A 71,741-nucleotide genomic window follows, 5' to 3' on the forward strand; every position below is an offset into this window, starting at 1 on the left:
ATTTATATAACATTTATTTTAGCAAATCTTTAAGATAATATCATTAAAAAATAAGTTTTTTAGATAATGCTAAAACCTATTTGCTCAACAAATAGAAAAACTCTGAGATCGTGGTACCATATATCATTCACAAATAATTTTGCTGTTCTTCTTTTAATTATGGCATGGGAATCTCAGGTAAATACTTCGCCAAAAAAACCTGCCGGATAACGGGGGGGTGCTGGAATGTCTCCTTCCCATTTTTGTTTTGGTTCTCGCCCTCGACTCAAGGGCTGTCACTTCTCAGTAATAATGGTGATGTTGGCTTGTCAAGAGCCCGTATGGTTCCCATCAAGCTACAAAACCATCGCTCATTACCACTCGGTTGCTCTATAACAGCTCAGGTAGGAGTCATGAGGGCCTGAAATCTGAGGTTGACCCACCAGCAAACGTACGATGCTGGCAATAATAGTCAATCCACACGTTTCCTATCATTGGTCGAGCTCCAAGTTGCAATTGCTCTAGAGAAGGCCTTCAACAAGACAAGACAAGACATACAAGCACGACTATGTATATTAATTGTTCGTTACTGCTAGCATTCTTCTGCGTATAACATCCACTTAAATATTACACGTCTTTTTGTTTCCCCTAACACAGTCTTGCAACTAGTTTTATTCAAAATGGTCCCTGTAAAAGTCACTGATTATTACAATAAGCAATGAAGGTAAAGCTTTGGAGTCTTGCGCCAGACCGAAGCTGAGAATTCATTGAAATCAACAAGCTATTATCAAAATAATCACACCATGATTACTTTAGTTTATAAGCAAACTTCTTGGCAATGATATGGCCAATATGTTTTTATTAGGCTCCTTGCTGCCCGGACGTACGTGCACCTTATGCATCCATGCCGGTGTCGTTGAGTGTTAGACCAGACTGGGTGTGAGGGAGATGAGCCCACTGAAATGAAACAAACAGAATTGATAGAAGAGATAAATTAAATGTTATTCAATGGCTAACTTCTTATTAATTCCAAAGATAATTCGGAAATCTTTGCATGATGAACCCTAAACATGGAAGATCTTCTTAAATTCCAGCAACATAGCTAGCACTAGATATCTCAAACAGTTATTGAAACACGCACACATAAGTATATTCCTCTACATATATATCCACTAAAACAAACATGGCTAGCTAGATTTTCATTAGGTTAATTATCCCAGCGTTCAAGAATTCATGGGTGAAGACTGAAAGATCAACCCTAGAAATTTAAAGAAAAAAGAAAATCAATATTGTTGCAACTTACGTTCTTGGCTGCATTGCTGAAAGCTTCTCTGTGGCTAATCTCAGGATTTTTTTCTTTTATCCTTCTAATCTCTTCTCTAAACAGACAAAGATTCAAGGATTAGTAAAAACGCATAAAAGTGGCAATCAAAATGGGAAGCTAAACTACGAATACTCACTTAATAAATCGGTTGTATGCTGAAGGAGACCGTTGTTGTTTCTTCCCCGTTGCAGCTTTAATTCATTTCAATTAAACACTACAATATTAAGCATTTATGCAAACTAAAATTTTAAGATTCTATAATATTCTCTCAACATGTAAACTAATTAATGACATGTATTTATACAACTTTTTTATATTTGCGTTGTTTTGTAGCGTTTTATTACTATTTAAGAACAGAAGAATCAGAGATAATAAAGATATATTTTTTATTTTAAAAATAAAAAAATTCATTCCGAAATTGTCATAGATTTATTTTGTTTTTGTTTCTGTCTCTTAAACAACTAACAATATATAAACGACTCCATGTATATATATCACCCTCTGGTTAACAGGGACAGCTAGGGCTAGGGATTCCACACACCCACAAACAAATTAAGGGAGAGATATAGTACCATGCACTGCTACTGTTCTGCCGGGCTGTTCATTCTGCGAAGGTTCCAATGCAGAAACCTTATTGCCCGAGGAAGAAGACTGGGAACCCTCGCTTAAATCTTGATAAAGCAAGTTTTGTTTCTGCAAAATTCGTAAATCAATAAATGCCAAGAGATATATATTATGTTCAATACAATTATAATATACCCCTGTTCTTCCTTTCCTTTTTTTACTGTACAATTATAATATTGTATATAAATAGCTGGCCTAAATTAAGCAGCTTTTTCCCTTCAAATTCAGCAATAATCTTCTCAATTATATAATCTCACATGAGAATTTTGAGGATGAGAAGTCTGTAGCAAAGATCCAGTATTCAAAGACAGCAAATTAGCACAACGTCCACACCTAACAGTCACAGTATTCAGCAATATAGAATTGGCACTGCATGGAATATTAACCTGCAAAAGGATTATCCCAAAAAAAAAAACCCTCAAATTTTAAAATTATATAGACATCTTGTAAATGGAACTGAATAGATTATTAAAAACAGAAATTTCTATATGAGCTTTCAAATTTATATGCATATATATAGTAAAATCTCTCTTTTTCTATGGGAACACTGAGAATAAATCTATAAAACTAGAAGTGCATAAAATTGATCTCAAAGGAAGAAGAAGATAAGAATTTGATGAAGATGAACAAATTTTCTAATTTCATATCCTTTTGTCTTGGACAACAGGGAGAAGGAGGTTTACTTGATAATGTAGACTAAAATTAGCACTACTGATGTTTCACAATTAGTATGACAATTCCAATATTTCAGTGCGTCTGACACTGTACGCATCCAGTGAAACTTTAAAATTGGAGAGAGAGAGAGAGAGAGAGAGAGGAAAATGACATGACATGAACAGAAAACACCAAGCAGCAATCAGGGCTCTGAAACATGGTTATGAATAAAGAGAAAATGGATCTATGAGCAGATCAGTCTGCTTTTGTTGCAGTCAGTCATGAAATCTACACCGCTGATTAATTTCCTTAAAGTGAAACATAATATGTGCAGTGAATGCAAGTTTTTTCTTGATAAAACTTATCTGTTTATATGAAGCTTATTTGTAAATTTATGAAGAAACGAACTTGTGCATTTAAGGATTATTTTATGTTGAGAAAATAAGGTTTTCAACAATGGATGACAAAAAAATAAAAAAAAATACAAACATTAAAAAAACAAAATCTCCGCCACCAAATTAAAGTCTAAATTTCGAGGCACACTTCACAGCATACGCTGTTGGTCTCTGTGCCTCCTGGGCCTTCCAGGAGTAGAGACAAGTTTTTTTTTTTACTTCTCTAAAGCAGTTTTGCTTGTTTTAGGGATAAATCAGCAGATCTTTTAATGGGGAAAAAAAGTTGAATTACACAAGGGATATAACTTTGATCTTCTTAAAAATATATATAGACACACACACACGCTTTCAAATCTTACCCTTGTTATCAAATACTAATAAAAACAAACAGTAATGATGGCATGATGAATTGCTGGAGAGCAGCAGTATTCCTTGGCAAGAAAGGGCTCTTGAAAGAAACCCTAGCTTCCTGACACATCTGGCCATAGACATGGCTTTTACCTTCCAGTATACTGAGGGTGTATGTTTCGGTAAAAGTATCTAGGTGCTATAAACAAATATAAACTAGATCATAAGAAATAAGTATGATGATAATATGCTCAATGACCGTGGATCTTTCCATCAAAAAGAACAAAAGGAAAGACCATGGATCGAGCAAATTAGCTTAAGATAAATAAATAAAAGTTCCTTCTGTTTCTGATGGATCGAGAAAACAAAACAAGATCCTTAAAACAAAACAAGTTAAGAAGATGGGTTTTCTTTATGGATGTGATATATTTCTTTTTCTGCGCAGAATCAAAGAAATAGACCCAGTATGTTTGAACCAAAACCCTAGCATACAAAATGTATAAAAAAAAATTAAAGCACTCCTTGAAAAAGCATTTTGAGCGATTCTCTTCAACAAATTAACTTGAAAGATGACTCAAATACATGAAGTTGAGCTTTTAAAGATTAACAACAAGCTGAGAGTTGATGAAAAGATCCGTGAACCAAGCTAGCTAGCTAGCTAGCTAGATAGATTCTTGATCAGTGAAGCACGCAAAGGGAGAGTACTGAGAGATTAGAGAGGCACATATACCACTAAAATGGTGTTGCAGAAGTTGCAGTGAACATAGCAAACACGTTCAGAAGCAATGTCTAGAGACATTCTAGGACAGAATTGCAAATGATGATCACCAGATAGGAGAGAATCTTGTGATGAAAAAGTAAAATGACAGCTTGAGGAGTTAATATAGAGAGATATTGGAAAATGAAGCAGGACTAGTTTATAAAGAAAACAAGCCACTCTTTTAGATACATGGAGATATTTACTTTCTTTCTTTTGTTTTTTGCTGTGTGATTGGTAGTGAGGTAATGCCTGCTATTAGACGTCATTCTTAGCATTAAAGTTCTGTAACAAAGTCACTCCAATTATTTGCGATGGGTGGCAGAAGTACTGCCAAGATTTGGAGTTTTTTTTTTTAAAAAAAAAAATACAAGTACAAAAATATTTAGTAAAATAGTAAAATTTATGTGCTAGAATAACTCAACTCAATTTATAGGTATTAATTGCATTTGAGTTTCTGTTCTAGTGGGACTTGTTATCTTATTTTTCTTTTGTATTTGGGTTATATTGTTTATGTTTGTTATTTTCGCGGTATCTTATCTATTTACTAGATTTGTAAGGTATTTAATAGGTCCGAAGATTAGTCATGGTACTCGTAAGCTGACCTAACTACCCCGGGTTATATATATAAAAAAAATTATAGGTATTAATTTAAAAAAATGACTGCTATACTTGAATTTAATGGAGACAACCCTATGTAAGCATTAAATTCAAATTTTAAACCCTAACTGGAAATCAAATCAAATCTGACATAAAATGTGTTAAATGTATATTCATGACCAGATAGACAAGAAAAAGCTTACGAAGAAATTCATACACGTCAACACATGCGTGTAGTCTAATAAATATAGTCATAAGTACTGTATATCCAACCTTTAGATTAAATTTAAATTTAATTAATTAAGAGGTTGTACAAGTTCAGTTCTATAAGGAGGTCATTATTGTAACCATCTGAGACTTGTAAAACCTTCCAATTAAACCCAGAAGATATAATTTTTTTTTATAAAAAAATACTTTCCTATTTAATTTTGAATTTCACTTCCATAAATTTGAAAAGTGCTAACATAATATAATTGAGACCTACCTATTTATCCATCATTTATTCAACTCAAACTTATTAAATCTAAATTAATATCTTTTAATTATTACCAATTCCATAAAAAAATCATTAGTTTTTCTCTAAATTTCTAACTTAAATATAAAATTGATAAAAAATAATTGACACCCATTAAATTACCAATCATTTATTCAATTCAAATTTACTAAACCTTAATTAATACCTTTTAATTATTACCGATTAAAAAAAAATCAATTTTCCCTAAATTTTCAACGTAACTATAAAATTGACAAAAATAATTGACACCCATTAAATTACTCATCATTTCTTCAATTCAAACACATTTAAGTTACAAAATCACATTTAATTTCATCAGGTAAAAAATTAAATTCATTCCCCCCAAATCTCAAACAAACTCTAAAACACAAATCATACATTAATACAATAAAATTATCATTATAAAACAAGTAAAATACTTAAATGTACAAGCAAACCACAACTACTACAAACAAACTTCAATAAATTAACTTAAAACATAAGTAGATTACAACAAAAATGGATATGTTTGCTTACTTGGTGGAGTGAAGCTTGATAAAAAAAATGAAACAAAGGGAGGGAAGCTGACACTACTAGATAGAGGTTGGTCAACGCCGATAGGTTGGGTAGCTGAATTCAGGGGGGGGGTCTGCTGGAATTGATAAAATAGAAGAGAGAGGGTTGTTGTGATTTTAATTGAATAAAGAAGAAGAGATGGGGAGAGTAGAGGGACTTTTAGGTTTTAATTTATTTTAAAATCATCCATGAAATTTTCATCTGTAATCATGTTGGCAATTTAACATGTCAACACTGCCGATGGAATTGCTGATGAATTTTTTTTATCCTATCGTTGTTTCCATCGAAAATTACTTATGGAAATTTTCTATCTTAATTTTTATTAGTAAACAGCAACAAAATATTATTCGTCAATGTTTCTATTGCTTTTTTTGAACTTTCTAGTAGTATTTTATTACCTTTTCTACTTAGCTTTGGATTCTTTTAGTTATGTTAGTTTTTACCTCTATATAAATATTTGGTGTGTTGTATTTTTCATCAAATTATTGAATTGCATACTTTTAAAAAAATATCAGAGTTTTCTTGATATGGTCAGGCTAACAGAAACAGAAGATTCTGAGTAGTCAGATAGAGATCTGCCATAAAAAAAAATTATGTGGATAGCCTAGTAGATGATTTGTATAGACCAATGGGATATGGCTAGGTCTAAAAAGAGTTTCGATCGTGCTAGACCAACAAAATAGCATTAAAAGATCATAACTTTCGATCCGACCATTGGATTAGACTCAATTTTTTCAAGGATATTTTTAGGCCTAATTTTAAAGGAGGTCCAACTTGTTGAAACTAGTTGAGCTTCGTAAGACCCTCAAATTACACCCCGAAAATGTTATTTGAGCTAATTTTGTTATTTTTTTGGATTTTTTTTAATTTTATATATTTTTTGGATTTTTTGTTTTCTTTCCTTTTGACTTTAAGATTCTAATTTTATTACTATGTTAAGGTTGTTTTTTTTACTTAAAGGATGGTAGAATCTTACATAGAGGCAAAACTTATTAGATTTTATTTCAAAAATAAAACTACAACTTAGGATTTTTTGTGTGATAACTTTATTTTGGTCAATTCTTTGTCCTTCTATGATTGTTGTTATCCTTATTATGCTTCCATCTGCATCATTTCTCTACATATTTATCTACAATTTAGGACTGCAACCTTATAGCTTGAGTACTCTAATTTTTATCCATGATATATTTTATGTCAAAAACCCCGAATCCAAACTTCAAACCCTAAATAAACCCCAAAGTCCAAACCAAAATCACAAGTCCAAACCTTATTATTGTTGTTATCCTTATTATGCTTCCTTCTATGATTTCTCAACGTTTTAAATACAAAGTTTTAGTTATTCGGAACATTGCAATCAATAAGTTGTGTTTTTCAAAGAACTCAACCTTTATATTTTTTAAAAAAGTTTTTTTTCTGAATAACCTATAGACGACACTATTTTCAACAACGTAACTCTTTAACTGTATTATTTCTCCAAATATGTTTTTTTTATTTTTTTCTAGTTTGTCAAAAACCATTGCATGTCCTAATTTTAGAAAAACTCACAAATTTGTAGTTTTATGATTTGATGTGGAAAAAAAAGGAGCTTTGGGATTTGAAGATAGTCATGTTAAAAATAAATTGATATTAGTCTAGATCTTGGATCAATCTAGTTGACAAATGGATGTATCCATCATCACGTTAACAAGGTAGAGAACTCCAACTCTAAGAGCAAATGGCAAAAATTTGACTTGAAAAATATTTTACATGTATAATATTTTTAATGGTGGTGGTGGTGGAGGAGATGATGATGAGGTGGTCATGGTGGTGGTAGTAGAGAAATTGGTGGTGAGATGACAATAGTAATGATGAGATTATCACGATGATGGTGAAAAAAAAATGATTGTGAAGAAAGTAGTGGTGAAATAGTGGTGGTTATAGTGATGATGATATTAAGACAGTGCTAGTGGTGAGATAATCGCGGTGATGTAAGAGAAGATGGTAATGATGGTGGTGAGATAAAAATAGCGGTTGAAATAATTCAATGATATTATAAATGGATTATTGCTAGTAAAATATTTTATGAAATTTTACGAGTTTAAAATATTTTCCGACAAATAAACCAAATTCAATTAAATTTAAAAATTGATTATAAAATATTTTTTATCAATTAATTTTTCTATAAAATATTTTACAAAAAAACAAAAACATTTTCCAATAAAATATTTCACTCAAAACAAACCACATTTCAAGTTAAGTAAATGAATACTTGCTTGACTTGGAATCGTTTATCCCGCACTAACGTAAAGTCATCAAATTCTGCTCACACTACCAATGGACGAGAATGATGAAGAAAGAAAAACCCATCTTGTTGCATCGCCAAGAACTCAGTTCGATCGCCTTCCAAAATTACAAGTCGATCTGCAAGGAGTGCGATCGGGCAGACATGACAGGCTATTATTGTCAAACAAATTTGCGATATCTGAAAAATCATAGCTCAAAACAGATGGTGAAAGAATCTATAACTCTAACCAAGCAACATCAATTTCCCATGTATTACCCTGAGTAATCACTGTATCTTTTATATACACATTCAAGGAAAGGGCACCTTAACTTTGACAAAAAATGGTTGGACATTTCTCAAAAATCCTGTATGAAGCATCTATACACGGTAAATAAAAAGTGTATGATCAATTTGTAACAAATTTTCTTTCACTGACGCCCCCTGAAAAATGTACAGCAAATCCTCCCCTGTACTTCCTGTGTGTTCCCTCCAATTCATAATTGTTTCCTGCTGCTACAGAGGAAGCTGTCTCTAAATGATAATGCAGGTCTTGACCCTGTCAAGAGATTGTGCCAAATATTTATATGAAGATGTTTAAGTAACTCTCCTGTAGAAAAGTACGTAAGCAGCAGATGTTTTGATATTATCGAACTCGTCCCATTTGTGATACCCAAGCTGCACAAGAACAATAATAATTTTAGACTACACGTACTTGAAGACAAGAAAATATAGAAAATCTTCCTGGAGTATATGATGGTGACCACAGAAATACAGAGATTTGTGTTTCAGATTTGGGAACATCCCACAAAATTGTGTTGCTGTCTTTTGTTTTAACTTCCGCATGAGCAAAACATAGCTAGATACATCTCCCCCTCTTTTCCTTCCTTACAATTCAATTCTACAAGCACTAGCTTCCGTCCTTCTCTAAACAAACAAAGAGAAGCTGTTTGACTCGCATTGATCCCCTGCTGAAAAATTCATGACAGTGGGAAGGTAAATCCTCCCTTCTCATCGATCCCTTTCCCTTCCCAGCCATACTAGAGTCCAAAACAACTGAAAGGAAATAGGATAAGGAGTGTGTAACATCAGATTTCACATCACTATAACATCTCTCTCTTGGGTGGGTTGAAGAGGAGAAAATTATCAGTTGGTGTCTAGGAAGCCCAATAAGAATTCACCCGTTCTATTTCACAGCTTTTGACTCACTTGTTATTATAATATATCGAATGCATGGCATGCACAGCTCGACACCCTGAAGGGGACATGCAGTGGTCAATTTTTATAATCAACGATTGCCCCACAAATGCATATGCTGATTTCTAAACAGTGCATGCCACCTAAAGATGATTACTCTGCAAATCCATCCAGCAAGTTCTATGACACCTTGGAGAACTTCAAAATTCATTCTAAGTTGACGAGAAACACTATTATCAAAAAATCCTAGATTGATGAAGCCAGCCCAGATGAATAACATGCATCAATAAAAACGAATATTTCCTAGCTCTGTCTAAATGTGCGCGCGTGCAGGTGTCCCTCTGTGGAATGGTTCTATCTGCAGTCTCTTGACCAAAGGCAATAAAAGAAAATGCATAGATAGAATGAACACCACTTGCATCAATAAATGCATGATGCATCGTAGTGACCACATCCCATGCCTTCATGATGATTACTTGTTGCATACAACACATAATGATTGGAAAACTGGCTGTCCTTCTGGGAAATGTAGGTTGACAGTTCAAAATCATCGATTGGGAAGTCCTCCAAGTTGAGAAGGCATGTATCATACTTCTCAATCGTGTTTTCTGACCAAGTTACATAGACCTCCAAGTCATCGTTAAATTTTGGGACTGGTAATGGATCATTCATCTTCATCTCTGTTGATCTCAATCCATCTTTCAAATAGAATCGAAAATCAGAACTGGAACACTGGTCATCCTCTGTTCCAGTGTCCAAGCCTGTATAGATTGTGGGGCTAAGGACATTCTCCATTGTAGAATCTTCACTAGTTGTAATCCCCACATCATCATAGTCATCGCATGCATCTTCAGCAGGCATAAGAAGTGGACTGTGTAATTTCAGATACAGTTTATGGAGATCAAATCCAGTAGAAAGATCCTCTAACCTTGCTACAAACGGAATGCCAAACAGTTTCAAATTTGGTATTGCTCTCTCAAATTCACAAGGCCTGAACACCAATTAATAGAATAAATCAGTATATAGCAAAAATTGAGATTATTGCACCAAACTCGAAGGAAATTAAATATCATCATAAGTAAAAAGAGTAGAAGAAAGCCAACCAAGTGACCTGACCATGAGTATAAATAAGCTCACCTTTCCACTCTTTCGTGCATAAAGACAACTAAGAGTGAATTCTGGTTATCTTTTGGTAACCGATAAGCAACAAGTTTGTCTTCGTCTCTGATCAAGGCTACCGAGTCAGATGGCTTAGTCGTGGGACGAAAAATTTTGTTCTTGTATATCTACATCATCAGAAATTCAGAGTTCAAGAAATTTTCATAAACATAAATGCATGTTAAAATTTTGACTAATGCACGACTCCTATCTGATCCTGAACTCACCTATATATTTTTATTAAAACAAACAAATACCACAAATTAGATGTTCAAAATAAATTTGTTCTGATGAAATTAAGCACCAATGCCTTTGACAGGAGCAACTAACAACCCGTGTAATGAAAACCAGATAAAACGCAGCATACCTCAACCACCATCAGCATTTCATCAATATCTCTCGAAGAACACGCAATGCTCAAGGCCCCAATGAGATCCTTTAGCCTCCCACATTTGGGCACAGTTACAGTAATAGGGGATGGTAAATTCCTCCCATCAGTGCTCAAAACAGTCAAAGTCATAGTCCGCATTGTTGTTGAAGGTAACGGCAGTGATAAGTACATAAATGGATCATATGTGACAGACTTCTTGTTGCAAGCAGGGCAAACCAGTGTTGACTGATACTGACCCTATAATGACAGCAGAAATAACAAATACATTAATTGCTATATATGGCTTAGCTTTAAACAATTCAAATCTTCATGAAGTCCATCCAACAAAAATGAAAGAAACTCCTGCAGTATAAACGTGTATTAAAAGTCATTACCGAATGTGCCAAGGAGGATAAAAGGCTATTTCTGTTTCGTAGCAAGCAACAAGACAGAAACTTATCACATGCAGGAGATAGAATTGGAGGGACTAAAAAAGCATTAGAATCAAAAGTTATACTAACTTGAGAATCATGCTGGTTGTAGCCGATAAATTGAGGAGAAAAATCTGCTAGTTTTCGCTTGAATATTGCAGGAGCCACCGGCGTCCTTCCTGGTGTCCATAGCTTACTTAACAAATCCCCAAATGCTAAAGCAAGCTCTCCCTAGACAAACAAAAATTTATTTACAAAGGCTTGCCTGCGCAAAGGAAGCCAAAAGTTACTACAAGAAGATCAATTAATATAAAAGACCATTCACAAACCTTCGTTCCTATTGGATTTTCCTGATTTATCTCTTTTCTATAGTCCCCAAGGAAACAGTCAACTAGCTTTGGGGAGTGTGCCAAGCACTGAATTGCACTGTTCATGAAACATGTATTCCCAAGATTCTGCAATCCCCTCAAACCCAAGTAACCAACTCCCCTAAGACCACCCCCAGATCGTGAGGAGTTCCTTGGTGTCGAACATGATTAGTGCACCCATTCATTTTAACAGAACCAGCACCAAAAGAAGTCCCCATCCCCACCATCTCATCAAACTTTTCATCTCTAGCAGTCATAGAATCTTAAAATTCATAGGCTTGCAATTCAAGTGCAATCTGCATGCAACATAAGATAAAATAACTACACTATACACTGCAATAAGCAAAATTGTACATCAATACTTAAAAAGCAGTCATGGATAACATTGCCTAAGAGCCTCAACAACAGTAACAAAATGTAAGATAAACAAATAAACAAATCAGTCACCTCTTTGCCATGTTCTCCCAGGATATCATTTGGCAGGTTGATCCTATTATCCATGAGAAATTGGATTGTCTGCCCTGAGAAGTCCCATATATGCAACTGTACAAGAGGTGAACTGAATCATGAAAGACTTCTTCCCAAAATAAAATCTGTATTTCTTACTGAGATAACAAAAGTTCATAAAAAACTAACCAGTTTAGACTTGGGAACAAAAATATTGCAAGCTCTCCTGTAAGAGGAAATCAGATTGTCCTGGAAATTTCAGTCTATTGTCAAATATGGAATCATAGAGAAGATTTATTAAAAGAAGGCTCTTGTAGCTTCAGTTCTGTGCTGTGAGAAATATATGCACATTGTAATATAATTAAGTTAACTGGATTATCATGGTGGGTAGGACTCATGAGTTTTAATTACATTTAACGAACTTAAAGTATGTGATTGTGTATGCTGTAAGAAAACAAATATTGTATGACATGCAGGCACATAAAGTCTAACCAAACTGATCAATCTCAAGACTGGGCTTGACTTCATCTCAATACGGACGTTACCTGGTCCCGTAACCTGGCCCAAACCAGGTTCGACCACCATGGCACTCAGCTGTTGAAAGCAATGCATTCAAGAAGGGATTTGACTAAAACTGTTAAACATTCAGTATTGAAGCAAATACACTTGGTTCATAAGCCTTGTTCTGCACAACTATAAAGAAAGAAGGGAAGAAGAAGAAAAGGAAAAAGGAAATTGACCTTTGAGCTGATCTCCACTACCAAAGAATTTGTTTCCCTGGAAGGTGAAAGCCTCATTTGTATAGAAAACACATCTTGGGAGCAATAAAAGAGACACTATCATCCTTCATTACTCCTTTAGAATCATTATGTCTGTGGATGTACAACAGTAGTAGAAATCCCGACCCTTTCCTCTTCTTCTCATGTTCTTTCTTCCAGCTAGCAATCAAAGAAACAGATCGATTCACTTGGGAAAATCATCAATAATCTCAGTAACCACAGTCATAGAGAGGGAGTCACAGACTTTAATCTTCTCCCTCTATTCTTCATAACAGGTAATTTTTCCTTTCATTTCAGTTGTATCAGTTACAGAAATTTTTCTGAGGAGTTTTTCTGGCAATGATAATGATCAACTTTATAGTGTACACATGAATCAAAAGAAAGATACCTTTTAGAAATATTGTCTGCATCAAAATCCTTATGAGATCAAAGGATCTGGTTTAAAATAATTTAGATTAGACTCAATGCTTGGTGGTCTATGAAAACACTACAGTACACATGATTGTGGGACGTTGTGTTTTTTATGGATGATGTGTTTTTCGCCGACTAGTTAATTATTTAGATGAATTTTCTGGCTAAATTGAGAATAGCTTGCGTGCTCTAAAAAAAATTAAAATATGTGACGCATTAAGGAAATAGTTATACAATGCATGAATAATATACATAAAAATTAAAACATGTAAACAATATTTACAAATGGTATGTTGAAAATAAATCCAGACCAAATAATTTAAAACACAACAATGATTAAAAAAAAAAAAAAAGCTTAGTCCACGAGTATCTTCGGTGAAGTTGCTATCCTGTCATACATGTAAGGCATGATGGCAATCATCCTTCCAGATCAGGATCTTTACGGTGATGAGTGAAATAAAAATAACAAGGAATTTTTATTTAATATCAGTAAAAAAATATAGAGTCTTCGTATAGTATTTTAATCACTAGAATCTCTAACTGGTCTCATAGTCTAGATAAGAGGAACAAGTTGTGTATAGAAAGGATATATTACATCTAGTACAATCTATTCAAAGTAAACTGCATTGTTTATTTATCTGATATAAACTAAGATGTTGTATTTTCTAGCTAACCGTTGATTTGTCTAAGGTTTTTTTAAAAAGTCTTCATCGATAAGAAAGTTATTATCTTATCATGTTAAAATATAATCATTTTCATGTCAAAACATATTTTTTGTGTTTTTATTTTAATATTAGTAATACATTTTATGTATATATTCGTAATTCTTGATATTCGAACAAACAAAATATTATTTTTGATATTTTTTACATGTAGGCTAAGTTCTCATGAATTTTATAAACTGATTATTAAATCAAAAAAATACATACAAAGATACGAAGAAACTGTTTTTCTTAAATTTTTGTATTTAAATATGCTAAATCATGCAATGTGTTTTTTTATTTTTATTATTTATGCTAAATCATGCCTTGTGTTTTAAATCATGCTAAATGCATGCTAGTTATGATGGAACCAGTGATGCTCATGGCGTGATACAGTGCAGAGCGGGGATGCTGGCTGTTGCACGGTTGCTGACGGTGGCCTTATTATTGGAGTTCACGGTGCCGTGTGAGGTCACTGGTGGCAACACTAACCAGTGTTCAGAGGGGAATTTATTTATTAAAAGATGGAAATCTCAAGTTTTTTTAATTTTTTTTTGTTAAAACAACAATTTAAGGTTCAAAAACTTGCAAAGTTATTTGTTCCCATCTAGCACTCCTCAACTTGGATGAAATTCCAGAGGGGAATGAAAGTCCCATAAAAAAATTTAACAGGGTTAAGATGTCATCAACATCCTTTTACCTTCCCTCATTTTCCTTCCCCTCCTCCGTTCACCTCCTTCATAGATAAATTTTTAGTGTAATCATGTTGTTTAGAACATCCTTGCAAGTATGACTACAGATTTATTAGGATCTTTTGGATCTCCATGGGATCGATGAACTCAGCACAAAGGTTGTTGGAACTCTAAATATACAAGTCAAGTTCTGTTGTTGGCCCTTAGTATTACTTCTGCTGGAGGACTGGTAGTCAAGTTTAATGGGCAAATGAGAGACCAGTTGTGCTGCGAGCAAACGTGAGAGCTGATCGATATCTGAAACTGTGAGAGAAGAAATTTGCTGTTAATTCTTGCAAATAAAAGACATAAATTTGGCATTTTATGATGTTGCTTCGATACCTTCTGCTCCATCTAGAATCGGTTGAGTTTCAAGTCCCCAGGGCCTAGCCAATTCAATAATGGACGTGAAGAATGTCATCGGCATTTCTATCATGCTGTCTTGCTCTGCCATTTTATTTCCTTGGAAAATCTTGGACGGATGCCATCTTGTGATGTCAGTTCACTTGACTATTAACAGAAACTTATAGGCAAGAACACTGTTCACTCTGGTGTTTTTTCATTTTTGTTCTCTGACTTTTTTTGGATGATTGCATTCTTTTGAACCAAATTGAAGCCCGATTGCTTTAAATTTATTGACCAGGGACAAGATTTAAAAAAGGAGTGAAAATAGGTGGATGTTTTGAAATTTGATTAAAAAGTACACTTTAGTCCTCATACTTTTCAATTTATAAACTTCTGGTCCCTCCATTTTTTTGAAAATTTAGTTTTGATTCAAAACTTTATTTTTTTTATTTTTTTAGTCCCTGGTTTGAAAAAAAAAGAAAAAATGGCTGGATTCTAGTGGTATAAAGAGAAAATATCGGTTAACACTGATTTTATTCATGAAAATTATTGATTTTAGTATCAATATATTTCATTCAATGAGAAGAGTTTATCATACGTGCTTCTTGCCCAAGTATCATATGTGCTTCTTGCCCTTAGCTTTTCATGAGACAAAGGATCCAAACTTGAAAACGTTTTTGGTTATGGTTTTTTATTCTTGGGTGATTTTTGGGTTGTTTGATGTCATATACAAGTTTATCAAGATGTTTAGAATATTTTATAGATATTTATGGTAAAAAAAAAAGGGTTGGAAATGTGTTTCTAGGTAAAAAAAAAAACAAGTCTTAATTTTTCAGCCATCACAATGATCAAAATCTGGTTTGTCTGCCTCATTAAAAAAAATAGATAGGCCTAGGTACGTGGGTTGCCCTCACCCCCCACACTTGGGCCTTTTTTTATTCTTTTTGTTAATTTTATTTTCAATTTGATCCTTCACATTTGGGTCTTTATTGATTTTTCTTACTTATTTTTTTTCAATTTTATCCTTTAATATTTTGTTAATTTTTAATTGGACAACGTAATTTGTTTCGATTTAATATTTATAGGTTTATCACAATCTCAAACAGACGCTTTAATATTTAGTTGGTTCTCAATTTCACGAGTTTTTGTTTTTCTTATTATATAGCTAAATAAAAAATATAAAAAAATTATTGAACTCGATTGAGTTTATGATCCAATCAAGAATTTAACTATTTAACTTCGGTTGGTTAGAGACCGGGGACTTAATTCTTTATTTTATTAGCACAATTAATTTTCAATTCACTTAATTAAATAGATGCATAAATTTTTAAAGTTACAATTCAGATTTTTTTATTGTCCAAAAACATGAATGAAATGCTGTTGTACTTATTTTTTTATGTTGAAAAACATTTTATTCGACCCATGAGGCGACAAAATCATCAAATAGCTAGTACAATCCTGTCATGTGAGACTATGGCTAGCTTGATTCCATTCATTTTGAGCAGCTTGTTCCAAAATTTTGTTGTGACCTTAGAGTTAGCGTGCGTATCATAAACAAATCTTTGATTGCTCCGGTGAATTGTTCTCGTCAATCTGCTATTTATATCTAATTTATGTCTGTATATCAAGATTTCAGAGCCCAGCCAGGTTGTACTGAATTGTCTCTAGCGTGGAGCACAGTTTGAGTTTCATGCTCTATAATAATAATGCTCCTCGCTAGATTCCATTTCCCTGCGGAAGCAACGATAAACCGTGGATTCATCTCCCTGTTATTTGTTCTTTCCTTTCGAAGGCCTCGCATCACTTTTCATTCTGTGCTCCAGTTTTCACTTTTGGACGGTTCTTCATAGCTTCAGTTAACAGCTTGATTAACATCTCAGAAAAACGTTCATGCTCCCACAGATTATCGTAGCAATCGCCGTTCCTCATGTCTAGTCACCGGCAGAAGCCTAGCGAGTATTGAGTCGAGTCCCTCGTTGGTGAGTCAAAGAGGGAAAACGAGTCGTGTCTTTTCTACCCCAAGAACACGCACAGACTAGCTACCAAGTAAGAACACTGTAATGGACTGCATAGTGCCTGATTTGAAAGAAATAGCAGGGAAAAGCTAAACCCACTGGCTTTAGTTTTTTTTCTGTCAATTTGTTGGAACTCTGATGAAACAAATGGTGCCCATTGGCTGACATATAATGCAGCAACTGAAGAAAAGTTTCGTTCAATGTGAAGGCACATGGGGCAAAGAGGAGGCAATTGCCACTTTATTTATTTATTTTTATACTTTTTATATTAAAATATTAATATAATAACCTATATCTTGCCAAAAAAAAAATAAACAAAAAAATAGAAAATAATGTGGCTAGAAAAAAAAAACCACAACTTATGTGTTTATATCTCAACATTTTTTATCTTCTTGTTATTTTATTTTTATTTTTTTCTTATTAATTTCTTTGCGTATTCTTTCAGGTAGTTTCTTTTTTTTTCTTTCTTGATTTATTTGTATTTATTAGATTTATATTATACTTATTTTTTGAAATTTCAGGATTGTAATGATTCTTGAATTTTTAGTGTAATTTTTTTTTAATTCTCTAAATAACAAATTTAGCTGGGGTTATTTCATTTTTTTTCTCTTTCAAGAAAAATTTGAGAATTTCATATCTAAGTTTTAATGGGTAGCTAACAAAAATAAAATTTTTAGGGCTTATATTTTTTAACTCAGAAACTAAGTAGTCTGCCAAACAAAAACTGTATGGATGACTTGTTATTTTTTAGACATAAATACAGAGTGCTTCAATATGTTTTGTTAGCAATTCTAAGATTATTTAATCACCTATTATTTCATTATTAATTAATTAGGGATTGAAAAATTAATTATCAAATTTATAAATAGAATTTAATAACTTGGATTGAAACTTTTTTTGGATTAATCTCTACTTTTTGTATTATCGCTATCAATTATTTATAAAAGAAAGCTACTAATTTAAAAATATAACATCAAAAATATAATTAATGATCTAAAAAATATTAATTACATATCTTAGTTTACATTGCTGCTAATGTTTTATATATAAAAAAACATTATTAAATTGGAAATCTGGTATAAAAATATCGGAATAAAATATTAATTATTATAATTTTTCTATATAAACCCTTAATGTAATATATTTTACCGCATTAGATTAGATGAAAAAAACTTTATGCTTAGCATATATTTAATATATAATTTTAATTTAAAATTTACTTTATTATCATCAAATAAAACAAATTATATTTATTTATAATTTATCTTTTTATTTAAAAAATTCTGGCTCGAACACCGGAAGGCACCATTCCATGGGATTCCTCCGTAATATCCCCCACCCGAGGATGAAAATTAAAGCGGAACATGTGGCCCTCACCTCCATCCTCCCACCAGCGAATGTCCTGTAATCATGGCTTCCATGCTAAGGTTTTTTTTTTTTAAAAAAAAAAAAAAAAAAAACCCTCCCTTCATTTTATTTTTTTTGCAACAAATATATTGGCCTTTATCTCTTCCATTAATTTGATTTAACATGCCCACAAGAAAATTGGGGAAATCCCCAACACCTTTGATAAACAATTACCTAAATATAATTCGATAATCAAACAAGATTAAACATTTGGATTAAAATGCTTTCATATTATGTGTATTATGAACAAGATTAAGAACATAATTCATGTATTATGTGTCATATCCAAGCCACTAAACTCAAATCGACTGTACATGTGGAGTGAGTGCTTAATCTAATTTTTTATTCATATATTTAAGTGTTAATGGATATAATTAAAAACCATGATAGCAACCTCACTTGATAATCTAATCTGTACTAACATTTTACCATATTAATATTTATTTTTTGTTTAAGCAGATATGTTTATAATCACACATGTAACTCCCATTTACGTGTGCGGTTCAAACGGATGTTTGCTAAAATTTATTTATTTTTAATATTTTTAAATTATTTTAATGTATATATGTAAAAAATAATAATTTTTAATATATTTTTTAAAAATATATATTTAAAAAAACAACTAATATTTTATTTCTAAACATGACCCAAGCTCCGGGGAGTTTATGTCTGGATTATCAATAATTTGATACAAAACACAAATTTCTCAGCCATTTAAAATTTCTTGATGGAAAGGAATTTGAGTCCGAACAACGTTTCCATGATATTTTTTAAAATCTTGATCTGATTTGATAAATTAATTTGAAAAAATTAAAAATCAAGATATAGATGTATTATCTCGATAAACCTGATCTAATTAATTTTTTAATCCATCAAGAATTATTTTTATAAAAAGACATAACATCATTGTTTCAATAAAAAAAAATCCGAATTAACCTACTGATGCAGCTCGTGATAGGGTCAATTTCAGACCAGACACGACAACCATATTCCGAGAGCTTTGGTTGAGTTGAAAGCTAGCTAGCGAGGTCGCACGTGCGTGGTTTTCAACTTGGCCAATGATGGAATATCCAGCCCGTCTGTTTTTTTTTTTGCCCCTCCATCGACTGTTTGTTTGTCGTTGTCGGGTCCCCTTCCAGCTGTGGTCTGCATCGCTTTCTTTTGTTTTGTGGCTGCCCCTCCACTTTGTCCCATTCCATGTGTCCTACTCTCCATTCTTCGGTGGTGCTACCTCCAATGTCCTTGATTCTTTTAGAAAGCGACGTGGTTTTGATATTCATGCCAGCAAACCTATTCTTTCACAATCATAATAATAAAAGACGTATTTTAATTCAAGCAACGGAATAAAAATATTATTTATATTTGGGATGCTGAGACAGTAATACCACTGTTTTTTAAAATATATTTTATTTAAAAATATATTAAAATAATATATTTTTATTTTTAAATATTTATTCTTAACATCATCGTATCAACACGATCTAAAAATATTAAAACAAAAATCTTTTTTTAAAAAAACTCTAACTGAAACACGGGTCTAGACCCATTTTTTCATGATATTAGAATTTGTTTGTTTTTGCGTTTCAAAAATATTTTTGAAAAAAATTAAATTTTTTTATTTTTTTTTAAATTGATATTTTTTTAGTATTTTCATGTGATTTTAAGTTGCTAGTATTAAAAATAATTTTTAAAAATTAAAAATTTATTATTTTAATATATTTTTAAATAAAAATTATTTAAAAAACAATTACAATAATACTCTTGAGCACCTCTTTCGTCTCATTGCCAGCACTTCTGGGTGCCTTTTCACTCGTTATAACCTACCTTTTTTGTCTAGACTAATATAAGATTTTCTTCGATTGCGCGCTTTAACAAACCTCAGTTTAAAGACAAGCGATATCTCACCAACTTATCCAAATATATAAATAATAATTAATTATGCGAGTGTATAACTGTTTTAGATTAATCTAAAATAACTTGGCAAATTATAATAAAGTCGCTATTGAAAAAGTGCAAGCGGCTGCGAGCTAGACCTTAGACAAACCAGATAATAAATACAATATAAATAGCTTCGTTATTTAGGAGGAAAACAATCCATGCATGGTTAGTTTCAAAAGACTACACTTTATAACAATCACGTGTTATCAAACTATGCATTATAAAAACCTAATTCTTGCTAGAAAAAATATAATCAAATTCAAGGTTTTTCCTTCCTTGTCCACTTAAAAATATGATCAACCAATCAACATGAGTTAAATATAAAAATTAAGTAAACAACTTTAAAGGGTATAGTTCAACTAGTCACGTCCTGAGTTTGCTTCCTAGAAGTCACCGGTTCGAGTTCCAAAAACCTCAGGACCACTAGAGGCTTATATGGTCGTTAACTTCAGGATCCGTAGAATTTTCTCCCTAGGAGTCATCAGTTCGAGTTCAAAAAACCTCAGGGCCACTGGACGCTTACATGGTCGTTAACTTTAGGGCTCGTGAGATTAGTCGAGGTACGCGCAAGCTAACCCAGATACCCATATTAATAAAAAAAAATTAAATAAACACAAAGCACAAGAAATTTTTACGTGGAAAACTCAATATAAAGAAAAATCAAGAGATTATAAACCATTCAAACTTTTTTACCAATTCAAATAATAGGAATATAAAGTTCTTCCCTAGTTTAGCTAGAGAATGTACATAAAATCACATCATTATAAAATTCTTCCCTAGTTCAGCTGGAAAATTCATGACAGTGGGGAGGTAAATCTTCCCTTCTCATCGATCCCTTTCCCTTCCCAACCATACTAGAGTCCAAAACAACTGAAAGGGAATAGGATAAGGAGTGTGTAACATCGGATTTCACATCACTAAGCATTGGTATACTGATAATGATAAAGTTATATGGTACTTAATTTTAGGGCTCGTGAGATTAATTAAGATGCGCGCAAGCTGGTCCGAACACTCACATTAAACTAAAAAAATTAATGCAATTATGCGAATATTTTTATTTTTATTTTTATGCACTGCACTGCCAAATTGTTTATTTGTATATCTTTTTCTCTGGAAAATTAAGGTGAAATGAATTACTCAAATGGATGTTCCTTGAGTATGTTTGTTTTTATATAAAAAGTTTTTAAAAGAATTTTTGAATTTTAAATTAATTTTTCTATAATATTGGATCATTTTGATATATTGATGTTAAAAATGAATCTTAAAAAATAAAAACAAATTATTTTAATATATTTCTAAATAAAAATAATTATTATTATAATTTAAAATAATATTTTAATAGTTAAATGTTTTCGGCACATTGATAACACATCATCTAAAGCACCCTTCAAACACAAATAATTTTTTTAATCAAAGACTGTAAAAATATTACCAATTTTTAGCATAAAAACACAACTCTACGCACTAATAAAGTTTAGGGCTATCACTTATTAGCGAGTAATCACCCATCCAACCAGAAACGTAAGCACTCAGGATTAACAATTTTACACGACATAAAACTCAACTCAACTCAACTCAACTCAACTCAACTCAACTCAGTAATGCTTATAATTACCGTATGTATACAAATCACTAGTTTTCTTAATTCATCTTCTTACTATGCTTTTTTAAAAAATATTTTTTTTTAATTTTATTTTTTAATATTAAATTTATTGAGAATTAAGTTTTATAATTTATTTTAATTTGCATTATATGAAGTCATTATGATTTCATGACCCGAGTCGCTGGTTAATTTTAGTTGACTCATATGTTTTTTGAGTTGTTTTTTTAATTGATCTTTTTTTAATTTCATTATTCAACATTATGTTGATTGAGAATTGAGTTTCATAATTTGTCGATTGTTTTTTACAAGATTATTTTGGTTTCATGACCTAGGTAACAGGTTTGATGAATTAACCCGAGTTGACTTAGATTTTTTTTGTCTTTTTTTAATTAATTTTTTTTCTTACAATTACATTATTCAAAATTGAATTGAGTGAGAGTTGACCTCCATGATATGTTTCAATTTGCTTTATATAATGTTATTATAGTCTGCCGTAGATTTGACAAATTTACTTTAATCTAGATCAATGCAACATGTTATCGTTTCAATATTTTTCTTTTAAAAAAAGATGTTGTCTTTATATTTTTTTTAATTAAACTATTTTTTGATGATTGTCTGAATTGTCTTTAAACTTACCAAGTTGATTGGATTACATTAGATTAACTTCTATATATTTATTTTATTTATTTATTATTAAAAAACAAATTAATAAAGCTTCAATATTTTTTTCAAATGTTCAGTGCGAGGGAATGATCCACAACTAAGCCTGTTTGGGAGTGTAGTTGCGGTTATTTTTCAAAGTACTTTTTGTACTGAAATGCATCAAAATAATTTTTTTTATTTTTAAAAAATTATTTTTGAGACTGTCTAAATTGCCTTTAAACTTACCAAGTTGATTGGATTACATTAGATTAACTTCTATATAATTTATTTATTTTTTATTAAAAAACACATTAATAAAGCCTAAATATTTTTTTCAAATGTTCAGTACGAGGGAATGATCCACAACTGAGTCTGTTTGGGGGTGTGATTGCGGTTGTTTTTCAAAGTACTTTTCGTGCTGAAATGCATCAAAATGATGTTTTTTTATTTTTTAAAAATTATTTTTGAGATCAGCGCATTAAAACAATTTAAAACATAAAAAAAAAATTTGAAAACACCTTGCACCGGTTCCCAAATGTTGGAATGTTATTCATGTCAAATGTATATGTATAATAGTTATTTTAAAAAAAGAGAAAAATACAAAAATTAAGGGAAAATCCAACGATAAACAAACAGCAAACAGGTGAACAAAAAGAAAATAAAAATGGGACTCACATCAAAGAAATTAAAACAAAAGAGCAAAAAAAGAAACAGAAGAAAAGTGAGCTAAGTCAACTCCTTCCTTGTTAACGACAGAACGCCGTTACATTCGGGATACATACCCTCCCTTACCATCCTTAACCCTAACCACCTTAGTTTAACCCTAGTTAACTTAACTCTTTCTGTCTCTCTCAAACCCTCTCACATCGTACCCTTTTGACTCGTTTCTGTTGATAGTCATAGAGCGATGTTAAAAAAGAATCAAAGAGAAAGATCCCCCCCCCCCCCCCTCTCAAGCCCCTCCCTAAATAACGGCGTATCCCTTCCTTTTCTCTTCGGCATATCTGATTTTGCTTCAAACAACTATAAAGATTCTTTATTATTATTATTATTATTATTGACGAGATTATGTTGGCATTATAGAGGAATGGAGAGACATTTTTGAATATTCCTACGATAATTTTTTTGGAGGTTTTTGTTTTGTTCTGAGGAATGGTGGTGAAGATGATGAGGTGGCGGCCATGGCCACCTTTGATTTCGAAGAAGTATGAGGTGAGGCTTGTTGTGCGAAGGATTGAGGGCTGGGATCGAGTGCGGGAAGCTTTAGCTGCTGCACCTGGGACATCGTCAGGTGGTGACTTGAAGGACAAGTCGGAGAAATTGACGGTGGAGATTAGATGGAAAGGGCCCAAATTGGCGTTGAGTTCATTGAGGAGGACGGTTGTGAAGAGGGATTTTACGAAAGAAGTGGAGGTTTATGGTGGCGGTGGTGAAGGGGAAAACGGTGGCGTTTTGGTGGAGTGGGATGAGGAGTTTGAGAGTTTATGTACTTTGTCTGCTCATAAAGAAAATGTGTTTCATCCCTGGGAGATCTCTTTCACTGTCTTCAATGTGAGTTTTTTTTTTCCATAGAAATTTAATCTTCTTTTCAAGATCTTTTACGGGTGTTGTCTTCTTATCCATTGAAATATGATTAAAAAAATTGTGGGTTTGCTGTAGAATCTAGGAAAATCTGTTGGTCTATGAAATATCTTGCTTTTATAAAACTCTGGGTTTCATTTATTTTTCATGAATTTAAAATTTTCATTTTTGGTGATAAGTTACTGTTAGTTTTTGGGTTGCTTGTAATTGAGATGAAGTGGTTTTTTTAATTCAAGAATATAAGCACGTGAAGGTTTTTCTTTATTTTTTATTTTTTTATGTTTGTGATTTCTTTTTCGTGGGCTATTTTGGTAGTCAATTCGAGGGAACAAATGATTCTTAATTGGTCTCTAAGGGATTTAGGGGTTGGATTTAGTCAAGTAATTCTTTCTTTATTGTCTTGGAAAAAAGCTTGGGTATATTGGATATCTTGCAGGTTTCTTGCCTGATGGTTTTGTCATTTCAAAACCTTCTTGTTGAGGAGATTGCTTGGAAATGGTTTTTTATTTGACCTTGTAAAACTTGTTTCTTCGATTGTTTGGATTTGTCTTACTTGTTAACAACTTTGAAGGGAACTTAGTTGTTTTGTGTTCTGATTCAGGGTGTGAACCAAGGGCCGAAGAATAAGGTTCCTGGAGTTGGAACAGCAACGGTGAACCTCGCTGAATTTGCTTCTGCAGCTGAACAGAAGGAGTTTGAGTTAAGACTTCCGCTCATGGTCTCTGCTGGTGTGGCCGAGCCTCGCCCTTTGCTCTGTGTATGTTGTGCCTTTGAATTTCTTCCAATCTCCATTCTTCCTGATTTTTTGAAAATTATCCTGCTGCATATTTAATTTGCCTCTCCTGTCTTTGCTATACAAAATCTCTGACTTTTCTGTTTTTCTAATGTTTTCTCAAATTTTTTATAGTTTCTCATCTCAGTTTGTATGAATCTTGCAGGTATCACTCAGCTTGTTGGAGTTGAGAACTGCTCATGAGACCTCTGAGTCAGTACAGAGAGCTATAGTACCCATTCCATCTTCACCTCAATCTGGAGAAGCTGTCTCAACTGAAAAGGATGAGCTCTCTGCAATTAAAGCTGGTCTCAGAAAGGTAAAGATTTTTACTGGATATGTATCTACCAGGAGAGCAAAAAAGGCCTGTCGCGAGGAAGAAGGCAGTGAAGGCAGGTGCTCTGTTAGGAGCGAGGATGGTGAGGATAACTATAACTATCCATTTGACTGTGAGTCACTTGATGATTTGGAGGAAGGAGAATTGGATGAGGTCAAGGAGGATTCTACAGTGAGGAAGTCATTCAGTTATGGCACACTGGCTTTTGCAAACTATGCTGGAGGATCTTTTTACCCTAGTGCAAGGATAAATGCTGAAGATGAAGATTGGTTTTACTACAGCAATCGCAAGTCAGATGTGGGTTGCTCACACAGTGATGATTATACCCCATCAGTCTCTGAGCCATCTCTCTTGCAGAATTCTAAGCGCAGCATTTTATCATGGCGGAAAAGGAAGTTGAGCTTTAGGTCTCCTAAAGCTAAAGGAGAGCCATTGTTGAAGAAGGCATATGGAGAAGAAGGCGGGGATGATATTGATTTTGATCGCCGGCAGCTTAGCTCTGATGAATCTCTTGCTCTTGGCGTAAGCCATCTGTTGATTTCCTCTACTTTCACACTTTTTAATGCTATTTGCTTCCAATGTAGCGGTATTAAAAGTACACAAAATGAAAACATTGTTGGTCATCTTGAAGGATGGTCCAGGTTGTTTTGTGATTAATAATTCCTTTCATAATCAGATGAATTTCTATATTGAAACGACACTAACTGTTTTGCAGTGGCATAAGGCAGAGGAGGATGCATATGCAAATCGATCATCAGTATCTGAATTTGGTGACGACAATTTTGCCATAGGAAGTTGGGAGAGAAAAGAAGTGATAAGCCGTGATGGACAGATGAAGCTTCAAACTGAGGTTTTCTTTGCTTCCATTGATCAACGAAGTGAGCAGGCTGCAGGTGAGAGTGCTTGTACAGCCCTTGTTGCTATTATTGCTGATTGGTTTCAGAATAACCATGGTCTCATGCCCATTAAGTCCCAATTTGATAGTCTCATCAGAGAAGGGTCCTTGGAATGGAGAAACCTCTGTGAGAATGAAACCTACAGGGAGCGGTTCCCTGACAAACACTTTGACCTTGAAACAGTTCTCCAAGCCAAAATTCGTTCTATTGCTGTTGTCCCTGGCAAGTCTTTTATCGGTTTTTTCCATCCAGATGGGATGGATGAGGGACGATTTGACTTTTTGCAAGGAGCCATGTCCTTTGATAACATTTGGGATGAGATAAGCTGTACTGGATTGGAATGTCCGAGTGATGGTGAACCTCAGGTCTACATTGTAAGTTGGAACGACCATTTTTTCATCCTAAAGGTTGAACCAGAAGCTTACTACATTATTGACACATTAGGAGAGAGGCTCTATGAGGGATGCAATCAGGCCTACATTTTGAAATTTGACAGCAACACAATTATTCATAAGTTGCCAAATGCTGTGGAATCATCTGATGAGAAAACAATGGGTGATCAGCAGAATGTGCCAGCCGTCTCAGAACCCAAGGATCAGCATCAAGTGAACCTGAAGGAGGAGGCGGCTTCTACACTGGGGGCACTGGTAACCAAGAATGAAGAACCAATTACAAGTGAGGAACCATTAAAGAGTGAGGAAGAAGGGGAGGTTATGTGCCAAGGAAAGGATTCTTGCAAAGCGTACATAAAGAGTTTCTTGGCTGCAATTCCAATCAGGGAACTGCAGGCAGACATCAAGAAAGGTTTAATGACATCAAAACCTCTTCATCATCGGTTGCAGATCGAATTCCACTACACCCAGTACTGGCAACCTTTGACTGAAACTCATGCGACAGAAATGTTGATAGCACTACCACATTCAGTCAATGCCTCCATATCAGAGGCTGCTGTTTAGACACACTGTAAATTTTAGGGAAGTGTGATTAGTCTAACTAAAATTTCGTTCTACAAACGGTGATCTTATGATGTGAATGATATTAACAAAGAGGACCTTTTTCAACTTTTTTTTTTTGAGGAGTTTGAATAGAAAAGGATCATGTTGTGTTTCTTCTAATCTGGTCTTCCAAATGGAGCTATCGTTTATGTTTTCCCTTGTTTGCACATGATCTCAAGTTCCTGTACGATCCGCTGATGGAAATAATCTGACCCTTGAGATTGTTCATTAAGAAAATCGAGGCATTATTCCTTGAGATTGTTCATTTTAGGATTCTGGTTCTGTGACAACTTATTTGATCGGAACCTATTATTCCTTTCCTTGTGTGGTGTAAGCTGCTAAGAGGAACTTTTCGAGATTGGTATTCAAGGACACGAAAAGGTTCTTTGGAGTGCATGTTCCTTTTCTAGATTAAAAAAAACCCAAGCCTAAAGTCTCCTCTTTTAGCTACCTAAACCAACATGTGGAGGGGAAAGGGTTTTCTATAGAATTCCTACCCCAGCTGTGCACGTTCAGGATATACCCTTCCCATAAGCATCATTTGGATTATTCCTATGAGCAAGTTATGGACATGTCACGTTGACAAGAAGCTCTCTTTCGGCTTGTGAAGTGAAGATTGAGATTCTTCGTTCACTTGTTTCCATATAAAAGCCTTGAGATTGGTTTTTTTATCTGTTTCTTTAGTTTTTAATAGTGAATTGATGATGATGATTATGATTCTGATAGGTGAAGAAGATGATGTTGATCGCAATGAATAATTTGTTTTATACGTTACACTTACGCTGGGAAATTTGCAGGCCTTGGAAGACTGATTAAATGATAATGACTTGATTAGTTCATCTGCTCGCTACAGAGCCATAATCATAATGCAGAAACATGCTCTGCTTACAGCTTTTCATTTTCAAGTTTTCATTATGCAATTTGACTCAGCCTGTGACATCTTTGTTAGCCTTTCCCGTAGCAATTTTATGATCACAGAAGCAGCCTTAAGCCATGACGACAGCTCTGCAAGCCAACAAACTCTCAACCCTGGCTGGTTCAGGCCCACCATTCAAATACTGGTATTTACAAAGACAGACAAAATGAATATGAAATATAACATCATCATCAACTCAAATTTGAGCCAAGTTTCAGGCTATCAAAAGGCAATTGCACATGAGGCAAGGCCCCACTTCTATTTGACTCGGTGAAATCGGGCCTTCTTCAAGGCTGATTATTGGCTCTATAGTCGCTTACGAGCCACGATTTCTTCTGGGTTAATTTCATGCCTATTTTACTTCGAACTATCCTCTGCATTTGTATAGAATAAAAATGCATGGACAAGAGTACACCATTCAGACACTTCAAATCAGCCGAAAAGCTAGAAGTTCCGGAAGAGTCGAGCAACAACTACCAGAATATTTAAAGCAAGAAATCAAAATAGTTTTGCTCCACTGCTTTCATGGACTGAAAGCATGAATCAAGAACTGGTAGCCTAGTTTGACAATGCAAGAAAGCTGCATTATACGACTCATCATAAAAGGCCTTTGGCGTGAAAAGCATCATCATGGCCTTACACTTTCCTTTATCGCACCATACTAGCTTTGTTACCAACCAGTGACTTTTTGTTATAATCTTATGAAGAGCCATGTGCATGTTCTCCCAACCCATTATCGTTCCAAACTTATCTTGACAATGATCCAAGCTCAACTTCACAAGGCTCCACACCTGACATAAACCCACGTTGAATAGATTCTTTCCCATATTGTCATCATCCTTCCCTTTCTTGCTTCCTGAGGGCCGTGTTTCCTCCTCATCCTAGAAAACAATAATTCAACCTAATCTGAAAAAAAATATTGATAACTTAAGCTCCTGCTAATACCCGGTTCTAATATGGTTCCACCTCTAATATTCTACTAACCATTATTCCTTATTGCATAGCATAATGTACATCTACCTCTAATGATTGTCGACGATGGAAATAAAAAAGAAGAATAAGAAAAGCGAGCTGAAGTTCAACAATGCATGTAAGAAAAAATGTCAATCGGATTTGCAGCAACAAACGGTCAATGCATAACTTTCTTTAGGACATCCAGTGCTAAAGTAATCAATATATTTCCATTTTAAGACTTGCAAACTGCCACTGAAATTTGAATGACGAAAAATGTTAGAGAAGAAAGACAAATATGACAAAAATAGGTAATGGAAGAAAATGACACTAGGATTTGTGCAGCAGAAAGGGCTTTAACTACTCTATATATCACAACCAAGACATTTGGTGCTGCATTTCATTAGCGCCTCCAATCTTACATATAGAAGAACTAAGAGAAGCACCGGTAATTCTGTCCAAGCATTTTTCAAGTTACAAGACAGGATGTTAAATAACTGGGGAAAAAGTTAGGGAAGATGGATAATACGATACAGAATCAAGCAAGAGTCTAGGAAAAAGTAGCTAGACTTTCAGCTGCAGATGAGGCATTTAACCAATCCATTTTCATTACATTCAGGGCATCTAATGTATGTCTCATCATTCTGATCATCTGCAAAGACCTTACGACTGCCATTACAATCGGAGCAAACTATGAATCGTATGTTACCGCAACCAGTGCAAGGGCAATTAGACAGATTGAGTGGTATACCTGCCAAGAGATTCTTAAGCTTACCTTGCTCATGCAAACCAGTCACTTCATCAGCTCCTCCTATGTACCTTCCCTTTATGAAAAGCCTTGGAGGAATCACCCTGTCACCCATTATCCTCCATAGTTCCTCCCTGAATTCCAAGTGCAACGAAACATCTTTCTCGTGGAATATTACTTTAAAACTTTCCAACAAAAACCGAATAGCATGACAATCCTCAAATGTCTTTCTTATACTTCTCAAGCTTGTTGTGTAGAGAATTACAGCCTGACTTCCTCCGGGAAGACATATCTCTTCAAAATCTGAGAGAGATGGGTGTCCTTCAATCTCTTTCTCAGCTTCATTTCCCGTGTATTGCTCCACGTTGGTATCTGTAGCGACTGGGGCCTCAGGACTGTCCATTACAGATAATCTGTCATTGGATACTATGGAGGGTGTGATGTTCACCTTGTCGAAGAGATTAATTTCCAAGTCCAGTTCTTCATCTTTGGATTCTGGTTTTTGCTTTGACACACCAAAATCACCAGATAGACTGTCTTTCTTGTGATCCTTTTGTATGTAAATTGGTGGTATCTGCAAGCTCTGATCAGAAAAGTTTTCTGAGGAGTTCAGATGGGAAACTAGACCTTGTTTCAGTGTGCTTATACTTGGAATGAAATTCAATTTCTTTAGGAATCTTCCCTTCACTGATTTCATTTATTTTGCTTGTTTTCTCACGAAATGGATGGCATGTGATCACAACCAGTTGAAGAGGCAAGGCTGAGTTTTGTTTGAGGATGACTTACGAGGGACCGGAGGACATGGGGCAGCAGTAGAGGGTTCTCTTTTGGTTTCCGATGGCACAAAAGCAAAAAGCTGAAAACCTTTGTGAGGGTAGTGGATTGCCTTTTGAAGTTATGAATTGATTACTGCACAGATTGTGGGGGCGAGGTGGTGTCCAAGGCAACCCTTTTATCGGAGGGGACACACCCTTTATCAACAATTTGGTGTCTCGTCATGGTATGAGGAGCAAGGCCTCAGAAAATGTATGAATTGATGTGCTTTTCATTTCAAACCACTGGATGATAAAGGCAGCTAGCTTCGCATGCACGGTTTGATAGGTGGCGGAGCACCACTGCAGAAAGCTCTAAAGGAGCAGAATTGAACCCATGCAGGTATGGTGTGCCAAAAGTCATGTTCAATTTCCAGGAAAAGCATGTTCAAGTAACTGAGCTTTAATTCCTTGACCTTTTAGCTCTCTCGGCAATTGATTAACCTTCTAACTCATAACCCAAGAAAAAAAAACTGAGAAAGCACTAAAATAAAAGACAATGAAGGGTAGACGAATGCTCTTGCGCAGAGAGAGAGAGAGAGAGAGGTAATGCATACTCCAAAACTACAAAAATGTACTATAAAACTATAAAATGCATTACTGTATCCTTTACTACACAAGAGCTACAAAATGCAATATAGAATTATAAAACAAGACTACCGAAAAAAACAAAGCCTAAAATATTCCTGTTAGTTTAATATGCTTAATTACATGTGGTATTATTATAAATACATATTTATTATTAATAAAATTTTAATTTATTTTTAATATTCATATAATATTAGATTAATGAATTTAATATTTAATTTATATATTTAAAATAAAAACAAAGCCTATGAAACAAAAATATTTTACAAATAAAATTATGAAGTTATTATAATTATAGGATTTCTATTGCATCAAAGTATTGTTCCTAAAATATTCCTGATCGATACTTTTTTAAATACTGAAAATTTATTAGAGTCATGAAAATTGATATATATTATGTTTTTTTCTTTACGAAAAAAAAAACAATTGTTTTTATAAACCGAGATATAAAAAATATTTAAAACTAATATGTAAATGCTTGTCATGAGATATGTACACTGAACTATCAAGTCTTTCCTAGAACCTTTTAGATGGCTGACCTTAAAAAATCATTTTTCTTTAGTACTTTATTTTTATTCTCACCATAATTTACACTAATACATTTATTACTTCTTCACTAACCCAAAAACACAACAATCTAACAATTCTCACAATTAATCTAAAAATTCCTTAAATCAAAGTGCATTAAAATTAAATTACAACTTATCAAAATGATTAAGTAATGTCCATTCATCATCTTCATATCAATACACATTTAATACATACTCTTTTTTCCTCCCTATTTCGCCAAGTTTCCTTTTTCACTATTTATAACCTATTTCATCCCAATTGAATCCAATTAAATCAGTTTTACATTTTCCTTAATTTCCATTTAAGAACCCTAGATCAAAGTTTAAGAATTTTTTTATATCAAAATTCATCTAACTTTATTTGAACTAATTGGATAAATGGATCTAAAATACTTTACCAGTAGATTTTGTATGCTTCAAATGCCTTCTTGGTGAATATCTACCACCCCATCTTTTTCTTCTTTCAATTTTCTTAGTTTTTCTCTCTAAGCCGCACTTTTTCTGACTTGATTTTTCTCAAAACCTCCTATCCTCAGTAGATTTGGAGTGGTTTTTCCTAGTAAAAGTTCCTCTCAACGCTTCCTATTCCTTAAATTTGAAAGAGAACATCAAGTTTTGTAAGAGAAAATGAATAATTTGTGCCCCTTTTCTCTTTTAGGGGCTTTCAGCATGAACAATGCCAGTGAGGGAAGATTTCTGATAAAATTACAACAATGCTATAAATGAGTTCATGTATTATTTTTTGTATTTTTGTCTAATTATTGATACTCTCAAAAAAACCTTCTTAAACTCTGATTGCCTTGGAATTTTAACCCAAGATAGAACAATATATCAGAAGACTCCTTATTAAATTTTAACCCGATCTAATTATTGAATTAAAAATTATGCTTGATATCATAAAACTAGACAATAAGTAATTGTCACGCCAAAATTATAATTTGTGTACTATTTCATTTACTTAAATCATCAAGATTTTCAAATTAATTCATTGAAGACTTTCATCTATATTGATAATAAAAATATTTCCCTCATATTTCCTTCCATTTTGGTTAAAACTACAAGAATGTACGCGAAACTTATACCAGCGGTTAACATTTTTTACGTGTAAAGTCATACATTAATTTATTTGGATTTTCATTCTATTTTTTTATAAATATTCTCACCCAAATTTACAAAAATTATTCCTTGAAAATAATTATTTTACCTTATCAAGAAGTTTGCGTGATTTATCACTAATTAACATTTTGCATACTGATTTTATTATTTTATCTCATTTGAAATTTAAGTTAATTTAACAAGGATGTTGGTCCCAAGTTACAATAATTTTCCTTCTAATTTATCATTTCTTAATTAGAAATTACCCTATTTAACACTAACTTGTTGATTTTTGGGCCGAGAGTTTACAATCATGATACAGTGAAATGCACTACAATACTGTCTCATTTTTCTATCATGTTAAAAATTAACTTGAGACCCTACAAGTTTTTATTAGCACATATTGTTCTCGTTTTATTTTATTATATATAAACATCGACTTTTTGATTCATATTTATATTTTTTATTTGATGTAACAATATTTACATATTTATTATTTTGTGTTGAATTTTTTTTTATCAAACATATAATGAAGCAAATAAAATAAATATGTTAACATTTTTATATATATTTATTGGCACAAATAGATTTCAACTTCTTTTATAAACTTTTTAATTTATAATTATAATTTTCCTTGTCAAAAGATGCTTTAAAAAAGCTTGTATATTTGTTTTTGCTGAAAAATATTTATCCAACTTGCCCCAAAGTGCCAGTCAAATACTAACTAGATAGAAAATGGATTTCTCAGAGAGATAAAAAAAAAAAAAAAAAGACAGTAAATGGATCAGATATACTTTCAATAAACTTGTTTGAATATCTTGATGGAATAATGTGGCCATGTGGCCACAGCCGGTCATGGCAAACCCTAGCTAATTATGTGGGAAAAAAAGTACCATTAATTATATTGTTTTATGCACTTTTGAGTGGAAACCCAGTGACCCCCTCTCACCTGTGCTTTCATATTATTCATCCATATATGACTGGATTTTCCTAGCGAACCAGTCATTTTGCATAAAATATGTGGTTGATCATTCAATGATCAAAACATTTTTATTTCTCCCTCCTACATTTGTGCACAATGGCATAGGCTTTGACTCAGTGATCATCTTGAAAAGACATCGCCCCAAAGTTTAAGCCTGCGTGTTGCTTCAAAGGGCACATAATGGGCATTGATATATTCTCAATAAGGAAGCTCTAGCATTGAACATTGTCTCAATAAAATGGAGCTTAATTGCAAATTAAGCAATACCACATGGTATATTTGGGTAGCTGAAAGTACAAGTAATGAAGGTTCTTTTACATGCTATTTGTACACTGATGGTGCTTAGACCAAGACGCAACCCTCCAAGGCACCTAAATATCAGTAACAGATGATGCAGAACCAATGTGAAAACCAAAGGAAATGCAAGTAAGTTCATCTCCTTCTCCATCAACCATTTTCATAGTAAGAGAGTATGAACCCTGCAAATGATAAACATTGCCATAGATATCATTAAGGCAACAGGTAAATGTAAATTCTTTCTTCTCACTATCTTGACTCCACTATAAATTTAAATCAGTGATTCAAAGTGGGGACTTCCATACAACAACCATTCAGAATCAAACACTCAGCAATTCAAATGAGAAAAGAAACAGGCTGGAGCAGTCTTTCCTCCATATGTTGCACCATTCAAAAGAAGAATAACAGAAAAATGAGAAAGGTGAAGGTGGAGTAGAGATAGATTCAAGCACGAGCATGGATATCATGATGATAAATTCTTCATCAGAAACAAACAAATAAGTTGGATTTGATTCACAGAAAGTTAACATTATTGTCATTAAACTAGATGTACTTCTTGAAAACAAAAATTATGTGGAGCGAAAACATCTATTCATCAATGATAGCAGCAGTGATAGTGTTGTTCTGATTTCTGCACAGTAATACCCTATCCCAAACTTATAAGTTGGATTTGATTCACAGAAAAGTAACATTATTGTTATTCCGAACAATAATACCCTATCTCAGAGTGCTTTGGAGTCACTGATCATTGACCAATGCACCCAAAAAGCAACACTGATTGGTAGAAAAAAATGACTCACTGCACAACTCACCATTTTGCTCCAGAAAACATGGATGAATCTTGTAACATCTAATGAAGATTTTAAAACATATGAGGTTGCATGAAAAAATAGGCACATATCATTACACAAGACAAGATGAGTTACTAAACCATTTAATCCCAAAACTAAGATTGCTCATTTAGAAAAATGGGCAACCGAGATTTCTCAAAAACAAAGACCATCTACTAAAACAACAATCCATCATCCCAAATAAGCAGCCCAGAGCTACGAAAAGACTTAAACAGCTGAACTTGAAGAGCCAATTGCTTAGTTCAACCTATCTCTTTTAAAGCCATAATCGAGAAATAATCACCAGAATTTTTCAAAACACACATACGCATGATACAACCACAATCTCTTCTAATCAACACCATCTTCAATATAATACTTATAAAAATACATATAAATCACTTACAGATGGTGTGAATCCAGGCAACTCTTGGGAATGAGACACCACAAAGTCGCCACCACTCACAGGGCACGATGTCTCCTCACAAAGATTATGATACTCTCCATACACAGGAAATCCAAAGTATCTAACATCAACTCTCAATTTCCCTCCAGTAATTGTTTCACCTGTATTAATTAATTGCAATTCAATAATCAAACTTACCGATTCTAATCATCCACACGCGCGCAAAATAAAACCCATTAATCTCCTTAAGAAAAAAAAAATCTAACTTGTGGTTGCAGAGATGATGAAGGTGGCTGGTTTCCCTTTCTTCACCGGATTCGGGCTTATCTTCACCCCGCTAACTTTAACGGCATAATCCTTGCTACCTGCATTAAAAAAGAATTGATTAAATCAAGATAAAACATGAGACTAAGACAAGTTCTGATATTGATGAATTGTATATTAGAGAGAGACAGACCGCAGTACTCGAATTTGGAGGCTTGAGTCAAAGGTAGGATCAGACAAAGCGAGATGAGCAAAGTTACAATCAGCTTGTACAGAGCCATCTTCATAGGTTTGGTTTCAGAAATCGTGGTGATTTAAGGATTCTTTTTATAGAGAGAAGATTGATTTGTGTTCGTAATGGAAATCAAAACAAGCATCTATCTATTTGGGTTTTCGAGAGCGGATGATTTTATCCTGTTTTCATAGCAGGGATTGGGGTTTGATATTGATCTTTGATTTTTGGGTCTGGAAATAGATGGTCCAGATTTGTTGAGGTTGTATGATTGATTAGGAAGAGGATTTGGACGCTTTGATGTATTACTAAGAGTATTTTTTTAGTTAAAAATATGTTAAAATAATATTTTTATTTTTTTATATTAAATCAATAAAAAAACATTAATTTATTTTTTAAAATAAAAAAGAAATGATCTAACCGCATTGAATGGCCGTTGGCAGAGAAACATTAGGTGGAATGAAGAATAAAAAATGATTTCGCCGCTCTAATGAGAGTACTATCTCTCGAGGCATATCTAATGAGAGTCAAATGAAGAATCAAAAATGATTTTTCATTTCAGTCAAAAAAATCATTCATACATATTTATCTAAAAAACTAAAAACTTAAACTAGAAATTGAAAAATTAAATATTCATCATTTCATCAATTAAATTTCTCTCAATAGCTTTCATAATTTTTTTTTTTAAATATTAATATCTAGGTAAAATGATTTACCTAGATATTAAAAAAAACTTTTATTGTGGATGAGAATAGTAAATTTATCATCTTACCCTAAAAAAATTTTAAATAATGGTTGAGGGTAGGGTTGTTTTTGCAATAAAAGTGTTTTGGCATTTTAAAATTAACTGAGAGCATGACGAATATTTTCCTTTTAAATAGCACAATTAAATGATATAAATACCCTTAAAAGTAATACATTGTTGGATGCAATTAAAGGATAAATTTGTATCTGTAATTATAAGATAAACAGTTAAATAACCTATTTGCCCTTTTATATAAAAATACTTTGACTATTAAAGAGGGGTGTTTAGTCTTATCCTTTTTTAATTGCATGCTAAAAATACTTCTTTGGCCTTGGGGTTTAATTTTTTATGCCTTAGGTATGAGGGCATTTTTATCATTACTATATTGGTTTTTCATTGTTACCGGGTAAAATGATAAATAGTTTTGTCTTTTAATAAATTAAAGGTATTTAAAAAAAAATTATTGGTGTGTGTTAAGCACGTGTTAGCTGCTCCGCTGTTTTCAGACAACGCGTGTGGTTGATTCAAGTAACCAAAAACATTGTTCTAAGGTGTTAGATTCGTCTCGTCGTCTTCTTCATGTAACAGTAGTGTGTGTACAAAACGAAACTCTGATTTGACTCCAACAACCATTCTTTTTTCTTTCTTTCTTTCCTTTATCTCCCTTGATTTTTATGTCTTGCCCTGCAATGTTTCAAATCAACGTCTTAGCTTCTCTTTGTTTTCGATTTAGTCCCTAGTCTTTTGGTTAATATTTGTTTTGTTTGAAATAACTTATGAAAATCAAAATTTGTTTCAATTTCATTCTCATTTGATTTTTTATTTGTTAAATTTGATCTTTGTTCTTTTAATTGTTATTTATGTCATCTGAAATAATTTTTATAATTTATCATTCTTTTTGGCGATTTCACCCTCTATCATTCTTTTTTTTATTAGATTTTATCCTCATTCTTTTTATTGTTTTTTTTTTTTTTTGCTTTGCCAAATTTTTTTGTTTGATATATTTTTATATTTAATTTTATCCTTCAATATTGAGTTGATTTGGATTTGAGCTTCTTAATTAAGTTTGTGTTAGGAATTCACAGGTTGTAATTTAGAAAATTAAACTAACTTAAGGAGGTTCGCTAGGGGTTGCTTTTGTTTTTTTATCATTATTTTAAGCTAATGTTTTTTTTTTATTATTTGATATTTATTTTATTTGAGACTGAGTTTTGTTTATATACACACACACACACATATCCTTTCAATGTCCTTTATTTTTTTTTATTTGTTTGGGTTATTTAGGGTATTTTTTTTATTTGTTAAAAATATTTTTTCAAAATAAATTTATTCTTGAATTAAATAGAATTGATTGATTGAATATAGACGAATACCTATTTTATTGTGTTTTGTTCAGTTTTCTGGGGCATTTCTCTAGCAACCCTTATAGCTTCTTTTCATGTCGTCTTGTATCATTTTGTAGTGAGGTTTCATCACACTTTTTTGATCGTAGGCGATGTTCATGATGGAATGGTGGTGGGTCTCCAATGATTTTTTTTTTCCAGGTATGATATTGATGTTTTATTTTTTTTAGTTAATTATTGCTAATTTTTTTTATGATTCGTTTGCTATCATTACCTTTGACTTAAATTAAATTATTTAATTAACTGATCTTATTGAATACAATCAAGTTGATGACTCAAGTGTTGGGTTTTTCATGCTTATTTAAAAACACTATCGTCACTTGACCATCCATTTTTGTGTTAAAAGAAATTGAATCGACTTGCGATGGAGCTCGGGTTCCTAGTATAGTCTGTATTATTCAAAAAGCCATATCAATAATTTGGCTCTCTTAAATAGTGTTTTTCCATTAAAAACAAACACTATGACACTTTAATTGTTACTTTTCTTTCGATTACTTCATGTTAAAGCAAGATGTTGTTCCCTTCTTTCCTTTTCCTTTCATGTTAAACTAAGACTTGTTGAAAAAAAAACAATTCGTGAAGTTGTCCTAAATATGTACGTTAGTTTCTTTGAGTTATGTTTTTGCCTTTTACATTGCTTTGTTAACAAGGATTTTGAAGGACCCTCCTAGTGATTAGATGATACTGCAGTTCAAAACCTATTTATTTCATATTAGAATCGAGGATAGCATATAAGGATAATTATTAAAATAGTTTTACATAAAAAATATATATCTAAAAAACTTATGAAAATATTTTTATATCTAACTTGATTTTGATTTTGAAGGCTTGACTTCTATATAGAGCACATCTTTATAATTATTGGATGGATAATAAATAAGGTATGAATATTATCAATATATATATATATTACACATATATAAGAGCTTTTTTTTAGAAAAATATATATTTTCATTAGTTAATTTTATGTTTTTCTATTTTTAATTTTTTATTCTGTATTATTATACTTTTCTAGTTTTTTTATATTTATAGGAAATATTTTTTCTAGTTTATTTATTTTTTATTTAGTATTAATTACTAGAGTTTTCTAGTTTTTTCCTATATAAATAATTTCAAGATAGAACATGTATATCTTACTCAATATATAATGGTGGATCATATATATATATAGCTTTTTGAATGACACATTTCAAAATTCCTGAATCTAAATTTAAGATTAATTTAATGAAGTAATTATACTAAATATATCCAAAATTTAAATAGGTATATATATGTTTCAGAAGAAGAAAAAGGTTACTGACAAGGCTAAAGCTGAGGGATTCATTCATTACTTCTCATTGCTTCAGTGATGATGTGCAAACAATATAGAATGAGTGCAGATCATGTGGTGGAGAATCGAAATTGATATTGTAGATCGATGAACTTGTATTAATTTCTCCTACCCTAGGAGGATTTTTTTCAAAAAACATAGCAAAAGGAATTTGTCTAAATTATACTCATGTGTTGTTCAACTGTCCAAAGTTTGAAGCTTTATATATAAACTTACTATTTTCATAAATATAGGTGATTTATATATTATTTAGAGCTCCGAGCACAAAACTCTTCTGCAACTGATGTGGAGGTTGAAACATTATGTGAGGATGACATTGTAGGGTGGTTAAGAGATTCGGTGTTTATAATAAATATTCACTCCATAATAAAGCCTTATAGCAAATCTTATCATAGTTACTAGATAATTGGCTTCCTTTACGTTTGTGGGTAGGATCAAAAAAATTTTATTGTAAAAAATAAATGTTTAGGTCATGAAAAACTTCTTGCCAATGCCGGTAAACTTGGTCCGTTGAATTAATCTTGAAATCTCTTGATTCAACTCTTTGCTTAGCCCGAGTATAAAATTAAATACGTGTGAAATTGTCTCGACATGAACAGGTCTGAAAGTATCTCAAATGATTGACAAAAATATGGTTTGACTTTGGTTTTTTTTTTTAAGATGATATCTTTTTTTTTAAAAAAAAATATTGATATGGTAACATATTAGATTGATCTAGGTTCTGTGGCTTAATGCGCCATAACATGCCAAACTCGTGACCTGTTAATGGACCACACTGGATTTAATAATATTTTTTAACTATTTTGTATTTAATTATATGATAACAAAAATAGACACTCACAAAATCAAGCACCAACCCAATACCAAAATGTTTTTTTTAAATCAAATTAATCTCACAGAATGCAAATCAAAATAAATTATGAAGTTCGATTCTAAATTAATCCAAGTTAACCCGTCAAATCTAAGACCCGGGTCATGGATTCCACTAGATTTAATAACTTATTTTTTATAAAACTATTTTTTATTTAATAGACACTTGCAAAATTAAGCACCAATTAAATATCAAGATATTTATTTGAGACTGTGATAAATCCATAAAAAGTAAATTGAAACAAATTATAAAAATCAATTCAAAATTAATCAAATATTGAATGATGAAATTGAAAAAATAGTCAACAAAAACTCAATGTTTAAGGATGAAATTAAAAAAAAAATTAATAATAAAAAAACAGGCAAAGCGAGCAAGCTTAGGTGGGCCTTTAAAAATAAGCTTAGGCGGCGCATGGGTTGCCAGCCTAGGCCCACACCCTAGGACTTTTTTTTTCCAGGTTGGGTGTACGATGTGTTTTTAAAATAAGCAGACAACGCGACGTTTCTAGTTCATCTCCGCCCATTTGAACTAAATGGAAAGTTGGGTCTCCAATTTTTTAGACCAAAAACACCCATTTTCAATTTTTTTTTAGCAATAAAACACCTAATAAATGCCCTAAATACCTCAACTAATCCATTTGTGGGATTAAATTAGCATAAAAATGATTAAAAAGCAAAAAATTAACCTGAATCCAAAACATTTTCTGAGTCTCGATCTATTTTTTGGACAAGATTAAGGCCAAGAACCACCTTAATGAAGCTTCCCTTGCTAAATGAAACTCGTTAATACAAAAATCGAGCTTTTTTGTCATTAAAATACAGTCAATCAATGACTTTCTCTCTTTCTTTGTTTTCCAGTGTGTTTCTCTTTTTTCTCTTAAGTTCAAGGATCGAAAATTAAATTAAATAAAGTTTTGGATCTAAATTAAAATGATAAAAAATAAAGGAACTCGTAAACGAAGAAAAAAGAAAGTAGGTGGATTAAATAGAATTTTTTTTTTGTGAATTTAAAATTGATTAGTGATTTCTTATTGCTTTGATTATTTTTTGTTGAATTTTGTCTTTTTTTAATAAATTGGTTATAGAAAATTGTAATTGAAAAAAAAATGGAAGATGAAATTAGAAAAAACTTATAATTACTCTACAGTGAAATGCCTAACTGTTATAATGTAATTGTAATATATGTGATGCTAGGTTGAATACCAACGGGCTAAAATAAGAAAATAAAAATTTAATCAAATTAATCAAAAGGGAATTAAAACTGTATTTCTAAGCGTAATGTGGATAATTGAAGTTTCCCTTGCTCTTGTAGAAGTTGCGTGATGCTGCGCTTTTTATGATTAATACAAGATCTGATCCTTGGTTGATACCTCAGATTTGCAAACCATTAAGACGAACCAGCAAATCTCCATTAGATTTGAGTGTTTCAAACTTGCAATAACAGGAGAAGCTACCTTATGAGATCTGTTTCCTCCTGTTGTAGGTACTCAAGAGGAAGCTGCTCATGCCTCTGATATAGCAGCCATTGAATACAGAGGGATCAATGCTGTAACCAATTTCGATCTAAGTACATAGCAATATTGGAGACGCTATTGATGGAGGGTGTGAAGGCTAAAGGGAGTTGATTTACATAAGACAATTTCCCTGTCAAATTTACTCCTGTAGTGCGTCATTTTGTAGACATGGGGTATCAGCTAAGCAAGGTTTTAGTTGCATATCCTCGTACTGTTGCTGTCTTATGATCTGTTCTAGGGCCTACCTGTCTATTCATTAGACTGTGTAAAATTGGATTGGTTTAAATCCATTTTGCAGTGGTTTACAAGCTATCGGCATTGTTGACGTTTCTTTCTACCAACTCTTTTCAATACGGTGTATCTGGTAGATGGTGTCATAACTCATACTTCAATTGTATTTCCTACTTACACAGATGCACTTAATTTTAAACTTCTGGTACATCTTGCTGTTTTTCTTTTAATGGAAAACTTGTCAACTCCAGAACAACTATCTGGTTTTGGGTTCTGGTTTAATTTTACAGAATGCGAACTTTTGTAATTTTATATATAGCAGAGTTGTATATATTTTTGTGTCCAACATAAAAAAAAATCTACATGTTAAACTTACTGAATCTCATCTGCATATACTTCAATCAGTTGTGTGGCATAAAATTTGTTTCAAAACTAAAAAAACAAAGGAATATAGGACAGATTACATTGTGGGAAAGAGCTTTATGGATCAATAACTGGAGCTGATCCAGTAGGATGACATGATTTTGCGGTGTCCAGATGGTATCCGAAGACTGCGAAACATAATTCTTCCTTCCCTGTATTGGTCAATCCCGCCTGCTTGCCAGTGGAACAACCTCAGCCAGAGGGGTTGCGAGGGGTGTAGGCAATGGAGATGTTCTACAGACTGGACAAGTTGGGTGCAGCCTCAACCACGGGTCAACACACTTGAGGTGAAAGAGATGTCCGCAATCCGGCAGCAACCTTAGTTTATCAGTGCTCTTGTAATCTGCCAAGCATATGGAGCAGCATGTAGAAGTGGAGTCTGTCTTGTGTAGCTTGGCCTCCGAATACAGAAGTGTAGGATAGCTCTTTAGAGTGGCCTCATCGAGCCCTATTTCAACAACAAAGCTTTGCAGGTTCAGTTGCTGATCTGCAGAATTTCTTCCCTGGCTTGGCACCGACGTCTGCTGGTTTCGTGCGCAAAAATAGGAGGCCAAAGTGATTGTTGTAATGAGCAGCAGGATTCCAATAGATACACCAATGCCATAGCCAAATCCACCAATGTTATTGGAGCCAAGAAGTCCAGTATACCCTGTTGTGCTATTCATATCCTCAAGGAATATTGAAGCCGGGAGAAGCCGGGATTGGAAGTAGAATTGGATATGTGATGCAAATGATCTGGTTAGCCATGGCCATGGCAAGAGAAATGGTTTATTTGGGGTGTTATAAATTTACAAAGTCAACGGTAAGATGGGACAGATAAAGAGTATTATTGGTGGAGTTTTTATCAAGGGAAGATGTATTTGGGCTTCGAAGTAAAGAGAGGGCAAGGAGGCAAGCAAATGAATGTGAATACAATATGTTTTTCTTCTTTTATCAGTCATATATCATGGCTGCTTAGCTTTTTTAAGGTCAACGGCTCTCATAGCCTGCAATTTACTCTAATCTTGATATGATTAGTAACGTCTTTCTTTCAACTAATCAAAACAATTCTTTAATCCTCTATAATTCTCTTTGTGCGTGCAACGCACGATCCTAGCTGATAATATACATATGCATGCCATGGTTGATTACTACTTTAATTATTCAAGCAAGGCCAGCCAATTATTTGCCCACAAGAAGATAAACAGAGCCAAGGAGTTGTTTCTTGCTTGTGGCGTTTGTTTATTGTTTTATTTATATCACAGCCAGTGGGCAGTGGCCATGATTAACAGGTTGGTGCTAGTGGCTACCACCTGCTACATACAAAATTTCAAGATTCTTTTGCCCTGTTTTCTTTTCTCTTTTCTCTGTTGTCAGAGATCTCAAAATACTCTTGACTGGTGGTTAAGTAGTTGCTCCTACCATATCCATTGCTCGTGTCGTTTTCTGTATGTGAGATACGCCATCGATCAGGCTTCTCATGAGCTCCTGCTGCTCTGGGATGACAAATTGCTTGTTGGCATAATATGTCTTCATCGTTCTTTATCGTCGAATCTCTGGGAGAACTGGGAGATAGGCATCCTTCATCTGCAGAGTGAGACCTACACTTTGGTCCCACAGAACGCTAAAATATGATCAGCAAATGTTTATAATTGGGCCCTGGATCATGCCTTTATTTTTTTTGCTTTTTTTTTTTTCCGTACCCAATCTTTTATTTATTTAGTTTTTCTTTTCAATTTTTTCATTGTTGTTTGAAAATTATGTTTTATAAATTTTTCTTTTTACATGGTTATATATTCTCTATTCAACCTTTAATATTAAATTTTTTTTAGCTAAATCATTATAGTAAAACCCATAAATACTATTTATTTTATTAGAATAATGTTTTGTGTTTTGTTTATTTTTTAAAAATTTATCATTCGACAACTAATTTTTTTTATTTAGTTTTTTTTATAATTTTATTCTTCAATATTAGGTTGTTTTGAAAATTTTGATTTGAAGTTTTTTTTTATTTAGCCACACCTACAAATAACTATTCATTAGAATAATATCTTGTTTTTTGTTAGTTTTTTTTTTTCAATTTTATCCTTCAATATTAGGTGATTTTAAAAATTATGCTTTTAAAAATTTTAATTTCCTTTTTGTTTTGTTATATACTTCTCTCATGAATTTTTTTTTTCTCAATTGCAACCTTCAACATATTCCTTTTATTTTATTTTCATGAATTTATCTCAATCTTATGACTCAGGTCGCAGGTTTAATATATTTACCTGGGTTGACCTAAGTTATTTTCTTGGGTTGATTTTTCTAATTGATTTTTTTATTTCATCATTTGACATTGAATTAGTTGAAAATTGGGCTTTGTGGTTTTTTTTTTTCAATTTGCTTTCTATGGAATTATCCAAATTTTTTAATTCGAGTTATAGGTCGGTAGGTTGACCTGACTTTGCTCCTTTTTAGCCTTTTTTTAATTGAGCTTCATATTATTTTTTTATTTGTTTTCTATGAAATTATCCTGATCTGATGACTCAAGTTGACTTGATTTATTTTTTTGTCATTTTTTAATTGAATATACTTTTTTTCAATTTCACCATCCAACAACTCAATAATTTTTTTTTCAATTTCAACTTTCAGTTTATTTTGGAATTGAGTTTCGTAATTTTATTTTAATTTTTTTTTCCGTGGAGTTGTTCTAGTCTCATAGATTTATTTTTTTCTCGATTTCAACCTTCAACATTATGTCTGTTGGGAATGGAGCTTTGTGACTTTTTTAGTTGTTTTTTATAAAATTATTTCAATCCCATGATCTAGATCGTAGGTTTAACAAGTTAGCCTAAGTTGACTTTGGTTGGGTGTTTTTAGCTTTTTTTAAGTTTTTTTGATTTTATCCTTCAACATTGAGTTTGTTGAAAATTGAGCATTGTAATTTTTTTTATTTGTTTTCTATGAGTTTTTCTCAATCTTATGACCTGGTTTGCAGGTTGGCTGGTTAACTGGGTTTCTTTGTTTTTTTTTTTTTTTTTTACTTTTCATCATTAGGTTGTTTAGAAATAGGTCTTCATAATTTATTTGGATTTTTTTTCTATAGAATTATCACGGTCTCATGACCCAAATCATAGATTTGACAAGTTAATCATAATCAATTCAATATATCACAATTTTAATATTTGAAAACATATGTCATCTAATATATCATCGTATCAAGAAAATATCATAGGTGTACATAAACTTGATTGCCAAGATTTATATTTCCTTGCTTAAGAAGTTGAATTTAAAGCTAATAAGTTAATAGACCAACCCTTTGGACACTTTCTATTATTATTATTATTATTATTATTATTATTATTATTATTATTATTTCACTGGAAGAGGTTGAGACTTCAAAATCTGAAATGGAGGAAAGTAACTCTCTCTTCACACACTCCATTTCAAAGTGTTCAAACTAGCAAAGCACTAGTGTTGACAATCCATTCATTAACACACATATTTTCTTCTTTTTCTTAGGTTACGGTCTCACCTAATTAAAATTAAGAAAAAAATTGAAAGAGGTTCAGAATATTTCTATTCATCGGAATATAGGATGATTATTTTTTTTACCTTCCAATAAAAAAAATGTTAACTTACCCTTGGGGTAATGGGGTAATGTGGTAGTTTTTAAAAGTTTCATTGGTCATTATTTATTTAATTGTTTGGGATAATTCAGTCTTTTAATTTTTTATTAGCATAATATATATACTATATCAGTAAAATTTATTTAAAGGTTATTTTTAAATTTTTTAGGAATAGTGTTCAAACTTTTATACCCTTAAGCAAAAGAAATAAACTAACAATCAGGGGTATTTACTTTCATCTTTTTTTGTATTTAATAGGTTGATCGGTCTATTTAATTTATTGAGAATTAATTTTTATATTTTTGTTATTTTTATATAGTTGATGAGTTAACCCGAGTTGACACATTTGATTTATTAAGTTTTTTTTATGTTAATAAAAATTAAACCAAACCGCAATATCCAATAGGTTGACCTGACTTTGCTCTCTTTTTTTTTGCTCTTTTTTAATTGAATATATTTTTAATTGAGCTTCATTTTTTTTTCAATTTGCTTTCCATAAGATTATTCTAATCTCATGATTTAAGTTGACTCGATTTATTTATATTTTTAATTGAATATATTTTTTTCAATTTCACTATCCAACAACTCAATATTTTTTTTTAGTTTTATTTTTCAATTTCAATTTTCAATATTAGCTTATTTTGGAATTGAGTATTGTAATTTTATTTGAATTTGATTTATGTAGAGTTGTTATAGTCTCATATATTTATTTATTTATTCGATTTTATCCTACAACATTGTGTTGGTTAGAAATTGGATTTTATAAATTTTTTTATTTGTTTTCTATTGGCTTATACCAATTTCAAGACCTAGGTTGCAGGTTGACTGGTTAACCCAAGTTGACTCGGATAATTTTTTTATTTTTTTTTAATTTTATTTTTCACCATTAGGTTGATTAGAAATAGGCCTTCACAATTTATTTTGATTTTCTTTTTATAGAGTTATCATAGTTTCATAACCCAAATCGTAGATTTAACAAGTTAACCTTGGTCAATCCAATATGTCATAGTCTCAATATTTGAAAACAAATGTCATCCAATATATCATGGTATCAATATTTAAAAAATATATTATTCAATATGCATTATATTTTGAATTTATAATTAATTTTTTTAATTAGAAAACACATTAAAAACATTTGGAAATTTATTTTATGTTAAAAAACTAACCTAATCCCTAGCACAACGCGAACCAATGATCTAGTTAATAGAACACTAAAAGAGGTGGTGCTTTTACTGTTCACCACCTCACAAAAAAAAATATTTATTGCAATAATGTTTATTTTATTTTATTTTAATTTATTCTTTAACATTTAATTTATTAGAGACTAGACTTTATGATTTGTTGTGTTTTGCTTTCTACATGGTTATTTTAGTTTCATGACCCGTGTCACGGGTTTAACGGGTTAACCCGGTTGACTTAAGTTTTTTTTTCTTTTTATTTTAATTGAAATCTTTTTTCAATTATAAAATAAACTCAGTCTTCTTATTACTTCATTTCTTTTATATTTTGATGAATTTTTTTATACGAAAACTATTGTATTTTTAAAAAAAACTTATTATAATAGTTTCAATTAAAAAAACTAAAAACACATTAATCGAGTATGTCTACACACCTAAGAAATCTAAAAACAATAAATTTGAGAAAATTGTATAAAAAAATATAACAAAAAAAATTAATATTTTATTCTTAGTAAATACATGGTTATTTTTAAAGCAATGGATAATATCAACATTAAAAAATCCCTAATCTTCTTAAAAACAATGGAACTGAATAATATATTAAATGTAATTTTAATAAATTGATTTTAAAATATTTGTTTTCTAAAACATTAAAAAAAAAGATAAAAAGATATATCAAGAAAAATGCCACCCGCAAATCGGAGTGGCCTTCCAGCATAGGCATTTATTGGCTAACGCAACGGTGTGGCCCTCCAGAGATACAATTTCTCGAACTAATTCGTGAATTTCTAATGGTGGTGGTGTTCTCGGTTGCCACTTCTTTCCCTTTCTCCTCCTAATTTTACCTCTTCTTTCTGTCATTTCATTGTTTATTTTTATGTTTTAAAAATATTTTTTTAAAAAATTAATTATTTTTTTACTTCAAATTAATATTTTTTTAGTGTTTTAGATAATTTTGATGCGCTGATATAAACAATAATTTTTAAAAATAAAAAAATATTATTTTTTTATGTATTTTCAAGCGAAAAACACTCTTAAAAAACAACTGTTAGTACACTTTTAAACACCTCATAATATTTCTCTTATTTTATGTTTTTATTTAAAAATAAAAAAAGAATCTAAAAAAAAAGAATATTAATACAAAAAGAATGGAGACATTAAGGAAATGATAAAATTTAGTGCGACTGGTAAAAATTATGCGAACGTATTATAAGAAACTAGAAAATAAAAGAAGAAAACACAAATGAAGAACTGCAACAATATGAAACGGAGGTCGAGCTAGAGCACAGCACCATATACATAGCCCAATACCTTAAATTTTAGCTTATGAGTAAGCCCATATTTGGAAAGCCCATTCAATCCGATCCTCCTCCCCACCACAGTGATTCCTTCCTTTCTGCTCGTATTCGAATCTAAGCTCCGTCTCTCTCTCTCTCTCTCTCTCCCTCTCTCTGTTTTTTTACTGGGAAGTCAAAAACATCAATATAAACCGCCACCGCCACCGCCACCAGGGAAGCAATGGCAACTTTAACAGCACTAAAAGCTCTCCTTGTATTCCTTGTAGCAATAGCACCAGCTCCATTCCTAGTAAAATCAGAAGACACGAACAAGGTCTTTTCACCCTGTTTAGACACCACTGTACAAGTATCTGATGGCTTCACTTTTGCTATCGCTTTTTCATCAAGGACATCTTTCTTCTTCAACAGTAGCCTCCAGTTGTCTCCCTGCGACCGCAGACTTGCTCTAACTGGCCAAAATTCTCAGATCTCTGTTTTTAGACCTAAAGTCGACGAGATCTCTCTCCTTACTATCAATACCTCATCGTTCTATCCGGTTTGTCAAAACCCCACTTTCTCCTTACATTCTTCTTGGTTTTTGGATATTTTGCTTGGATTAGTATTTAAGTAAATGGAGGTTTTGTTTCTTCCGATTGATCGAATCGCTTATGTGTGATTTAGTGCTTCTGAATTGGTTTAATTATAGAGATTATTGATGGGTTTCGGCTTAAGTGTTTTAAATTGTTCTTGTTCTTCTATCTTTTTCTTTTTTGATTGAATGGTAGAACTACTTTCTTGTTTTCTTTCTTCTTTTTTTCTTTTTCTAATTTTAGGGAGTTATGGAGAAACCTGGCTGTGTTAGATTAACTTATGGAAGAAAATAGGAATTTGATTGAGGGTTTGGACGTGGCTTTTCGGGAGAATGATTTTCAAAGTTCTGAAACATATAAGCTGGGGTAAAATGCACTAAGACGCCTGAATCATGGAGAAATAACTGTTGAGAATGTACTCTCTATTAGTTTCAAGACATTGATAGTGCCAAGCATATAAACCAATTATCCTTTTGTTTAATTGATTAATCTTTATTGCATCTTCTTGAAAAGAAGAGATATATTTAAAATGTTGTAATCGAACTGTTCATTCTTATCTGAGCAAGAACATTTGGAAGCTTTTCCAAGTGCTGTGACTAAGCCTTCCACAATATGCAGAATTTGGCAATGAGCTTCTGTCTGTGTTTGCTTTTATACCTTGTTTACTCATGTCCAGCATTGGAAGCTAGGACATGGGGATGAACATTTGGACACTCCAATTACATGGAAAAACAAAAGAATATTTTAAAAAAAAGACCTAAGTTGGACATGGGAATGCATGTTGGACACACACATGGATCCCGAGTCTAAGCAACATAGGACGTTCTGCAAATTGCCATAGAAACTGTTGGTGTTAAAATTAATGCTTATTCTCCCATGTGCCACAACGCTAGTTTCAAGTGTAGATAAGGTAATGTAAAGTATTCAGGACTTATGTCTTATTGTAGAAAAGGCTAATTTGTTGTGAAATAGCTGTTATAGCTAGAGCAAGCATATAGTTGGTGAAAAATGTAGAAAGTGACACTTGGGTTGTGGGAATAGAAGAAAATTTTATTTCAAGTAATCAAATAGACAAGGTATTTGTGCCTATTGCCTATTTATAACCAACACTCACGACTTAATAATGTCTAGAGATATATTTGATATTGTCTCGTTATAGTTTTAGAACACTTCATGCTAATTGACTTGTATATGAATTCTAGAATCTGTACATTTGTTCCCTTCAGAACTTAATAATTCTTCTAATACTTTTCAAGCATATTTAAGAATGTGCATTAATTTCAATAGTTCTTAGTATGCTTTGGTTAGCAATCAATGTTCTTATTGTGAAAAAAAAATTTCTTTTGTAATAGAGGAAAGAGCAAGATCTATCGAAAAAGGTGAACTCAAATGGATTGATCTGAGTTCAAATATTATGAGGCATACATACACATCATGAAAACTGTACCACATGCTAAGATCAAGCTAATGCATAATCAACTTGGAGTATTTAAAATGTTCATTAAGGAGTGTTAAAAATTAACTCACATTCTTCTAATTGTCAGATAATTATAGATGAATTGAATTATAGAGGAATGGGTGCAATGAGAGATCTCGAGACAAGTTGAAACCAAAAATGTATATATACTCTTATGTTTTTAATATGTTATTTTTTTAGAACTATAATAAACAGTATTAAGGCTCTGTCACTTGTCCATAAACACTTGCACCACACTACCAAACAGCACTAAATGTATTCTAGATGCTGGCGTGATGTTATCTTAACACAAACCAAAACTTGAGTTGAGGATGCCTGCAAGATGCATCTGTCTTGTGCACTTGGTAATAATTTTTTCTTTTATTGCCATGACCAAGTGTCTTTTCTTACATTTTTCACCAATGCTGCATTCCAATCGTAACAACCTGTTTAACCTTCGTTACCATAACTCCTATGTACCTTACTCATCCTCACCTAGTTTGAAAAACTAGCAGCTGGAGTAAAAACATGTTTTGTCTTATTTGGCATCAACAGAAGTTTAGTTTGATGCTTCAAGTTTGTCTACACTTACACCATATAGTCTCTCACAGTGAGTATTAATTTGGTGATAGCCATATGCATGTTTATTAAGCCATGCATGGTATCGACCTGGATACCCTAAACCATAAGGTTGGATATAAGTGAAGGCACCACTGGCTTTCAATTTCTTTGAATTGAATCCTGTTTATTATAATGTATGACATTCCTGCACTCACTTCCCTAGCCTAAGATTAATGCTCTATGCTTGTGCAACTTTCAATCCCTTTTTTATATATTTTTTCTGTTGGTACTTTCCAGGAAAATTATGGTGGGTATATGGTTGCATTTGCCGGTCGAAAATATGCTGCAAGGTCTCTGCCTGCTTTTGTTGCAAACAATACATACAGTGTGACCAGCTTTACCCTGGTAAGAGAAGATGCAGGACCCATTATGATCTTAATTTACCTTCATAAGATCTTTAGGAACCCATTAAAATTTTGTAATGCAGGTGCTTGAATTCAAGAAGGGAAGACTACAGAACTTGTATTGGAAAAGGGATGGCTGTGCAAAATGTTCGGGAAACTCTAACTTTGTCTGCCTCAACAATCAGGATTGTGCAATCAGAACATCCCTATGCAAAAGCAATGGAGGTAGTGTTGATTGTAGCCTTGGGATACAATTGGCATTCTCGGGTACAGACAAGCACTTTTCCGCTCTCAACTCATGGTACGAAGTGGAAAACCTCCGACAGTACTCCCTTTATGGTCTTTACTCAAATCTCAGGAATTCTCTCACCAGTCAGTATAGCAAGATCTTCTAATTGTGATTTGATGGTTTGTAGAGTTTTGGTTTCCTCATATGTTGCAATTTTTTCCTCATCTCTTTTCCAAATGGTGCAGACCTTTCTCTTCCAGTTGATGCTCCTCTTTGTTGTATCTCTTCAGAGTTGTGCTGTATAAATTTACATACGTTAACAGTTATTTGTGATCTATATGAAAAGAGATTAAAATGTTTGGAATCTGCCTTTTTCATTATTTTTAAATGCATATGCCCGTGGTTTTTGAAATCGTATGTCTACATTTGTGAACGATTATTTGCAGTCATGGGAGAAGTGATTGTTATGATTCAATTCTTCTCTTTTTGTGAAGTTAGGCGCCAGCAACAGCATTCATCCCCCCCCCCCCCCCCCCCCTGTTTGGGTGGGATTGGTTCCTTTTGCGTGTGATATTTGGTAATATATTTGTCTTTGGTTAAGGGATTAATAATGTCTGTGCAGCTGATGAGGATCTCGTATTGCTTTTTCCAATGTGGGAACCTCTGCTGGAGCAGAAGTGCATCCTACTCTGCCGATCAAAGCGGGACTAATATTACCAACAGGCAAGCTTTGAACTTAAACCAGGGGACAAAACTCTCGCTAAACCAGGCACGCATTGCCTATCTCCACTTCCAAGTGGGGGAAAATCCTTTTCAAACACTGCTTTCTGACTGCTGCTGCCAAAACTACCTCAAGAAATCAAACCATTGCCGTTTGTGTGAGAGCTCCTGCTCCCATTTTCAAGTCCGAAGCAGCTCTGCAAGGCATCGACTCGTCATGTTTCCTTGGTACCATTAAATGAAAATGTCACAAGGTGTCCTTCCCAATCCCTTTGGTGGTTGTAGGAAGTCTGGAGTTTGAAGGAAGGAAACGGGCCTTCATCTTCTCCCAATCATAGATATTGGCTGTCATGTCTCTTGTGGATTTGCTTTAAGCCTTTAACCACTGCTACCATGCAAGTGTTTCCTATTCTCGTTTTAGCCCCCTTCAATCTAATGCCGATTAACATCACCTTCATCCTCTCTATGACCTTCTATTCAAAGATGCATTCTATCTCATGAAGCCAATCGATAAATCCCTTAACCACCAGAACAGGGTGTTCGCAAACTATAGGAGTTCCACTTGAAAACCCTAGTTTATGTGGTAATCACTATAGGAGTTCCACTTGAAAACCCAAGTTTATGTGGTAATCATATTCAACACGGGTTCTCAAAATTGGATTTATGTAAAGTGACGATCATCCATCTCTCTATCTTTCAAATCCAAATGATGGGTTAGATCCATAACTTATCTTTGCAGATCCTAATCATTAGTTCTTGGAACATAACCTCCTCATCTCAAAAAGACATCTCGCACCATAAACACTTCCATCTTTGCGACCTTCAGCCATGGAAATCAAAGAGCTAAACCGGGAATGTTTAAGCTCCGATACTAACTAATGCAACATGAGCTCTTTATCATCAAGTTGTCATGTTTCCTGATACCATTAAATGGGAATGCCACAAGATGTATAAAACAAAGCATACTCTATTTGGACGTTGATACGAAAAACTTAAATTTGCTCTTTAAGGTTTCATTTTAGCTATTTTCTGGTGCATATTATTTTAGCAGTTCATTCTTTTATCATAAAATCAATTTTTTTATATATATTTTAGTCTTTAAATATTAAGGGATAAAAAAGAAATTCATCATAAAATATTGAGGAAAGAGAAAACATTTTAATGTCTATATTCTAACTGCTAATGAGATTGATTTTAGTATCAATGTGTTTATCATTTTTTAGGAAAGTTCAATAAAGATAATATTACCGTCTAACCATGTTGGGAAAAATAAATTGGGGTTTTTAAAGGTTTTTGGATTCATTTTTTAGAGATATTAGAGTTTGTTATGGGATTGGTAACAAGTTTATTAAGGTTTTTAGGGTATTTTTAGATATATTTAGGTAAAGACAAGTTACAAGAAAAGCTTTTAAGGTTCCAAGAATCAGACCCGATTTTTTTTTTTTATCATTAATCATGAATGGAAAGTATTATTAAAGATGACAAGTCATCTGCTATAGAGGATGACCTATCATCCATTTACTAAAAACTAAATAAACAAAAATAAAATGGAGTGGATGATGTTTTTTTTGTTTCTTAAAAAAAAAATCAGCTAGGCACACTAGCCTAACCCCTCTCTCTCTCTTAATTCTTTTTAAACTTTAATTAATACCCTTCCTCTTATTTATTCCTTTTGTTTTGTATTATTATTTTTATTTAAATTTGAATTAATTCCCTCTTTTTTATTTTTTTAAATTATTTAATTCACCTTTTTTAAATATTAGTTATTTTCTTAGAGTTTAGCTTTTACAAGTTCCTGTTTTATGGTGTTATAATATAAGAGCAACTTATTTGAACCATAATTTGGTTTTTCATACTAAACAAACTTTTTACAAAAAAGTTTCGTAAAAAGATCTTAAGATTTAGCTTATTTTCTAATGCCTTGTTTGTTTCCAGGAATTCATTTTCCTGGAAACCATTTTCCTCACTTTCTTATATTTGGCACATATAAGGAAAATTAGTCAAAGGAAAATAATACACTTTATGCCAGGAAAGTGTTTTCCTTTCCTTATTCTAAGGAAAACACTTTCCTTTCCTTTGTTCACAAAACGTGTACCGTCATCAGGTGATTATAGGGATTGAAGGAATTGGTGGATAAGACGAACATAACTGGGAAAAAAAAGGATTCTTCTTCTTCATCACAGCAGAGAAGAAGAGAAGGAGGTATGGTTTCGCCATCGCCATCACATACTCCGTGATCAACTGATAACTCAGCAAGAGATCTGCGATCTGGGGACTTCAATTTCAATTTCAATTCCAGCAGTAAAAATTATAAAGAAAAAGGGTGTCATTGTGCAGGTCATTGTGCGTTGCAGGTCAGTCTCTTTTTTTATATATATAAATTGGGTTCTTTTTTAGATTAATTTTCAGCTGAGGGATGATGTTTTTGTAGGCCACTAAATGAGGATGAGTTGAGGGTTCACACTCCGGTGGTGATTTCATATGTAATGAGGGTAGAAGGGAAGTGTCAGCTCTTCAGAATATTGCTAACAAGCAGATGGATATAACTTTTCTTTTTGACAAGGTTTCTGTCTTGTCCACTTTTTTGCTTTTGTTTTTGCTTAAAATAGTGAATTAGATGTTAACGTTTATGACTTTTGATGATTTCTTTGTTTTTTTAGGGGGGGTGGGTGGCCCAGCATCCAAACATAAGGACTTGTATAAATCATTTTATTTTAATTACAAGACATTTTTGTTTCTAAATTAAATTTAATTGGTTCTCAGTGACGAAAAATTAAAATTAAAATAGTTGTTAACCTAATGTAATATTTTATCCTCTACACAATACTTATTAAAAAAAAAGGGACAAATAATCACCTATCAAATACATATTAAAAAATCATATTAGAATATTAAAGGGATATTATAGGGATAATTGCCTATACCCGTAAAAAAAAAACAATCTTTATCCAAAAAACCTATCAAAATATTTTTATATTTATTTATCTTTTAAAAAAATCTTCATATCAAAAAACTCAAATATCTAACTCTTACTTAATACCATAAGCTAATTTGGCTTTCTTCATATGAAAAAAAACATATTTATAAAATAAGCTATATATGAATATAGAATATAATAAAAAATTCATCATTATACTTTTAAGATTTTATTCTTTTATTGTAAGTGATTAAATATTTATATTAAATATTTTTTATATATTAGATAAATTTGAAAAAAAAATTAAATTCATTAATAAATTATTTTCCAGTTCATTTTCCATCACATAACCAAACACTGGAAAGTGTTTTCCAGTTCATTTTTCATTATACTACCAAACATCGGAAAATACTTTTCCGAAATTCACTTTCCCGGAATTCACTTTCCCCGGAATTCACTTTCCAAAAGGAAACTACTTTCCTGCAAACAAACGGGGCCTAAGCATATCAAATTGTTGATGTTCTTATTAAGGCTTTGTCCACTTCTTATTTTCTTTCCCTCAAGGATAAACTTTGGGTTACAACTTTGCCTATGAGCTTGTAAGAGGATGTTAACGAGACTACTTATTAACAATAGAATATTAGTAATAATGCTTCTCTTAGCAGCAACAGATCAAGCCTCATGGACACAACATCATTGATTATTGACAATAGTTTCTGCAATATTGAGAAGTCTAATAACACAAGGAATATGATCTAATGTGAAAATATAATAGCGATAATTTTCTCATTGCTATATGACTTGGGTTATAATGTATATAGAATACATGTTATATGTGAATACTTTGCATATTATATATCAATATATGAGAAAATTATGATTTTAATGGGAAGAAATACTTTTTTGATTTTTTTATTGAAATAATGAGAGAGGTACAACATATATACAATACTAATCAAGATAACTTAAAGTATTAATTATGTAAAAAAATCAAGAACCTAATAATCAAGAGATCAACTTTAAATACATGTATAGAAAATAAAAGAAATCTTAACACTCCGTTTTAAGTTGGTGCATGAATATCATACATGCCTAATTTGTCTAAAACTTTTAAGAGCACACAACTTGAAACTGTTTTGGTGAGAATATCGACTGATTGATCCTGAAATTTGATCTTAGATAACTTTATAATTTTATTTTCCAACTTGTTCTTGATAAAGAATTTGTCTATCTCTACATATTTTGTACAATCATGTAGAGCTAGATTATGAGCAATATTGCATGTTGTTTTATTATCATAATACAATCGAACTAGTTGCTTTAGGGAAAAATCTAAATCATACAATAGAAACCTTAACCATAATTCTTCACAAAGTCTATGATCTATACCTTTGAATTCAACTCATGCACTTGAGTAAGCAACAACATCTTGTTTCTTGTTTCTACAAGTAATGAGAATGCCACATATAAGTAACTAAAAGTTTTCCATCTATAATTTACCGTTATAACCTAGTCAACATCAATATATCCATCTATGCTTTGATAATTTATATTTTTAGTGAACAAAATTCCCTTCCCATACTCAGCCTTCAGATATTATAAAATGTAATTGCATTCATATATTCCTCTCCTAAATTATGCATAAATTGATAAACAATACTCAGTATATAGACCAAGTTTAGATTTGTGTGAGACAAAATCATCAATTTATTTTCAAATCTTTGGTATTTTTCATTATCAGCTAGTTTTTTATTGGATTTAATTTATAACTTTAAACCTTCTTCTACTGGTGTGTCATTTGATTGACATGATAACATGCCAGTTTCTTCTATTAGACTTATGTGAACTAAGTAGATCAATTTCCCTACAAGTTTTCGATATCTTTCTTTGTCAGCCAATATTTATTAGACTCAATAAATAACTTTAGAGTTTCTTTTATTGGTGTGTCAACTAGTTGAAATACTAACATACTATTTTTTTTCTAAAAGATCCATGATATATTTTTTTTTAGATAGAAGGATTCCTTTATAATATTAAGAAACTTTAATTTCATAAAATATTTTAAAAGACTTACATTTTTCATTTTAAATGCTCTGGCCAAATAATCTTGTAAGGTATTCTTTACTTTAGAATCATTTCTCATAACCACCATATTATCTACATATATAAAGAGTGCAGTTGTAAGACCTTAACTAGTTTTCTTCTATGTTTCAATGTATTTCATGTTCACAATTTTTGGAAATATTTTTTGAAATTTCAGCAAAGTTTCCTCATAAATAGGTTGTTACCAAGTTATCAGAAATATATTCATCATGTCTTTTAGGCCAACACATCCATATAGTTCAATTTTCCCTTGAACTCAAATCCTTTCCTTCATAAATAAAGATCGCAATAGGTTTATTTATTTGTTATTTCCAACACATTGTATAATACAACCCAAAAAATAAATAAACATTAAAATCAATATAATTACATTTATAAATAATTATTAGAGAATACTATGACCTAAATTTAAATGCAAAAACATAGTTAAATTAAATTAACGTTTACAACACATCATCCTAATCCATTGCCTAAAAAAGGCATAAGTTACAAAATGAAATGACATGTTTAGAGTTACTAACATCCTAATACATCATATAATAGCATGTTTAGATTTACTAGCATCCTAATATAACATATAACAATAAGTTTACATTTACTAGAATCCTAATACAAAATATAACAATAAGTTTAGATTTATTAGGATCCTAATACAATATATCCATGAGGGTTCCTATAACTAGACTGATTGACCTTTTAATCAACTCAATCCTACAACACACACACACACACCAAATTAAATTTTACACAATCTCTTACGTTTTATACACTCTAAGATGTTATAATATGCTCTCCTAATACGATAGAATGTAAATTAGATTCCTATAGACCTAAATCATTTTCAAACCCACAACATTCAGTCATAGTAAAGACATCTACAATGGCCCCAATCTATCCAGGAACAATAACATTGTAGTTTCTTATCTATTTGGAGTAACAACAAATAGGTTCTAACACTTGGAATTGATAATGCAATGATTTCCATCCTTTTGGAAACAACAACATAATGGGTTTCACCACTTGGAACCAACCATAGTGGTTTCCATCCTTTTGGAAACAACAACACAATGGGTTTCACCACTTGAAACCAACCATAGTGGTTTCCATCCTTTAGAAAATAACAACACATTGACTTTCAACACTTGGAATCAATAACACAATGATTTCCATCATTTAGGAAACAACAACACATTGACTTTCAACACTTGGAACCAACAACACAATGGTTTTCCTTCTTTAGAAAACAATAACACATTGGGTCCTACCACTTAAAACCAACAACATAATAGTCTTTTATTTTCTTCCATTGAGTTCCATGAAATCAGAATAATATCCATAATACAATTTATAATAATCACGAGCTAAATTAAGAGATTTTATCACTTGGACAATAAGTCCCACCATTTGGAACTAAAGACACAATGATTTTTCTTATTTAGAAAACAACACATTGAGTCCTACCACTCAGAACAACCAACATAATGATCTCACTTTTTTAGAAAACAACAACACAATGAGTCTCACCACTTAGAACTAACAACACAATGGTTTCCCTTCTTTAGAAAACAACAACACATTGGGTTCTACCATTTAAAACCAACAACATAATAGTCTTTTATTTTCTTCCATTGAGTTCCATGAAATCAAAATAATATCAATAATACAATTTATAATAATCACGAGCTAAATTAAGAGATTTTATCAAATTAAAATAAGAGCATAGGAAAAGAGAGCCTACTTGTTCTTCCTGCGACATGATCTTCTTCAATCCACGATCCAGTCCTCGGTGTTCTCCTTGACTCACAAGGAGTTTTTAAGTCAATATACCATGTAAAACCATTTATACTACATTATTTATGTCCATACCAAAGTACATAACTATGCATTTATACCGCATCCATTTCCATTGCTTTGTAATATTCTTCTTATACTTTTAGTTTACATTTCACATAATATTTCTTCAATTTTCCTCCTCATTTGAGGGATTATATTCTTTTTATTTTCAATCTTGTTTATCCCTACCAATTTGTACTTATTGGAACATTTTCTCCCTAAAAATTTCATTTGGTTGAAACCCATACAATCATACACACGGACATACACTTCCTTTTAGGTATTTTCTTAAAACTATTTCATGCATTCATATTAGTATATCACCCACCATAACACCTTATTTATCGTATCAATTTTCCAACTCTCTTTACATTCACCATTTCCTAAATGAACTTAAATCACTCATTTAATTTCACTTTTTCCTAATTTCACTTTTTCCTACTACATGTATGCCTAACATTAATTACATCATGAAAAAGTTCCTTTTCTTCCCCATTTCTTGGTTGGTTGAATTTTAGGCCATGCTCCTTTAATGTCTATTTCATCATTTTTCATCAAGCATAAACCACTATATATTTTTATACCATTTCAAGGTTTCCTTAAATACTAATTTACTTGGATTTTGTACAACTTGACTTATACATTCCAAATAATGATTTTTAGGATTAACACCTATATTCATGAATAATAAGTTAAATTACACACATGTATTCTAATTCTACCATGGTGGAAAGTATCATATTCATTTCTTCCCACATGGCTGAAATCTCGTCTCCTATTTTGCTAGATATTTTCTATCAAATTTCTCACTAAATTTAACTTGCTTCTCAAGTTTACATATCATAGTGAGATTTACTCTACATTCAATAATAATCGTGCATTCAAGTACATCAAACTAAAAGTTCAAACCTACCATGTCTCTAGATTGCCTATTTCATCAAGGAATCACCATAGCTATGTTTAATGGTCTAACTCCTTAACATATTTGCCCTGGGACTTGGTTACTTGGCCAAAACATTATAGTCCCTAAACACCCATTTTTTTTCTTCATAAAATTCCTTCTCTACTTGCATATTAGCAAGCTCACATTACATGGTATAGTTTGTTCTTTGCAATTCTACTTATCCTTTCAAGCATATCCATATCAATTTAAGTAAATCCTTAAACATTCATTTCTACAAAATAAATCACTATAATTTTGTATAACAACACCAATTATAACAATGTAAGTACATAATTTATTTGAAAAAACTTTCCCCTAATTATTCCCTTTTTGGCAAAACCCTACGGCTTTTAAAATGTCCATTTTTCTTCATCATTTTCCAGCAATTATGTCATATTTCACATATATATATATATATCATCTTTACTCTACTTATTTGGTCTTAATCTCTCAATCTCTTCAAGGTTATACAAATAAGATAGTATAAAACAAGCAATAAATCGATCTTATGAGGAAGATCTAGTTCGGGTCTTTCTGCTAAATGATTCAAAGATGGAGGGTTTTGAGATTATCTAAGCTATGCTAGGGTAAACAAAATAAAGTAAACAAACTAAATTAGATAAACCAAAATTACTAAGAGAAAAACATTGGTCTTAAGTAAACATCCACCGACAAAAATCAAAACTGATCATTGAAATGATACGTCAATTTATATTTTGAGTATTTATCTTTCTTTAATATTAGTTAGTTAATTGAACTATAGTATAACTAGCCCTAACCATTAAACAACCACAATATTTGCACTAGTAATTTAATTTAATGACGACCTTAAAAACTAGATAGGTTGATAAATCTAGACAATATAATTATCTGCAGTTTATTTTTGATTTAATTAAATGTTTTTCTTAAAATTAACAATATAGATCCACCATAATTATTAAACTTAGTCGCTTCATAAGTTAAATATCACAACTCCGATTTTGATAGAAAACTTATCAATAGATTGGGTATAATAATAACTTAGAGTATACTTTAATAATCAAACTAAACAATCATATGAAATAAGCATATGAAAACATTCATACTGATCATATAAACTGAAAAAAATATAAAATAAATCTCACAGTTTTTAAAATTTGAAGGTTTCTTTATCCTTTCAATCAAGAAAAATAACTTAGCATTGCATGACTATCAAAAAACTAAGAAAGAGAAAAGATGAAAACATAATTTTAGGTGTAGAAAAAAAAGTGAGTTTTTTTTCTTCTTTTTGATCGCCACCTTTTCACCTCTCTCTCTATTTTCTTTTATCAGATAAAAAAAATCTAATACCCACCTTCCTACTAGTTTGTTTTTATGAGGAAAAGAAGAGTCATTTTTAAAGTAGACAATCTATATTTAAGTAGTACAATAACTACTTTCCTATAAAGAAGGAAAAATAGTCTTGCATGAAATCTTCAAACTTTGAATTTAGACTTAGTGAAATTAATTTGCTAGTGTAAAGACCTTTTTCATATGAAGAAATAATTTTTATGTCAGTTTGGATGGTTGGAAAGTAAGTTGGACTTGTTTTTTCACAAAACTTGTCTGCTAACAGAATTTATGAGTTGTCTTAGAAAACTTATATCTCTTTCATATGAGCTTGTTTTCTGCTGAAATTTGGTAGGTTTATAGGTCTTTGAGTCAAGAATCAAACAAAATTAAGTTTGCAACAAATGGACTTCTATAGCTCAAGATATATTCAAGTCGGAATGACTGAAGGCCAAAACTGGCAGAATGCGAGGCTTGTCTTTGAAAGCTGTGATTTCCATGCTCTTTTTTCTTTTTTTTCTTGCCATATATGGATATAAAGGTATGGCTGTTAGATTTCTAATTCCATTAGAAACACTTTATTTCGATCTCTACAACTCAAATTCTACGTAAAACATTGATCAAAGGTCAAATCTGTTAATATTTGACACGGGTTGGAACATAGTCTAAATTTTATCTCTAAATTATTCCTTTTCGAATCTTACATCCAAAAATAACTTCAAAATATAAAACAAAAAATATCAAGGTATTTTATATATAAAACATGGGCAAAATACTAGATAAATATAGGCAAAACTATCAAATAATATGGTTGCATTATTTATCTTATATCTTTCTTTTTTGTTTGATGGGCCAGATTTTAGAAAAACTAAAGGATAACCTGACTTTGATGCCATAATTTCAATAAAAAGAAAATACTCACTTGATTTGTTTTATTGAAATAATGAGAAAAATACAATACACACACTAATCAAGCTAACTTAAAAAAAAAAATTATAAAAGAAAATCAGGAATATAATAATAGGAAAAAATAAATCTAAATCCTTATACATGAAATCTCAACAAATGGAACTCTATGCTAGATTAAACATACCAAGGGATTTCTGAAACTTTTCTTTCCTTTTAGCTTTTCTAACTCCATTTTATATATATATATATATATATTTTTATTATTTTGATGTGTTGATATCAAAAAAATAATAAAAATATTATTTTGATATATTTTCAACTAAAATACACTTTTAAAAACAAACTTTACTACATTTCCAAACAAGCTTTTATAATACAAATCCAACCTGTTTTTATTTAGGAATTATAACTTTTCTATCTATATCTTTTCTTTATTTCCATATATATTAATTTTGAATTTTGTGTTATTTTGAATCGTAGTTTTTTCTTTAATCAACTAGTAAAAATGATTTAGGAAGCGTTTGGGAACGCGATTCAACCCGCGTTCCCAAAAAATTTGAAATGTTTTTTTTTTTTTGCTAAAATTTAATATGGTTTGTACGTTTTGAATCGTTTTAATGTGCTGATGTCAAAAATAATTTTTTAAAAATGAAAAAACATCATTGGCATGCATTTTAGCATGAAAAGTTATTTGAAAAACACCTGCAACCACACTGCCAAACACGCTCTTAAACTACTCTTTACACTTTGGACTAGCAGTTATCTATTGAAAAAGAATTTCAAGTTTTGAGATTCGTAGAGCTTTGATGTTATTATTTTAGGAGTGTTTGAGAATTAACAAACCGTATTTTCGTTATGCGTTGTTTCAAAACAAAACTCTTTATAATTGTTTGTTCATTAATTATATATTGTTCCTATAATTCTCATTCTTAAAATTAAAAAAAGAAAAAAGAAAAAACAAATGCAAGATGGATATAAATTAAGACAACCTAGGAAACATAAGATTTCAATAAGCATAAAGTTGAAGCCAAATGACACACGATGACTTATAAGGAAATCAAATTTGACAAACATACAGTACAGGAATGAAACTTTAGACCGGAACACACTAGAAATTCAGTGCAAATATTCAAGGATTGAAGTTGTCATTAAGCCAGTTCTTGGTAACATCGAATGGCAGCCTGAGATCGCTTGAACCAGTTCCAAAAAATCCAGGATGCCCTAAATCGCTTCCTCCATCAATGCTATCTGCAGCTCCACTATTTCCAAGATGATGCATATTCCCGTGCAGCCCATGGAAAGGATTTTCACCAGTACTGCTGCCTGAAAAACGAGTTCCAGGAAGTAGCCCCAGTCCTAAACTCTCTCCACCTATATCTCCACCAGCGGCCAGCCAAGGATGAACGTTATTCACAGCAGCACTGTTGTCCCCCATGTTCTCGAAATGAGGCAGCCACTGGTCAAAGTTGTTTCCACCAGTACTATCGCTTCTTGTATCATTTCCTTGAGCCAAACCCAGATCAAAATTGTTTCCGGCACTAGTGTTGCCTCCTGGATTAAATCCTAGGCCACGAGGCAGCCAAGTATCAAAGCTGTTTCCAGCATTATTGCATCCTATCATGTTACTTCCAATAGGAAGCCCCAAATCAAAGTTGTTTCCACAGGAACTCCTGCCTCTTAAGATATCATTGTCATGGGGCAGCAGCCCCTGATGAAAAATATTTCCACCACTGATGTCTCCTATATTTCTGCTTCGAGAGAGGCCCAGCCCAAAAAGGTTGCTCGTACTGCTGCCACCACCATCATTTTGCCCAGGGTGGAACCCTATGTCAGCTCCCCCACCAGAGCTGACACCAGTAATGTTAAATGGATGTCGCAGCCCCAAGTCACTTTTGGTGCTGCTACCTCCAGCAACATTATGCTCACGGTTGTTTATTATATCAGTGAACCATTGGTCCCATGGTACACCACCATCTGTAGGATTGTTCCTCCCATCTCCAGGTTCTCCAACTACTTGGCCTCCGGTTTCATCACCGCCGCCACCATCATCCTCGTTAGGATATTGAGGAGGAAAAGGACCTGGTGGAAGGGAAGCATCTTGGAGCGGCGGAATTTGTTGAAAATATTCAACCCTTTTCCTTATGTCCTTCATTTTCTCCGCTACCAACCATGCTAAACCACACAATTGAGTTTGGTCTAAGCCATCGAATCCCTTATCTTGGTAAACTTGTTGCATGAGGTCGGCCATCTCCAACTCCCTATTCTTCTTTAGGTGCTTCCTGGACTGATCATTTAGTTTTCCCATCCTCTCTTTCAGGTAACTTTCTTGATTCATCATCTTCTTGCCACGCTCCATGACAGGAATGTTTCGGAACCTCGTAACAAGGCGTTGAACGTCGGGAAGTGATGGCCAGATAGCGGGTTCGGGATCATCTGGACTGTAGATGATAACAAAGGCCTCGATACCACATAGTATGGTTAGTTCGCTCACTTTTTTCAGTAACCCAACTCTCCTTTTCTTGAGGCTAGCTTTCCTAGCAGCATCATTCACTATCCACATAAGCTTAACCTTCTTTCTCGCCATGTTTGCTTTTCACTCGTGCTCTCAACCAAACCCAGTGGGAGGTCTATATAACGGGTAACAAGAGTGACAGAGGCTAGGGAAGCATTAAATGCAGTGGCCAAAATTGGAAAAGGGCAAAGAAAAAAAACGTCAAGGCCATATTGGATTTTTAAGAGGTTTTCTGTATTTAGGTTAAGAATCCAGAAGTCAAGATTCTATAATTATGCATTTTTGGAAAGAGTATAAAATTTATTTGCTTTCTATGGTAGGATAAATCATATACTTTTATTTACAGGTTTTCAAAATCTGTGTGGACCGCTGTTGTATATATCTGGTATCTGGTTTTTCATGGTTCAAATTTGCACTGAGTTGCACAGTAGTTTCATTGATGGAGTTACAAGTTAATAGTTCAAATTTGTATGCCCTAGCAAAAGGTGCTAATTTGTGAAAGTCACATTATTTTTCTAATGTTCCCTCTTATATCACATGAGTATTAGGTTCAGAATGGCAATAGATGTCTACGGGTTAAATTTTTTATTTTTATATACCTTACTCGATCTTATCTATCGAATAAATATTTATAAATTATCCATTAGATTTTGAGTGGATATCCAGTATATCTACTATTATTTATTATTCAAAAATAAAATAGTTATATATATATATATTAAATGATAAATATTATATATGTGTGTGTTTTATGTTAATATTCATATATGTATATATCATAATATATTTCAAAAAAAATCTAAATGTTCTACAAATATATCTATATAACATAAAAATATATTTCTAGTTAGATTCGGGTAGGTTTTTTATTGGATTTGATAATATCCATATCCTGTTCATTATTCCTTTCCAAAATATATTCACTCATTCATGTCAGATAGAACCGATATTCATCGATTTCAAATTAAATTACTATTCTTAATTAGGTGATTATAAAAAAAAAAGGTATATAGACCTTATGAATCGATCAATCTAATGTTAAATTAATATTGTTGTAATTTAATAAGTCTATTATTTTTATTTTAAAAACATCTCCAAATGTTATATTTTTATCATGGTTAAGTCATTTCATCAGTTGTTATCATTAAATAATAATAATTTTTAGTTTTTCATAGTAGAGAATACATCATTTATAATATCTATTAATTCTTTCTCTAAAAGTTTTTGAAAAATTTAATTTGATTCATATATTTTATTCTTCTTACAAATAAGTCTTAATTATAAGGTTTTTTTTTCTGTTTCTCATATTTTACGATAAATATAACTGAGTCCCTGAATGATATTTACAACATGTTAAATCTTAAACTTGGTCACAATTATTAGTCAAGCAATCTAAATAGATTGACATGTAAGATAAAAGTGAGTGGATTTAACTAGGTATATTCATTTTAAAAATAAAACTTTTATTTTTGTAATAATATTGTATATCTATTTTCATAATTTTATTTTATAAAATTATTTTCAAAATCTCAAATTTAAAAAAAAAGACAACATAAGAAAATAAATCTACAGAAATATTCTCATGATAGTTATATGATATTATAGGAAACAAAAAATTATTATTGAAAATAATTATTATTGTTAGGTTATTGAAGTGTTTTTTTTTTTATAATCATCGAGAGTATATTGAAAAGATCACAAAGTTAATAGCCAAAGTAGCTATTAAAGCGTTTTTACTTTGATTTTTATTTTTTTCCTCATATTATTATAGATATATAATTTTTTAATTAAAAAATATGTAATTTAAATAGGTTGATGGACAAGGTTAGATTTAAGCCAATATGACTCAATAAAAAAAATCTTAGAATATCATATATCAATTGTCACAATTTTGTCAAAATTTAATAGTTGACATATAGGTACTTCAGTGAAAATAAATTTATTCAGAAAATAAAATGTGTTTATTGTAAGAAATTCAATTAATGACTTATCTGTAAGAAAAAATAAAAATATATATAATTAGTGTTATTTTAAACATCTCAAGCAAATTTGTCATTGTTGGAACTTCCAGCACATATTTCTATAAATTGCTTAGCCATAACAGTAATAAAATAATAAGCAAACAAGTGGGAGTCAGTTCTTGAGTAGAAAAAAGAAAATTGTAAAAAAAAACTTATATTTGGCATATTCCTAATTAATGACCAGTTTTGGCATTCTACATGAATTTATATGGTATTGGTAAGCTAGGCAAAACTTCCATTTACTGTGATAAATTATGTTCTTTGTCATCAATTTATTGCGCTACATTGTTTAAGTGCAGTTTGTTTTTGTATTTTAAAAATATTTTTAAAAAAAATTAAAATTTTTTGTTTTTTTTTCTTCAAATTAATATTTTTTGGTATTTTTAGATCATTTTGATGCGCTGATGTCAAAATAATTTTTTAAAAATAAAAAAAAATTATTTTGATACATTTCTGAGTGAAAAATATTTGAAAAAGCACCCGCAACCACACTTCCAAACACGCTAAGCACTAGCCTCAGTGCTCCTCGCAAATGCTTGGACTAATTTTTTTATATAAAAAATAATATTTAGATTTTAAAATTAGATAAAAGAAAACATAAAATATAAGTTATGATAAACATGCATTGATTAGAGTTATGATAAATATGGATTTATGTAATTGGAATAATTTGATAAAAAAAATAAAAAAAAATATATATAAAAAACCCTTTACTGCATAGGACTCTTCAGAGACTAGATAATAATTACTCATAAGAAGATTACTCTAGTTTCTTGAACATTTGCCTTGTACTAAATGGTGGGAAGACATTAAAGATGATTCATGTCCTAAATTAAACTAATTCGGGTCCTAAACTCATAATTAGGGGCTGATTTGATTAGCAAATAGGGTTGCAGGAGCTGTCAGCCTTCTCCTTAATTTCGTTGTTTTCCGTGCTTGGGCCTTCGGCCTATTAATAACCGGCCCATGTAAAAGTGTAGGCCCTGCATAGTATAGCATACTCTCCTTATAATGAGATGAAATCTCATGAAGCGTTTCTTTCTTTCTATAATAACAAAAAATCTCATCGTCATTTTCTTCTATTTTTTTGTTTTCTCAATGTAGTCACAAATATTACGTCGATTTCTCAACATCATCTCATATGCATACACTTTTTTGTGGTGTATTTTAAAAATCAAAGAAATATCTACTACTCGGGTCTCTATTGAGTCCAGAAAAATATTTTTTTTAATTATATAAAAAATAATAATAAATAGATTGAATTTTAAAATAAAAGATTATAATTATGACCAAAAGAAAAAGAGCACCAAACAATAAGGGGAATTACAAAGTTGAATTTCAAGATAACCCAATGTTAAATGTTGAAATTGAAAAAAAAAAGAAAAAAAATAACAAATAAAGCACTTTGAGTCAACCCGAGCTAACATGACAAACGCACAAACCTGGTCATAAGAGTGAGCCAACCTCATAAAAAGCAAATTGAAAAATATAATGATAGCAAATTTCCATTCAAATATAATGAAAGCAAATTTCCAACAATCCAAATATACAAGGATGTAAATTAAAAAAAATCAATCAACAAAAATAAGCCAGAAATAATAAAACACCTACCAGATCGAGAAAGGTTGCTAAACCTTACAAGCCTGATCATGCGAACGGGGTAACTTAATAGAAGGTAAAATGGTAAAAATTAAGAATTCTAATTTAAAAAAATTAAAAAACCAAAATTTGAAGGACAAAACCAAAAAATATAAAAAAAATACCGGCTCAATCGGCTAAACGTGTTGCCCATGTCATAAGATTGAGATAACTCAATTGAAAGGAAATCAAAGAAAAGCATGAAACCTATTTTTTAAAAAATAAATAACGTCAAAAGTTGAAAAAAAAATGTGAAAAAAAAAATCTTAACCTGTATTAACTTTTCAAACTTATAACCTGGATCATTGAACTGAAAGCTTCCCTTCTGGAAAAATTACAAAACTCAATTTCCAATCAATCAAATGTTGAAGGATTAAATTAAAAAAAATCAATTATACAAATGGAACCAAAATAAAAAAAAATAGCAATTAAAAGAATGAAGATGAAATTTAAAATAAAATATAAATAAGAGGATAACTTAGAATTTTGAATTAAAGGGAGAAATTGAAAACAAAAACCAAATTCACAAAAAGATCTAAAATTAAAAATCATAATCATAATAATGAGACCATATTTATAAAAAAAAAATTATAAATCACAATTATGGATTCAATTCTAAAATTGAAAACAAATCGAAATTTAACAAAAAGGCCAGGAATAAAAATTAAGAATTAAAAAACAAAACAAAGTTGAAATACCAGTAAATGAGAGGACAACTCTGAAATTTTGAATGGTCAGATGAGAGAAGAGAAAAAAAAAAGAATAAAGAAGATATCGGCGACACACGATTGTATAGACAACAACACGTGTCACCCCATATGGAAGGATACATTTTCAATGTTGCCATAAAAGCTATCATTTAGATATCAGGAGATACCATATGCACCGGTAAAGGATTGTCAGTGCCTCCCACTCACTGGTAAGCTAGAATATCATTGACACCTCTCACCTATTAGTGTTTGCATTGTACTCACCAACAAACTTTGGTTTTTAAATTATATTTTATATTTATTAAAATATCAGATTACCCATAAAGTCAACTTGATTATAACTAAAAAAATAGGATGAAAATACAAAAAAGCCCTTGAACGTAGTTAAATAAGATTTTGTTTTTAAGAGTAATTTGGTCATTTTACTGTTCTTTAGAAATGTGAAAGAACCGAACTGTCCTCGATCAATCTGATAATGACTAACAAACTTTTTGAAAAGATTGTATTACCCCTAATAACCAGCTCATAGATTGTTTTCGAGAAGGATAAAATGGTTATTATAATATTCTAATAAATAGTGAATCCTCTCATAATGAACAATGTTTTTCACTCTCCAATTAGCTTTTGTTAATATAATGTTCATGTTGTTGCATGCTCTTTGATAACTTTTTTATTTATTTACATTTTGATTCACATAGTCTTATTTTTTTAAGAAATGATTATAGAGATCTAAAAACTATATGTATATAATATTGTAGCTATTAACTAGTGATGTTTTCTTGACAATACACAATATTTCAACCCAAAATTCCAGCTCATCATGCAGTCATGAAAAACCTATATTTTGTATGAAGTTTGTTCGTGACTTTATAAGTGGCGTCGTTTGTGAGAATAAAATAAAAAAAACTAGTTCATTATCTTTCACCTCATAAAAAATATTTATCATGATTGACGAAACTCCAAGACAAGGGAGAATAACCAATTTTCCAAACACAAAAAATCCTAACAAGTTCTGTTTCTTTCACAATAACCATAAGCATTATACTTAGGGATGCATGTTTTAAAAAAAAAAGAAATTGAAAGGCTGATTGCAAGAGGATATCTTTATCAATTTTTCAATAAAAAAAGACAACTGGAACAAAAAGGAAAGCAAGTTTGCACATTCTATGATGAACTACCTAAGATAAGATAATCTCTATGTTTTGAGTTGTTTCTTTTAATAAAATAATAGTGTTTCTTCATGAAAATCTTCATAGAGAAATCTTCATATCTTCATTAAATTCTCAATGACTCCAGGAAAATCTCCATAGTGAAATCCTCATATCTCCATTGAATTCTCCATGTATCTAAATGTATCTCCAATGAAAAATCCTCATGATAAGATCTCTATATCTCCATTAAAATCTTTATTACTTCATGAAAAATCTCCATCGAAATCTTTATTCAAATATCTACATCTTTATACAACATTGCCTTCCAAAATTCTTTCATGATCACAAATCATTTTTTATTTTCTAGATAAATATATTCTCTATCAGAACTTGATAAAATCTCATATACTTGTAAGAAAAACTCTCATGTTAACAAAGGAAACAAAGGTAATATTTTTTCTTGAAGCATAGTCATTAAGGCAACATTTTTCATGCAAACAAATGTAATGTTTATATAGTAATTATTTTTTCTCATATTTTTTTTTTAAATCTTTTAAAACATGATAGTTTAAAATATATACGAAAATGAAAATACAGAATTTTTCTAAAAATAATTATTGTTCCGGACGTTTGGAGACAAATGACTTGGAGGGCTATGCCCAAATAGCTAGAATTTCAGTCCAAGATTTCAGTTCAGACACAACTATGAAAAACCAATATTTTGTCTGAAAACTACTTAATCAATCCTCGTATAGACAGATGAAGGTAACAATCAAAATTAACAGGTGTACTATATTTACTATTAAAAAAAATGCTTAGCATATCAGACTACCAAAATTAAACCAGAAAATTTGAAATTTGACCCCTTTTTTATATAGAATTATCCAATTAATATGGAGAGTTGACACGGTCTAGTTTATTATAAATTTAACCATGTTCTTGTCTTCCTCAAAGTTTTGTTACAATCCGCCAATACTACTAACCCATGGTCATGACTAATTGTAACAATATGGTACATATTTATAATTTATGATTTTTAGTGTTTAAAAGGTAAAAATAAAATAAAATGAGGGTGAGAATATATATAAACAGATAAGCAAAAGATGGGTGAAAAAAATAAGTATAGAAATTCATTATGGATATAGCACAGTCCAAATTGTGGATTATTATTATTATTATTATTGTAAGGTTTTCTCTAAAGAAAAAAAAGGGTAAATAGCAAGTTTTAAATGTATTGAACAGGCTACTATAAGAATATAATTCAAAATATAAAATTGTTTAAGAGAAAATTTTGAAAATTGAATTTTATAAATCTTAGAAAAACACGATAGAACTCATTTTTCATTTA

At 31.7% G+C, this 71,741-nt stretch overlaps 7 protein-coding genes across 9 annotated transcripts; 2 read left to right on the top strand and 5 right to left on the bottom strand.

Moving 5' to 3' along the window:
- Positions 1-534: 534 nt before the first annotated feature.
- Positions 535-4,276, bottom strand: LOC7469930 (putative axial regulator YABBY 2). The gene is made up of 6 exons (XM_024587442.2): positions 4,055-4,276; positions 2,185-2,313; positions 1,876-1,996; positions 1,440-1,494; positions 1,283-1,358; positions 535-936 (listed from the first exon to the last, which is right to left on the bottom strand). The coding sequence occupies exons 1-6, from the start codon at positions 4,121-4,123 to the stop codon at positions 874-876; spliced, it is 513 nt and encodes a 170-aa protein (XP_024443210.1). The 5' UTR covers positions 4,124-4,276; the 3' UTR covers positions 535-873.
- A 4,464-nt stretch (positions 4,277-8,740) lies between these two features.
- On the bottom strand, positions 8,741-13,278 carry LOC7469931 (ubiquitin carboxyl-terminal hydrolase 8). Of its 3 annotated transcripts, none has more exons than XM_024587584.2 (8): positions 12,722-13,278; positions 12,171-12,230; positions 11,982-12,077; positions 11,496-11,830; positions 11,257-11,397; positions 10,733-10,993; positions 10,345-10,493; positions 8,741-10,198 (listed from the first exon to the last, which is right to left on the bottom strand). In XM_024587584.2, exons 4-8 carry the CDS (start codon positions 11,598-11,600, stop codon positions 9,628-9,630), a joined length of 1,227 nt encoding a protein of 408 aa, XP_024443352.1. In that variant the 5' UTR covers positions 11,601-11,830; positions 11,982-12,077; positions 12,171-12,230; positions 12,722-13,278; the 3' UTR covers positions 8,741-9,627. The 3 variants fall into 3 exon arrangements, with proteins under 3 accessions (XP_024443352.1, XP_052303830.1, XP_052303831.1); XM_052447871.1 differs by lacking the exon at positions 12,722-13,278 and having other exon boundaries at positions 9,922-10,055; positions 10,136-10,198; positions 12,171-12,697; XM_052447870.1 differs by lacking the exon at positions 12,722-13,278 and having other exon boundaries at positions 12,171-12,692.
- Positions 13,279-23,488: 10,210 nt separating this feature from the next.
- On the top strand, positions 23,489-27,254 carry LOC7469933 (uncharacterized). Its single transcript, XM_002322736.4, has 4 exons — positions 23,489-24,104; positions 24,736-24,891; positions 25,073-25,765; positions 25,959-27,254. The coding sequence occupies exons 1-4, from the start codon at positions 23,706-23,708 to the stop codon at positions 27,093-27,095; spliced, it is 2,385 nt and encodes a 794-aa protein (XP_002322772.2). The 5' UTR covers positions 23,489-23,705; the 3' UTR covers positions 27,096-27,254.
- A 952-nt stretch (positions 27,255-28,206) lies between these two features.
- Positions 28,207-31,131, bottom strand: LOC7488078 (uncharacterized protein At5g39865). The gene has a single exon (XM_052448057.1). The coding sequence runs from the start codon at positions 30,444-30,446 to the stop codon at positions 29,574-29,576; it is 873 nt and encodes a 290-aa protein (XP_052304017.1). The 5' UTR covers positions 30,447-31,131; the 3' UTR covers positions 28,207-29,573.
- A 2,825-nt stretch (positions 31,132-33,956) lies between these two features.
- On the bottom strand, positions 33,957-36,090 carry LOC7469934 (uncharacterized). The gene is made up of 4 exons (XM_002323336.4): positions 35,786-36,090; positions 35,595-35,693; positions 35,329-35,489; positions 33,957-34,274 (listed from the first exon to the last, which is right to left on the bottom strand). The coding sequence occupies exons 1-4, from the start codon at positions 35,877-35,879 to the stop codon at positions 34,167-34,169; spliced, it is 462 nt and encodes a 153-aa protein (XP_002323372.1). The 5' UTR covers positions 35,880-36,090; the 3' UTR covers positions 33,957-34,166.
- Positions 36,091-42,289: 6,199 nt separating this feature from the next.
- LOC7469935 (RING-H2 finger protein ATL70) lies at positions 42,290-43,266 on the bottom strand. The gene has a single exon (XM_002323337.4). It carries the CDS (start codon positions 43,003-43,005, stop codon positions 42,502-42,504), a length of 504 nt encoding a protein of 167 aa, XP_002323373.2. The 5' UTR covers positions 43,006-43,266; the 3' UTR covers positions 42,290-42,501.
- Positions 43,267-48,381: 5,115 nt separating this feature from the next.
- Positions 48,382-51,994, top strand: LOC7469936 (uncharacterized). Its single transcript, XM_002322737.4, has 3 exons — positions 48,382-48,944; positions 51,293-51,400; positions 51,483-51,994. The coding sequence occupies exons 1-3, from the start codon at positions 48,630-48,632 to the stop codon at positions 51,792-51,794; spliced, it is 735 nt and encodes a 244-aa protein (XP_002322773.1). The 5' UTR covers positions 48,382-48,629; the 3' UTR covers positions 51,795-51,994.
- Positions 51,995-71,741: the final 19,747 nt, after the last annotated feature.

This window comes from Populus trichocarpa, chromosome 16 (assembly GCF_000002775.5).
Source record: "Populus trichocarpa isolate Nisqually-1 chromosome 16, P.trichocarpa_v4.1, whole genome shotgun sequence".
Taxonomy (NCBI): Eukaryota; Viridiplantae; Streptophyta; class Magnoliopsida; order Malpighiales; family Salicaceae; genus Populus; species Populus trichocarpa.

Excerpts from the sequence above, each read along its gene's own strand:
- LOC7469936 (XM_002322737.4), top strand. The coding sequence starts at position 48,630 with ATGGCAACTTTAACAGCACTAAAAGCTCTCCTTGTATTCCTTGTAGCA. Across the intron at positions 48,945-51,292 it reads ATACCTCATCGTTCTATCCG|GAAAATTATGGTGGGTATAT; the intron begins GTTTGTCAAAAC and ends GGTACTTTCCAG. Across the intron at positions 51,401-51,482 it reads GTGTGACCAGCTTTACCCTG|GTGCTTGAATTCAAGAAGGG; the intron begins GTAAGAGAAGAT and ends TTTGTAATGCAG.
- LOC7469934 (XM_002323336.4), bottom strand. The coding sequence starts at position 35,879 with ATGAAGATGGCTCTGTACAAGCTGATTGTAACTTTGCTCATCTCGCTT. Across the intron at positions 35,490-35,594 it reads CATCATCTCTGCAACCACAA|GTGAAACAATTACTGGAGGG; the intron begins GTTAGATTTTTT and ends TAATTAATACAG. Across the intron at positions 34,275-35,328 it reads TGCCTGGATTCACACCATCT|GGTTCATACTCTCTTACTAT; the intron begins GTAAGTGATTTA and ends TATCATTTGCAG.
- LOC7469931 (XM_024587584.2), bottom strand. The coding sequence starts at position 11,600 with ATGAACAGTGCAATTCAGTGCTTGGCACACTCCCCAAAGCTAGTTGAC. Across the intron at positions 10,994-11,256 it reads ACAACCAGCATGATTCTCAA|GGTCAGTATCAGTCAACACT; the intron begins GTTAGTATAACT and ends CTGTCATTATAG. Across the intron at positions 10,199-10,344 it reads ATGCACGAAAGAGTGGAAAG|GCCTTGTGAATTTGAGAGAG; the intron begins GTGAGCTTATTT and ends ATTGGTGTTCAG.
- LOC7488078 (XM_052448057.1), bottom strand. The coding sequence starts at position 30,446 with ATGAAATCAGTGAAGGGAAGATTCCTAAAGAAATTGAATTTCATTCCA.
- LOC7469930 (XM_024587442.2), bottom strand. The coding sequence starts at position 4,123 with ATGTCTCTAGACATTGCTTCTGAACGTGTTTGCTATGTTCACTGCAAC. Across the intron at positions 1,997-2,184 it reads CTCATCCTCAAAATTCTCAT|AAACAAAACTTGCTTTATCA; the intron begins GTGAGATTATAT and ends CGAATTTTGCAG. Across the intron at positions 937-1,282 it reads TCAGCAATGCAGCCAAGAAC|TGGGCTCATCTCCCTCACAC; the intron begins GTAAGTTGCAAC and ends GTTTCATTTCAG.
- LOC7469935 (XM_002323337.4), bottom strand. The coding sequence starts at position 43,005 with ATGAATAGCACAACAGGGTATACTGGACTTCTTGGCTCCAATAACATT.
- LOC7469933 (XM_002322736.4), top strand. The coding sequence starts at position 23,706 with ATGGTGGTGAAGATGATGAGGTGGCGGCCATGGCCACCTTTGATTTCG. Across the intron at positions 24,105-24,735 it reads TCTCTTTCACTGTCTTCAAT|GGTGTGAACCAAGGGCCGAA; the intron begins GTGAGTTTTTTT and ends GTTCTGATTCAG. Across the intron at positions 24,892-25,072 it reads AGCCTCGCCCTTTGCTCTGT|GTATCACTCAGCTTGTTGGA; the intron begins GTATGTTGTGCC and ends TGAATCTTGCAG.